We start from the raw sequence: 72089 nt of genomic DNA, 5'->3' as shown, positions 1-72089 counted from the left end.
AAGAACAAGAAGAACAAGAAGAACAAGAAGTAGAAGAAGGACAAGAAGAAGAAGAACAAGAAGAACAAGAAGTAGAAGAAGGACAAGAAGAAGAACAAGAAGAACAAGAAGAGAAGAATAAGAACAAGAAGAAGAAGAAGAAGAAGAACAAGAAGAGAAGAATAAGAACAAGAAGAAGAAGAAGAAGAAGAAGAAGAAGTAGAACAAGAAGAAGAAGAACAAGAAGAAGAAGAACAAGAAGAAGAAGAAGTAGAACAAGAAGAAGTAGAACAAGAAGAAGAAGAACAAGAAGAAGAAGAAGTAGAACAAGAAGAAGAAGAACAAGAAGAAGAAGAACAAGAAGAACAAGAAGAAGGAGAACAAGAAGAACAAGAAGAAGAAGAACAAGAAGAAGAAGAACAAGAAGAAGAAGAACAAGAAGAAGAAGAACAAGAAGAAAGCAAACAGTTGCCATATTAAAACAACAACAAAAAAACACTACTGATATGATAGGAGACGCGAACCGCTTTTCATATTCCCCTTTATCTGTGTAAGAAACCATGATGGTAGGTTTGTGAAATTTAAGCTTGCCCTTTGGGGGCTGTAGGATTAAATATACTCAGTAGATAGAAGAATTGCCTTAGGTCTTTTATGCTTGTAGTGATCGAATTCATTTTCATCAGAATCTTGTTTGATCAGTTGATTTGGGTGCATTGCTGCATTTGAAAATAACTTTACTGCTAGAGAGTGCCATACTAAAACCCTGTTCAACATGATTTCGTTCAGTATCGCGTTGTTATGACATTTCAAATTATCATGCGGGCATGCCTGCGTGTGAATGAATTTCGCTTCCCACGGCTGTGGTGAATATCAGACCGATCAAGCATCAGCCTACTTCCAACACATCAATGAAACCTAAAAGCATTCATCCTCAGAAAAGCTTAATAAAAAGCTTCGGGGACACAAGTTCAGATATTGCACCTCAACTGGGTTCAACACGAAAGGGGAAAAAAGTCCATTTATTACAACTACAGCATTTAAATACATTAAAGAAAAGTGTAAATTGTAAATATATATAATTTAAATTATATATAAGGCTGAATGATATAAATATATATCATTCAGCCTTCCTATTGTAGGTTAACAGAATAGAAAGTAATAACGTAAATTCTAAATTAAAATAAACAGCAAATTTAAATTGAAAAAAAAAATGTTATTAATTTATTTAAAAGAAATTTGCAATGTGAAAAAGTGAAATGAATCCATTCAGCATTCCCTACTGCTGAGAAAAAAGAAACAGTAAATATAATTTGTGGAATTAAATGAACAGCAAATTGAAATACAATTGTAGATCATAAAATGCAGACAAAATTGTATATTTGCATAAAATTATTCCATAACCAATATCCTTTATGTGAAAAATATCTGTTTTATGTAAAATAGTATGTTAAAAATGTAAAATAGTTTATTATTATTATTATTATTATTATTTCTGCATATCTAAATAAGATTATTCACTTAACATTCTGTAGTAAATATTTGTAATGAACAGAAAATGTGGTACTAATACTTCCATCCTATATTTGTAAATATTCTTTATACGTGAAGAGGATAATAAACTTTGTAAAAAAATTATTATTATTATTATTATTATTATTATTGTATAATGGTCGACGTAGTATGTGTGCGCACATGCGTGCGAAGCGCAAACCAAAATTCCGGCATTGGACGATGACAAAAAAAGGTAGTAAATTTAAAATTCTATATGCATTGATATTCAGTTTCATCCAATGTAGCACTGTTACCTCATTGATTACTGTAGCACGATGTGTGTCAATAAATAAATAAAATAAAATAAACATTTCTTTCTTTCAGAACAAGGTTTACGGATATTTAATCTACAGTTCATCAAGTAATAATACGTTATATATCCCCAACTTTTACTGAATGTGTCTGTTATTAACAAAATAATTCTTGAATATATTCATGAAATCACTAATGATCTAATTACAAGTTTAGGCGTTTGAATTATTCATTTAGTACTGGATTAATAGGTAACATGGAGCTCCATTTCACTGTCACCTACTAATCTCTCTCTTTCTCTCTCTCTCTCTCTCGTTATTTTCAAACACAAAATACAAAATATACTAAGTATAAATCCCAAGGTTAATAGCATACGATACCCCTACCAGTATAATAGATTAGCATTACTCTTTCTTCTGTAAAAATACGAGTACCTGTTTGATATTTTTAATTAAATTACTAAATATGTAAATATTATAAAATCCATGGAGAAATTACATATTTTATATAATTCCTATATGAAGACTAGTCTTCAGAAAAAATAATTAAAAAATAAAGCAACTTCAAAGAATTAGGTTTATAAAGAAAGAGCCTTCTTCATCCTTTGTACAGAAACGGCCTATAGATTACAAATCATCGATTTGTGGCGGTTGAATAGTCGTGAGAAAAAAAAATGATAGCCAAATCATAGCGACTGAGTAGAAGGAAAGTTGCTACTGATAATTCACTTTTCATACTTTTCATGCCGGCCTTGACTGAGTGGTTAGTGTATCCGCTCTCCAGCCAAAAGGCTCTGGGTTCGAATCCCGCCGTTGCCATGGATGTTTGTTTGTGAAAGTACTAGTGTTGGTGGTCGGCAATAGATGGCGTTGGTGTAAATGATGAAGATAGTTGCTGCTGGTGGAGTGGCGGAGACGTAGAGTTGTAAAGTAGGTACCCTCCCTCGATGAGTCTTTGGACTCCCTGGAGGTATTATATAATAATGATATATATTTTTTATTTTGTAAATTGAGTGTGTTCTCCTGGCCTGTTTACCTATTTTCGGATGAAAAATTTGAGTTTCGGGGTCAAGAATCACTGCCACTTCGTATGAGATCAGTTAATTCATTCTCAACTGAAATTCCTTAATAAAAGAAAGTTATTTTCATTACAGACGAGTTTTAAAGATATCCTTCTAATCAAAGGACTGCGTAAAACCGATTGAGCTAAGGAGGCTTTGGGAAAAATTGCAGAATGTGAAAATATGTTGCAGATGAACTATTACGACTCTTCTCAACACCCTTTCTTTCGTAATGAAAGAAAATTGGACTGATTTTCAAATAATGAAATAATAATAATTTTTGCTTCCACATTAATTTACGTAAAACTTATTTTTAATTAATATTAGGACATCAGCATATTTTTAAGAAACCTATTTTTTTTTAAATAAAAGGTTGTTTTTATCAATAGGCAAATCAGCAAAGTGTATGATGGCAGTACTGACGCATAAAATTTGTTAAGTGCCATCAGAACAGTTCTAACTAAAATGCACGACTGGAGGTAGTTTATAATTTATACGTAATACCTCTATTTTGCTTGTTTGTTTAATTTATTTATTTATTTCGTATGTTAGATTACGAGAAGCAATAAGAAGTTTTGTTATAGTATAATGTTGTTCAAGCGGAAGTATTACTGAAATAGTTTCCTGTAATATTACTAATTTTGATAATTTCTGTTTCCTGTTTGCACTTTTATGCTGTGTCTGAGCATTTTAAAAATTCCGTAGCAAATATTTTTGTATGCCAGTTTTTATCGATGGTATACTGTATTTTGCTTGGAAGGACAAAACAGTTGGTCTAACTTTGTAAGCTCAAGGAGTTCAGCCTAGGTCCTAGGATACTTTATAAATGAGCATTCACGTTTTGGTTCTAATTATTATGACTGATGTATTGTACTTTGAAGAGAATACTGCTTATTAAGTTCTTAAAAGAACTGGGCGATGGACTGAGTCCTTGACTCTTTATCCCGTCATCTGAATGAAGAAAATCTGTGAGGATTGGGTGTTATCGAGCTAAAAGCTCCAGTCATGACTGGGTAACGAGCAATAGCCGAGCCTCAGTTAAAACTTCATTGGCTACAGCATTGCCATTTGTTACCCTAGAAATCCTAAAAAGGACTTTTTTTTTCTTCGGATTTCTTTCAACTGTTATTAATTTCCATTATTAATATATATATATATATATATATATATATTATAAATTTCCATTATTAATATATATATATATATATATATATATATATATATATATATATATATATATATATATATATATATATATATATATATATATATATATATATATATATATATATTAAGTACCCTGGAGTATATAAATTGTGGTGTGATTGCAATATCCCATACTTTGGTCAAACTAACAAATCTATTGAACAACGCATAGAAGAGCATAAGAGAGACATCTCATACAAAAGATCTCATGCAACTGCTTTATCCAGTCATGTTCTTTTTTCAAATAATCCTAATGATGACCAACAAAGCCACTCTGTATGCTGGAATAGATCAGAAAATATTTTTCGCTGTGAAGATGAGTTTGAAAGAAAAATCGTAGAATCACGGGAAATCCTACTGAACCCGGTCCACTTAAATAATAATTTAAGTTATAACATCCCAGATAGCCATGCTGCAGTTATTCAATATTGGCGTTCACGTGAACTTGCACGCACAATTGCAACAAACAATGGCACGCCAGTTGGAACAACTTGAAAAATACAACGTTTTTATGTATCGATTATGTGAGGCAATTTGTACCTGTAATTTCCAGTTTGTTTATTTAAATAATTCAATGTTTATTAGTATTCCTTTCCTTTATAAATACCTGAAGAAGGCTGCTATATGCCGAAACTAGTAGTATTTATCATTAAAATCTTTATATGTTATCTCGGTCTTGGAGTCATTAAATCTATTTTTTGAAATATATATATATATATATATATATATAATATATATAAATGCTTATATATAGTCCTTATAAGGACTGGCTTAAAGGGGCGAAGCTAGAATGCTTTTCATCTTCCCCGTTATCTGTAGAGGACAGTGTAGGATAAGGTGTTATTGAGCAAATAAAGCTCTGATCATGGCAGGAGGGTAACAGCAATAGCCGAGCCTCAGTCAGAACTTCATTGGCTACAGCATTGCCATCCATTACCCTCCAAGGGTATTGGATTGAATGAGTCAATCACCGCATCTCACGGTCGATTGATTCAGCCTGCTTATATATATATATATATATATATGCTTATATATACATATATATATATATAAATCTGTGTGGTTTCTAATAACAACATTTCGTTTTTAAATTTTTCCTTCTATTAATCAGATTTTTAATTTGCTCTTTAATGTAATATAATTGTAGTTATAAAATACTAATCAAAAGTAATCTATAATAGTGATAATAACTAGCTTCTTTAAGGCAACATACATAAGACATTTAGCGCTGTTAGAAGAATATAATGATTTGGACTGCTTCATGTTATATTGCAGTGGTTCCTGATTTTTTAAAAAAATTTATTTATTTATTTATTTTTTAAAAGTTGGGCTGAAGTATGTTCAAATGATTCGCAGTTGGACTGCGTGGGAAGCTGTAGCTTGCTTTTTATAAGCGTCATGGATAGCGAAGAAATGAACTATACCAGCTCAATTCAGCTGGTATAGCGATGAAATGAACTATACCAGCTCAATTGAAGTACGTAACTACAGTAGAGATATAAAGCAGAAATAGGCCATCCGTAATATATCGATTGAGTTGATGTGCGTCTATAGGAGAGAAACATCATCGATTAGCCGAGGTGATGACTTCTGGACTACCCAAATCTGTAATATATAATATATATTACATATATTATTTATAATTGTATATTATTCATAATTATTCATAATTATATATATTATTCATAATTATATATTATATATATATATATATATATATATATATATATATATATTTTTTTTTTTTTTTTTTTTTTTTTATTTTAATAGTATTTAGCCTTACGGCTGTCTGGGGGTAGCTATATGATTCCATCATACTGGGGAAATGATTATGAGCAAGGTGGTTTCCCGTTGCCATCCTTGCCGTACTATGTCCTATGACTATAGCCTGTATGTTTAAGGGGTTGTTTGCCTGCTTGCGATGAAAAATCCCAGATAAACTGATGGAAAAAACCCTGCTGTCCACGCCGAAGACCGGCTAACTTGGCTATGGCTGAGGAAAATCCTTAAGTTCCTCACGTCATCGACGAGAATCGAACCTAGAATATATATATATATATACCCACACTATCTACCAATAATTATCCGGACACCCCAGTTATTTTAAGTTATGGAGCATTCCAGGTTTGTTAAAAACATAAAAACGGGTGTACAGATTGCATCAAGCAGTATTTCATCGAAGAATTTGAATACAGGTGGTATGGCAACAGGACGTGAACTCGCTTCGAGAGAGAGATGTCATCATAGGCTGTCATAGTAGTGGCATGTTCATACGTGCCATTCACGCTCAACTGGAGCATCCAAACTCAACAGTTGGCGATGTGATAAACAAATGGAGACGTTCTGGCATCACTAGTGGAGGAAAACATCCAGGGCTGCCGCCTAAAATGATTTACGAAGAGATGAGGGTGTTAAAACGGGTGGCACGCAAAAACCGGCTGCAATCGCCACAGACCATCCATGATGATTTCCAGAGCGCCAGTAACACCATGGTGAGCACTAATACTGTATGAAAAGAACTCTATTTACTGAGTTTTCATGGAAGAGCAGCGGCACACAAGCTGAATATCACAACAAACAACACGGTTCTATGGGCCTAGTGCAAAGAGCCTGTCAAGTGGACAATTCACCAGTGGAAGAGCAGCGGCTGATTATATAGAACTATGAATCAAGGCTCACCTGTTTCTAGTCTGATGGCAGGGTATGGAGACAGTCTGCTGAACATTTGTGTACCCATAGTAAAATTTGGTGGTGGAAGAGTAACAGTATGGGGTGCATTCAGTTGGTTTGGAGTGGTATCATTGTCATTGTCCATAGTTCCATGAAGTCAGCTCAATACCTTGATAGTCAATGGATAATCAAGTGCTTACACTTTGGAGATTTTATGGAACGGACCCGTCTTGCTATCAAGACGACAATCCCCCCCTGCCATAAATCTACATCTGTTATGGAATATGAGCGTTAAAAGACTGCTCTGGTCTTTGCAGAATCCTGACCTCAATCCCATCGAACACCTGTTCGATGGGATTGAGGTCAGTCCACAACAGCCCTTCCTCGATCTGTCGCTGAACTCAATGCTACTTGATGGAGGAATGGAGACATATTCCACCTGTTTTCTGCCGCACATTGGTGTAAAGCTTCCATCAAACTTCCTTCCGCTATTAGGGTTTGCTGCTGATATTAATTGTAAATGGCTAAAGAGTCCGGACAATTATTGCCAGATAGTGTATATTAATATACATATAATATAATACCCAATTATATATAAAATCTAAAATCTTAGAGTCAACAGAATTTGCACTAAATCCTATTCACCTTAATGTCCACCTCAGCCACAACGTTTCTGATTGTTACTCCTCTACTATTCAGCCAAGGTGGTCTCAAGACCACGTCCTCGTGCACGAGAAAAACAACGCAGCTAGTCCACGAATTCGTATTAATGCGAGAAATTCGTTAATTATATATATATATATAACTAAATATATAAAATTTTCTTAGTATCTTTATATATATATATATATACACACACACACACATTGATTTACTCGGTGTTTGAGTACATTTTATTTAGTGTATATATTTATTTAATATATATATATATGTGTAGAAAGTGTTTTTCCTTGGGTATAATAATGTTAAAAATACCAAACAGTTTTAAACCTGGTTTTACTCCATTTCCCAAGTAAGCAAACAGACAAACAAGTCAAGTTTGCTCCTGAAAGTGATGCAAGCCTAGCTGATCCTACAGGTAGTGCAAGACCAAGGCAACTCGTGGTAAAGGTGGCATAAGAACTGATCACTAATCTTAATATTTACCCTTAATGCCAAAACACATCTCCACGAAGGGGATGCATGATGTTTTGTATTAAAGGCAAGGGACCACTACCCAGACCGGTTTCGATATTTATTGAGGTCTCGTCAGTGGGAGCTAGGCTAGAAATATCAAGATTTAGTAATACAGAGCTTATAAGTGACATTACAGAGCTTATAAGCTTATATATATACATTAATAGGATATATATATATATATATATATATATATATATATATATATATATATATATATATATATATATATATATATATATATATATATATATATATATATATATATAGGAGATTAATAAATTAACATGTACATCAAATCAAACCGTGTAAAGTGAGCCCTCATAGATGCGGCCACTGGACTCGCAGTGACTGTTTCGAGCTAATTATTTCTCTAGTAACCAGTATGGCTGGTGACACATAAATACATAAACTAACTTACTTTATCACTAAAACCAGTAACTTATTATAAACTAATATCTTCACAAAATCTATCCGTAATGTATTTTACTCTACTCACATATATGAGAAAACGTTTTATTAACTATAACAAAATAAATAGCCAAACATAAGTGTAAGTACCAACATAAAAAATTATAGTAATACTTGAATTGTATTGTATAATAATGTACATTGTATTGTACAGCTTGATTTGTATTGTAAAATATTGTAAAACATTGAATTGTACAACTTGAATTGTATTGTGTAATATTTACATTGAATTGTCTAATATAAATATCTTGTATGTGAATCAATAAATGATCTCAATCCTCTTCACTCCAACTTGGAGCATAGGTCTTCCACCATCATTTTCCACAGGATTCGGTTTTTGCTACTGCTTTTATTTGGTTCCAGTGTTTATTAATATTTGTTATTTCTTTCAGTGTTGTTCTTTTCCATGTTTCTCTTGGCCTTTCTCGTCTTCTTTTACCCCGTGGGTTCCAATCTAGGGCCTACTTTACTATTATTTTATCTTCTTTCCTCAATACATGCCCCAGCCATCTTCATTTCCTTTCGGGTATCTGTTGCAACATGGGTTTATGGTTTGTTCTCTGCCATAGTTCTTCGTTTGATATTTGTTTTGGTCAATATATTACCAGTATCGATATTAAACACTTGCTGAAGACGTGGACATTGTTAACTATCTTTTTATTTAACATCCACGTTTAATATATATATATATATACAGGGTGTTCGGGATAAATTTGACATATTTATAATTAATTATATTTTTCCGTAAGTTACATGTATTAACACACACTTCTCTTCATTTAAAAGTTTGGGCCCTTCTTCATTCATATACAAGATGTCAGAAAGGATGGATAGCTGGAACCCACCTGAATCATGGAAGAGAATAACTTGTATCATGATGATTCGTGCCCGCCATCAAAATAAGGATATTACGACTGCTGCCCAATGCTCCCTGAATGAATACAGTAAAAACAATCAGGCATGAACTAGAGACTTGCAATGGTGACTACGAGGATGTAGCAAGAAGAAAGATCTCTAGCAGACGATCTGATTGCGTTCGTACAGCAGAATTCCTCGCAAATCTGCAGGAACAGGTGTTGAAGAACCCTGGCATTGGAATTCGGGCTTTGTTCGTGGAGTTGCTAACTGTAGTCAAGCCCTGGATAACAAGGGTAGCCAATGGTAGGCCGTATGTATGGCAGCAGGATTCGGCCCCTTGCCACACCTCTGGGAAAAGTCAAAAATGTTTGTCTGAAAATTTCTACGACTTCACCAGTCCAAATGTTTGGCCTCCAAACTCCCCAGACCTTAACCCCATGGATTATTTTGTATGGGGCGCAGTTGAAAAAGACACCAATCGCACTTCCAGTAATACAAAAGCCCAGTTAATGGATAAAATTAAAACAGTTTTTGCGGCCCTTCCCAGGGAGACTGTAGCATCAGCTTGTTCGAGGTTCCGAAGCAGAATTGAAGCTGTGATCGATGCTAATGGTGGTTATTTTGAGTAAATCTTGTTGATAGTATTGTAATTAACTCTGCCTGTAATGTTTTTTTGTCAATTCATTAAATTTAATAGATACAAAGAAGATTTTCTTTTTCCTTACGAAACTGTCAAATTTATCCCGAACACCCTGTATATATATATATATATATATATATATATATATATATATATATATATATATATATATATATATATATATATATATATATATATATATATATATATATATATATATATATATATATATATATATTAAGGAAAATGGCTTATATAACTGTTAAAATAGGAAATAACTGATTTTATATATTATTAATATATTATCTTCTTTATAAAATACTTCACTGGGTCATGAACTTCATCATGCACTATGTTGAGGATTTTGGCACTTTAATCTACTTTCAAAGAAAGAAAACACCGCACTAAAGAAGCGGTATATTAACTTGTTATTAAACTTCATATGTGTATCCACTTCCCAGAATGTTCTTAAAATTCTATTGCAACGTAAACACTTTCGAACGTTGCTTGCTTGCTTGTGTACACACAGGCCCGGCTTTAATTACAAAACTGCACCCATCTAATCGTACCTGGAGCTAATCAAAGCAAGTCCTAAGTGAGCGCGCCTAGCGGAATGCATACGCAATAAGCATTAGGTAATTATTCAATGTGTGCTGCTGAAGGAGTAATCCGATTAAATATTGCTACACAGACTCTGATGATCCCCGCAACTGCAGAGCGAACAGCGCACAGAATATTTCCCAGTAATGAATTCATAAGTTTCTGTTAATGGCTCAAACAGCAATTCAAAGGACTACTGTGTGAAATGCCGGGACTCCGCATCGTTTGGTAAACATTAGATGCGTTGATAATAAAGACATTGAAATGTTATTAGCAGGCCACTTCAATGCATTTCAGGGAAGCCTTACCAACGAATAATTAAAGTGAACTTGGTGCTCTAACTTGAGAGGAAATATGATAAGTTTGTATATTTTGTAGATCGCATACTAAAAATAACGAACTAAATAAAAAATAATAATAAAATAAATGAAAAGGAATGGTTACCGTCACAATTTTTTATGAAGGCTGTGGTTTCGGATCTCACTATAGCATAAATGTTTGTGAAATTCTTCAGCCTTAGATAAAATCATCATTCCATAGTGACAATGCTATCCTCTTTCTAATAGGGACATGCTAAGGTATTAAAAATAAAACCTGCCATATATCCACAGAAATTGTTTTGCAATTATTCCCCAACTGATATTCGTATATTTTTGCAAATCAATCGTACTAATGTGAGATTTTACCTGATTTTGAGGAAAGAGCCAGGTATTTAAATGTGGAGTACTACAGCGTTTGGTGGTACGATCCTAGAATAGACTGTGAAATAACAATTACAATAGATGCATGAATAGTGGTTGCATTGATCACTCCCACAAAGAGTTGACTGATGACAAAGGCATAGATGAAAATCATATTTACGAGAATATTGCCTTTCCTAGTGCAGCCTCGAGGGCTTAGCGACATTCGTCCTTCAATTTGCAATATATTATTCGAATCTCATCTCGCAAAACAACCAACCCTCGCAAAGAGTACATACGATTAATAAGTAATGCACTGCTTTAATCGCCTTAGTTTATTTTTTCCCTAATTGAAAGAAAATATAACATATATAAGCGGAGGATAGATAATTATTGAATACTCATTTATTTTTATTTGTAATTATAAATATGTACTATTTAAGCATAATTTTTCTCCAACATTCTAATGAAAATCTTTACTATTTCGAAAGCGTCTTCATACATCAGTATGTAACTACACGGCTGAAAATATATGCATTAATAAGAAATTTAGCAATGGAAATAAAACTGTGATGTCAGAGAATGAATTGTACGGTTCTAAATGAAGTTATTTGGTCATAAGAAACCATTGCGACTAACTTGTTACGATGGCAATCAAGGGAACGAGAAGAATTTTTAATTAAAAAACCTTTATTAGAAAAAATACTCAAGATATTAAAACATTAAATTTATTTACTTAAGTTCAGAACATAATCCACAGTTCCCTGAATATAAACCCTTCTGTCCTCTTAGGACACGGTGTAACTCTCTTCCTATCGAAAATTCCTCATAAAATATTTTTCTTACCCTACATAGGATTCGAACCCAGTTCATTTCAGCTGAAGGATTTCGTTTAAACCGAGTGGGCAACGATGATTGGAATCACAGTTTAAATACGGTGGGTTAATTTCATTTTTAAAATTAAAATAACAATAATTTTTACTTTCATTCTTAATACAATAATTCTCTCTAATTAGAGTTCATTAACACTGCTGGTTTTAATAATGCTCTTACGATGGCTAGAGTACAACCATTTGATGACTGTCTTGTCAAAGTTACATGGAAATCTGCTCTAAAATTGTGATATTTCATACTTCTTATAGGATGATGTGTTATTATTTTTACACTGTGATAGCAGTTTACTTTTCTGCATGTAGCAAAAAGAATGGTCAAATGTGTTAGTCCAAAGAATTAAAGATTTATAGAAGACAACAAGCAATTTCTTGGAGGCAGGTACTTTTCTAAGTTTCGCTTTAATGTAACATCATCTTCCTCTGCGTACTGTTCAATAAAAGTGCAACAGTTAGCTACATTACTGTTTCCCATTCCTCATCTGCTACTAAGATCGAACCAGGAATGAAGATTTTTTTATGTAACTCCCATCCATGAAAAATTGTAAATCTATAATAGATTTGTGGCGTAAGTGGGCTAAGGAATTTCCCTATTTTTATTGATTATTTATATATATTTGTTTGTATTTTTGTTTAAATATTTTACAGTATAGAAACTCTGCTTTAGAAAACGAACGTGGACGTTTTCAATCCACTTCGGGCCTCCTATAAGCGAGGAGGTGGCCTCAAAACAGGCGATGAAATTCATCTCTCACGTAAAGACAATCACCACATTCATGCCTCTTATGGATGTTTGGAACCCAAACCTATTAGATTCTCCACTTTGGTTGCTGAATAATTCACTAAGCTTTTCGGTGGAACCTTGAGCTTGTTATAATTCATGGGAACTGTGATAACTTGCAGAATCTAGCCTACAAGAATCCTTGTGGCCTCTTTAATAATGTCAGGAAAATCTTTCTGAGGAAGATGTTTGTTCTGCATAAGAAGTACTGTTTCATGCGCTACTTTTTAAAACTTTTTTCTTCTTACAACCAGCATTTGTAAAAGCTATCCACGACCTCATGGTGATTAAATAAATAAATAAACAAATAACATAATTTTCCTCCATAATCCAGTTTTAGAGCAATTTTAGTTATCTATTATGAGGCCGCTTCACACATTTGCCGATTAATAGTTCCCAAAATATGCATGCATAGTGTGTTTGGCAATAACATTGTATGCTGACATCATTCACTGTTATTGTGGTTAAAACTAGAACCCCCTTTGATTTAAGTAGAGTTTAAATCCAGTTTAAACTAAAACTGAAATTACTAGATATATTACCATAAAGGTCAGAAATGCAAAATTTCAAGAGCAACCGTAGTTCAGAAAGGATCGGTGATGTCCTTTGTTTGGAGAGACCTTGGTTCGAATACAGCCTAGGAAGCGAAGAACCTTTAGAGGAGTTTATCAACTGAAGGTGAGTTAGTTGCTCTCATACGGAAGTGGCTAGTTATTGTTTTCTGCAAACCACTTGGTTTTTAATTGTAAAGAACAGTCAAATCTATCAGGGAAAACACACCATTAACAGACATAATACACTAGCCTGATAGCTGGGTTGCTTAAATCGTATTTTAAATGACAAAAGTCAAATAGCATGCATGTGTGTGTGTGTGTGTGTGTGTGTGTGTGTGTGAGAGAGAACAAAAATGAAACGAATCTAATACATATTCGTTTTCAAGAGAAGCACCTAAAAACATTTCAGGCGTGCAGAGTAGGACTCCTGGAATGTCTTACACTTTACTCACCAACAGCCCTAATGCACTATAAGTTTTCAGTGTTTCGTAGCTGGAATAATCATTAAAATACATCTGTCGTTGGAAGTCTGGTAAGGTAATGTGTTCTGTTGTTACATACAAAAAAGTATAATAAACTCCAGTCTTTCAAGTTATGTTATCAATATTATTTATAAGCTAGTTGATGCTGACAATCTGGCCAAAATAAACTGGGGAGAAATGAAATAACATCAACAAAGATATTTCTTCTGTCAAATTATATTCTCAGCTTATAACGTGCACATAATGCATTAATGTTTTCAAGGCGTTCATCTAATGAGAAGCGTACATTTAACACGAATACAACTTACTCTAATTATTTCCACATATTGCCTTTCTAAAATAAAGTTTACATGATAGAGAACAGTCTATTAAAAGGGAAGGAGCACGTCAGAAACCTTCTTTTTGATCGCACCGTTTATGTAAAAGTCAGCCCAGCTTTCATCTGAGTTGTCGGATGAGCAACATGCTTTCTACAGAGAAACGTAATTCCCATAACAGGAAACGAAAAGGACTGCAATTTCAGAAAGGCTTAAAGAGAAAAACGTTCTTTACATTCTGCTGTTAATCCTTTCACTTAATACCTCAGCATTCTGCTGTGGTATTAAGTGAAACCATGCGTTTCACTTAATATCACAGCGGAGTTTTTTTTTTTTTTCATCTGCAACATGCAATATGTGGCCGAAGGTTAATAATGAGCTTTCCCCATTAAAAAGTTAAACCATCACTTGACTTGTAGTTTCCAGTTGACTCCTGTACATTATCTTTTCCTTTTCTCCGAATGTTTATTCAATGTCGAGTTTCTGAATAGAAAAAGAAGCCATTATTTGCTTTGTAATGATTTCTAGTGTGTTTCTACAAGTGACTAAGAGATTAATTAAATTTCGATTGTTTAATCCCCCATGTCTTCTTATTAAAATTCCAAAAACCTTCTGTTCCCTGCATTGATTTTGGATTTGTGTTTCGTGCTATCCTATTTAATCTTTTGCGCCCATGCGTATATTAAAACGATCGTTTAAATTTTGAGTTCCTTAAATAAAAGCAAGACGCTTCCATTGAAGATGGTTGGTAGATCTAATTATCACCGAAACAGCTATGGCGATGAGGACAATTTATTGTCTACAAATAACGTGTTCTTGTGAGCGATTTTGAGGTGAGAAAAACCCTACTTTCCCAGAAAAAAAATCGACATCATTTTATGATAACTAATTGACGTTCTAATAAAAAAATTACGAAAGCCCTTCAAGTTCTAGAAAGCATTTAAACCACGTCTTTCCATCTGTAAACTTCATCCCTAGTGATTGCTACAGCAGAAAATTGCGAGATGTATTATATAGTGATCTTCAGTTTGTGTTCAGTTTGGTGATTTCAATTGGAGATTTCTTCTATTAAATCCTATTATTTAATGGAATAGTTTAACATTATTATTAAGAAAATGAATCAGTCCACCCTTACGCACTTCACAAAATTCCTCTCAGTAGTTGGTTGCAACACATTTTACGAACGGCAATTGATTTTCTATCAGAAGTAATTGTGATTGCAATATGCTGCTCATATGAATAAACAGTTCATCAAATAATTCATCTGCTTCATATAAATGCAGTTATATTAAGCGGATGAATTTATATTTTCGTTCTATCTAAATAAATAAAATGAAACTTTAGAACATAACATCTAAAATCGCCATATTTTAAATAAAATTTCTAAACTACAACATGCATGCATAACGTTTATTTAAAGCTATTTTTATGTAAAACTAATTTGTAAAACTTTTCACTTTATGTACACCGGTTTTTATGTTATTAATAAACCTGTAATGTTCCATATCTTCAAATAACAGTGGTATCCAGACACTTAGTAGACAGTGTATTTACAGACAGAAAACCCTTATTGGAGAAGCAAGACGATAGGGTGAGTCGTCTAGTACGAGTAGCATTTGCAGTTGACTCCCTACGCCATCTCACTGATTGATGACCAGGGATTGCCCAATTTGTCTAAAATTTGCAGAAACGGTAGGTTTTCAACATGGTATTCTATCACAAAACCTCTTTCAAACTCCGTCAGTTCCCTTCTCGTAGCCATTTCACACGGACACAGTTTCACTGACTTGGGAGCATCATAATCCTCCAATTTATAACAGCTACAAAGACAACATGTGTTACATGCCTCGTCTGGCATGTAAAAGATGATCCTAGATATTTGATTCTGTAGTGAATACGTTTTCTTCATTTATATTTTTATTTTAATCACTATAGCATTGGTCCTTGGTTGCATGAACATTGCCTTCTCTAGTCTCTTACAATTTTATATTCTTATTTTCTGTAAGACACTAGAGAAGGCAATGTTCTTGCAACCAAGGACCATTGCTATAGTGATTAAGTGTTTTTTTTTGCTATTCTATTAAGTTTTATATTATCACTTGTATTGTGTGATATTTATATTGTTCCTTGTACTGTTTTTTTATTATTATTTGTATCATATTACTAATAATTACTACTACTACACTAGAAACTTGTATTGTTTTCATCATCATGTCTTTCCGAGCCTACTGACACATACGCCTGCATTGCTGGTTTTCCATCTTCCCCTGTCCCTCGCAGCTGCTCTTGCGTTTTCTCAACTCGCCCATCTTACCTCCTTCATTTCGAACTCCATCATTCTTCTCCAAGTTAATTTTGGACGACCTCTAGAGCGTCTTCCTTCTGGAGCCCAACTCAGTGCTACTTGGGAAATTCTGTTTATCCCCATGCGAAGAACATTTCCGGTCCATTTCCATCTTTTTAGGCGAATCTCTTCATCTATTGACTTGGAGAACGTTTTTTTTTTAAAGTTCCTCGTTAGTAATTGCATTTTCCCTGAAGATTTTTAAAATTCTTTTTCAACACTTGTTTTGGAAAATGTCCAAAACAAGTGTTTATAGACATTAATTTTCACTTTAAATGTAATATTTGATGCTTTCCATAATTGCTTAATGACCTGAAACAATTTTGTGCTTTAGCAATTCTTTGTAAAATATCTTCGTCAGTGCCGCCTTGTTTATTTATTACTGATCCAAGGTATGTAAAAGTATCAACATCTTCATCAAATTCATCAATTGTTTAATTTTTTTAACTTCATTTCTTTATTTGGGTTTTCATTTATTCGCATGACCTTGGCTTTCTTCTTATTTATATGTAGACATATAAACATATATGTTTATATGTTTCTTCTTGTAGACTCGCAGTTTCTGCACAGTGAGCAAAGTCATCAATTTTTAGCTGTAAGTCACTTAACTTGGAGGACAGGGGCACTATGTCATCAGCAAAATCAAGGTCTTCCAGTGTGGATGTAAAGTCCCAACGTATTCCTCTCTTTTGATGATTAATTGAGTTTGAGGTTTTCATAATCCAATCACTTAAAATTGTAAATAATAGACCAGATAGTACACAACCCTGCCTAACTCCAGTTTCAATGATAAAGAAGTCTGTAAGTTTTCCATCCACTTCCACGCAAGACTTGCTGCCATTATACATATTCTTAATAATGTTGAGAAATTTATAAGATATTCCGTATTCTTCTAATATTTTCCAAAGTTTCTCTCTATTTAACGGGTCGAATGCTTTGAAATCGATGAAGTTTAGGTAAAGCGGGACTTGAAATTCTATACATTTTTCGATTATATTTCTAAGAGTGAACTTGTATTGCTTTACAGTCGTATTTATATTATCGCTTGTATTATTTCTTTGCTCATAATAAAGCCCCATCTTTGATTCTCTTCCATAGAGTAATAGAAATTCTTTAAAACCGTCTCTAGGGTATAACTGCATTTTTGATCTCTCTCTTTCAGTTGATACACCAGATATCATTAAACAGGATGCAGAAGATGGACGATCGAAACGCTCTGCATTTTGAATCAGAGCGAGAGAGTTAGTCGAATTCACTATAGATTCCTTGCACGTTCGTCTTACTTTCGGCGTTTCTGTTACTACTGCTTCCAACTTACAAAAAAGTAAAACGTAAAAAAAAAAAAAAAACAGATTTTGTTATCAATACAAGCTCTTGTGTCCCATTTTCTAAGTCTATCAGATTTAACTCGTTTATCTTACAAGGTTATTTTCTGCGATTGCTGATATTATAAAATAAATAAATTCAAAATAAAAAAATAAAGACAACTGATTATTACAGAGGTGTCGCAGCAGTGGGATGCAGTATTTCAGATTTACCCCAAATTGCCTGTAAAGTCAGGTCTGAAGTAAGTGAAAACTTTGTCATTATGTAACTTCAGTTCGCTTGCGATAGCGTTGAGATAATTATACAGATAATAATCTGGTGTGCTTGTAACGTTCTGTAGATATTCGTTCATTTGTTTAACTCTGAATCTGACATTTAAAAGTTTGCCTCTATGAAAGATCTGTTTTCTCCTTGAAGTATGGATCGGATGCATTTTAGTGCAAGACACTATTCTGCATATCCTGAGAGTGAACCATACGATTTAGAGATTTGGTTTGTTTAGTTGCAGTTATGCTCTTATTAGTCGTTACTACTAGTTACTCTTACTAAAACTTCATATTTCACTTTGCATCACAGTTGTATTATATTTATATTACTCTTGCATTATTTCTTCAATCTTAATAAAGGTTCATGCATGATCATCTTCTATACAGTTACAAAAAGCCTTAATACTGCCTCTGAGATGCTTAGTACCCTTTGCGTCTGGTTTGATGTTTTGATCTTCGTCCGGTTTGATGTTTAGCGGTATTAAACTATATCACTGGAGAAAGAAGAAGGATCCAGGCCTCACCCTATTAGAGAGGAGAGGAAGGGGCTTTCTTCAGTGTGAAGAGAGATCAGAATTCACCTCATACAAGACTTTCATGACCTTAATAATAATAATTATTATTATTAACTATAATAATAATAATAATAATAATAATTTACGCACCGTTGTCTTTTCTTCTGCCTCTTCTCTTCCTCTATCTGCTTTTTTTTAAATTCCATCTTATGTCATAGCTAAACAGCATGCTATTTGGATTAGGCGTACCCTGCTCTCTTTCTCGCACATATAAATGTAATAAATTAACTCTTTCTGCACATCACTTGGAGAAATAAGGTGTTTTTATTGGTGCTCAATTCTGGATTATTAATTTTGAATAACTCAACAGAGAATGCTCAACAGCAATTAATTATATCACGCTTAGCTACGCCGTTCTACAAGGTTTCTTTCACATATACATGAACAAAAATATTGAAATGATTGAAGCGACATCTGCTAGACTCGTTTGGATATTTTAATAAAAGCGAATTTCGAAAAATAAACCACATCTTTATTAGTATTTAAATAATTTGCATGTAGTGAGACCAAGAACAAATTTCAAAAATTACATCTAGTGGAATTAATTCTATGAAATGTTCAAAAAATCTCAAGTATTGCTGAAGAATATTAATATGCAGGATTTCTTGCATTTTTCAGCATTATGCTGTCTATTAAATATTTGTCGGATCTACTGAGAAGACAAAAACACAAATTTGTAGAACATAATTACTCTGAAGCCACATAAAATTTTAAATTTATCAGTACTAGACTTAATTTGTATGGGTAATTTTCGGAAAAAAAAAAGAAGTAGGAATTAAGGCTGAAATCTCAAGGAACAGAAACCAGAAAGTCAGGTCAAATTCTCAAAGAATAGTGGAAAGAGGACCGACAATGTTAGCATAAAAGAATAGTGATTAAAAAAGCAAGGGAATTTAGAAAGCAGATCTTTATTTCTCCTGTTTCATATGCTTTGTTTATCTCTCATGAAATATTTCGACTAGAAGTTATTTGGAATAATCTAGATGCAACATATTCTAGGTAGAATATATCAACAATTTAAGGCTCAACCTTGTTTGAATTCGATGACCTATCTAAACAATCCTTCATTTTGTTTACATGCATAAGGATGTTGTCATCTTGACTACGAGTTTACCGCCTTGTATGAGCGTAAATACTATTTCAGGCTATACGAGTATAGAGTCAGATAATATAATTTTATTACAATATATTATAATGAATTTTTTTATTATTATTATTATATAATATAGTATAATCGCAGATATTTTGAGTTCAGATACAACTTTCTGCTTGAGAATGACTGTTATCGCCAGCGATTATAAACCTGCCTATTCCATAGCAGAAAATGTCCTATTTTGTTTGTTCAATCCCTAAGCACGTTTCTAATCGAAACGGAAATGAAGCCAACCTCGTCTCTTTCAGCACTTCTTACTTTTATATACAGTGTGACCCCTAAGATGTTATACACAGACTTTGTTGGTTAACAATTGCTATGTTTAGTTTCGTAGGTTTGATTTGATAATTTTATAATTGATTAAATGTCGCAATAAAAATCAGATATAAAAGCATTACAAGTTTTACTTTACAAGTATCTAAAATGTTCAAAATGCTTTCATTCTCATCAAGAGATTGCTGTCATCGGTTAGGAATTGATCTACAACAATTAATCTTGTAATTGTGCAGCATTTCTCCATTATTTCTAACTGTATAAGTCTCAGGTATCCCTATAAGTAACAGAGTCTAATAGTTTTAGATTAGTTGAACTCGCAGCGTATTCGCTACCACCTTTTCTTCCATTCTGTCTATTCGGAAAATTTTATTTTGAAAATTTCATAACGTCACGATGAAAATGGGGAGGTGTCTTATCTTGTTAGAGGTAAAATCCTCCAACTCCTCAACTATCTCAAGTATTTCTTTCACAACTTATCTCTGAAGCATGTTGAGGTACAAGGGATCAATAACTGTTTGATCAAAAAAAAAATGGCCCAGTCAAACCCTTGATTTGATTGAACCATTGGATAATCCACACACACACACACCCCACTATAATACCTGCTAAATTTATAAACAGAACAAGTTATTTAATCAAACCTACGAAACTGCTTCAAATAAAAGTTACTGAATAAAAGTAATTGGAATTTCACTCTATTTTTAAATCAAGTATCTTCAACAATAAATATCATGTTGTACATCCTCTACTTCGATGAGATATTGTGAACAGGCTAATATAAAGCAAAAAATAAATAGATTTTATCTAAAAAAGATTTAGTAATGTTCAAGAAGCTATAAAACTTGAAGTTAGATAGAAAATACGAGGTTCAATATTGCGACAAAAATGCTCAATGCTATCCGTATTAAGTATTTAATATCACATATACTGTGATATTAAACCACCGTATAAAGTTGGAAAATATTTTTTTTTAATTCATAAATAAAATTTGGAAAATTGAAAATTGGGGAAAAATTGGCCTTTATTAAAATATGCATACTCTTGTATGCACCTTGTTCGAAATGTCATCAAACTAATCTGCAGTTTCAGATGTTGCATGTATAGATTGATCATCTGCAAACAGTATTGGGTCTATAATAGTGCATTTGTTAATTGGGATATAATCATGTACTGTGAGCCTCCAATGCGTTACTATAGAATTCATATAGATTGTTAAGAGAATGGGTGATAGGCTACAGCCTTGCCTTACTCTCTGTTTATAGATTCTCAGCCAGAGAATCTTCTATTAACTTTACTGAAATCATGTTGTCTGTATATGTATCATGGATCTCTTTACTTAGGTGATGAGGAATATTTATTAATATTTCAAAACGTTTATTGCGGTTAACTCTGTTAAATGCCTTAGAATAATCAATAAAAGAAATATGGGTTTCCACATTGTATTCTTTATGTTTTTTCAATAAACTTTGTAATGTAAAGTATCCATCTGCACAAGAGAGACCTCTCCTTAATCCATTCTACTCTTCTCCTATCTTATCTTCATGCAATTGGGACAGTCTATTTTTCTTAGAATTTTACTTTAGATTTTATATTCAGAGTTTAGGAAACTAATTCCTCTATAATTTTCACAGTTATTAATATCACCCTTCTTGTGTATAGGAATACCTATTACCTTTTGCCAGTCTTCTGGTGGTGATTCACCATTTCATATTTTATTCATTAGTTTAAGAAAACGAATTTTGAAGTTTGAGCCTGCATGTTTGATTAATTCAGTATTTAGCCCATCTTTACCTGGTGGTTTATGGTTTTACAACTTTTTAAGAGTAGTTTCTAACTCGTCTATTGATATAGGATCCAAGAGTGTCTCATGTCATGTAAAGAATGTCTTGTTCTAAATGTAATCGTATTAAATCTTTTAAAACATTAAAAGATTTTAAACATTAACACATGAAAAATTAACAGTGGAGTTTACAGCTTCGAAAACAGGTAAAAAATTAATAAATTTTAATGCATTATTCAATCGAGAAAAAAAAAGATGTTCGATTTCTATATAAATTCCCACTTTAGTTATAATGTGGACATATACAAATACCTTACAATTTTTCCATGCGAAAAGAACAGAATAGTTGCTATTTTGGGCTACATTTTTTCCAACAAATAAAACGATACGCTATCACGAAGATTCAATTAAACTTTACGTTGAATCAGTGTATCACATATATCCGTGATGCTGCAGATAAGATCGCTTTAAATCCAATAAAGTTATGAAAAAATGAATTAAATGAAATAATGTTCTTTCATATTATAGAAGATTAGAACAAGATAAGATTTTGATGAGATTCTTATTATCTTATCAAAATTAAGTTATGGAGTTAAAGGGCTGAATTTTTATCGGCTTAGTACTTGAAACTTGAAAATGGAAAAGACAGAAGAAAATCATGTGATATGAAGGGATAAATTAATTATTTGTGCATTCTTCCACGCGTGATAAACGATGGGAAATCTTCAGTGCACGTGAGAACTTAATATTAATGAAATATGAATAGCTCAAAGGAAAGTCAATAAGGCACAGCCGAACTAAATTAGATATTAAACATCGATGTCACACCGGAAGTATTTTCGGACCCTCTTATTATGGTCTATTTCTTTCTGCAAGGTAAAAACGTGGAATTTCCACTGCATTTCCACAGTAAGCAAACGTACTCTGAACATTTCATGACGTTCCTCTTGACTTGACAAACCTAGAGATAAATCAGTTGGTTGTGAGTAGACATTATGTCTTATTCCTGGTGTTACTTCATCAACTATTTGAAATGTTATACGAATATCATTTTTCTATAGTTTTTACCTAACAGTAATTATTATTAAATTGAAGTGCGCTAATTTGAAAACCGTTTAGTTTTCTTTCTCATTAATATGATTAATGAATGAACAAATGTGATTTTAACTGAAAATGTTGCTGTAATGTTCCAAAATTAAAACATTTGCTTGCAATTTCATCCACTGTTTGAAATCAGAATTATTGATTTTAGGAATGTATTATTAGAAACAGCAATATTTCTTTAGCTGTTTATAAGCAATTATATGGAAGAAATATATAAAAAATCAAATAGATCAATAATGTATTCTTTAATTGAAGAAATAATATGCATTTTGGACAAGCGTTTCCACACCAAAAATTAATTTACATAAATGTTTATATATTATGTATATTTCAAGATGTTTATATATTGGTCGGCGGTGATTGATTCATTCAATCCAATACCTTTGGAGGGTAATGGATTGCAATGCTGTAGCCAATGAAGTTCTAACTGAGGCTCGGCTATTGCTGTTACTCTCCTGTCATGATCAGAGCTTTAATTGCTCAATAACACCTTATCCCTACACTGTCCTCTACAGATAACGGGGAAGATGAAAAGCATTCTTGCTTCGCCCCTTTAAGCCAGTCCTTATAAGGACTATAAGGATGTTTATATATTATGTATATTTCAAGAATGCTCCTACGGAGAAATGAGAATTGAAATAAAGTCCTTTTTAGGACTTCCAGGGTAACAAATGGCAATGCTGTAGCCAATGAAGTTTTGACTGAGGCTCGGCTATTGCCGTTACCCAGCCATGACTAGAGCTTTTTAGCTCAATAACACTCCATCCACACAGATTTACTTCATTCAGATGACGGGATAAAGAGTCAAGGACTCAGTCCATCGTCCAGTTCTTATAAGAACTATAAGAATCAGCTCCTACTGTACATCTCCGTGTGGTTGCCAGGATAAGAATAGCTCCACTACAAATCCATGCGTGTCGTAAGAGGCGATTAAATGGACGCAGCGTTTCGAGAGTTTTGCTCTCTCAGGTTTCTTCCGGAATTTCGCTCCCGGTGAGGGGAGCTTAGATTTCGGGAGGTTTGCCTGGGAGTGCATATTTTGAGTCTCTGGGCAGGGTGTCTTCCGGCACGGCCCACTGAGGGACTTTGTCGGTTGATGCTTTTCCCTGGAATATGAGCGGTTCTGCTAGGTGGTGGTGGTGGGGGGGGGCATCACCGAGTGGAGCCAACGCTGAGTTGGACAGTCTTTCGGCCACTATGGAGTGGTCGAGGGATCGTCCTAATTTTTAGAGTCGGCTCTACTTAAAAAAAGCACCAATGTAGCTAATGCATGTCGTACAAGCGACTAAAATTGGTACCCAGGGAGAGTAATGGATGGCATTTCTGTAGCCAATGAAATTCTAACTGAGGCTCGGCTATTGTTGTTACCCTCTTGCCATGATCAGAGCTTTATAGCTCAATAACACCCTAACCTTCACTGTCCTCTTCAGACAACGGGGAATATGAAAAGCATTCTTGCTTTTCATATTCCCCGTTTAAGCTAGTCTTTATAAGGACTCCTAATGTACAGGGTTAGATGGAGGTGTGAATCGACCGTGAGATGCGGTGATTAATACCCTTGAAGGGTAATGGATGGCAGTGCTGTAGCCAATGAAGTTCTAACTGAGGCTCGGCTGTTGATGTTACCCTCTTGCCATGATCAGAGCTTTAATAGCTCAATAACACCTTATCCCTACACTGTCCTCTACAGATAACGGGGAAGATAAAAAGCATTCTTGCTTCGCCCCTTTAAGGCTGTCCTTATAAGAACTCCTACTGTACATGTAATTCAACTTTTAATGAGTATATCATGCAATGTGTTTAAAATAGCATTTACAACAATTCGACTTGGAACTCCAGGTATAAGCGGACAAGTTATATATCAATTACTTGAAAAGATGTTGCGTATCAAAGTTATAATTCCCGCAATATTTATAATAGTTTAAAATTCGCATATTATTTAATGATTTAGTTTATGATTCAGAAACGGATAACAAAGGCAGTATCGTTGTAGAAAAAGTTCCACAACGATAGTGACTAAGACATCAAGATAAGGGAATGTAATTCGCAGAGTTATGAATTGAGAAAGGATGATATCACGATATTTCGCAAATAGTTGGAGGGGGAAAGGATACAGTGGAGAGGTAATTCTTGGACATTGTGTTAAGATGTGGAGCATAAGAAAGTGAGACATGATTTTTAGAATCAGGAGTGGTTGAGTGGAATCATTTGCCGAATGAGATGACGGTTGCACAAACATTTAATTAATTTAAGATGGGGTAGATAAATATCGTCTCTGTTAGACTGCGTCTTTCTATTGCCTCCCTTGCTAAATCTAGAATTGAAGACGTGTTTGTATATAAAAATAATTATAATTTTTTTTTACATTGCATACATTTGTTACAGTTATTATATACATTACATACATTTGTTACAATTATTATATACATTACACACATTTGTTTACATGTGATATTTACATTACGTACGTTGGTTTACATATAATACATACATTACATACATAGGTTTTCATGTGATACGTACATTACATGCACTTGATTACATATGATTCATCTTGGATGAGAACTAATTTTTTTGCTTCATCCTCGAAGCTTATATGTAAGCTTATCTCAGGATGACACCAGTTGATTATTATGTATTGTTTTTTTTTTTGCTGTGTTGGGAAGCTACGAAATCTTTGAGATTGCGAAATTCGCGCGCGGCACCCGCACGCACGCACGCACGCACGCACGCACGCACGCACGCACGCACGCACGCACGCACGCACGCACGCACACACACACACACACACACACACACACACACACACACACACACACACACACACACACACACACACACACACACACACACACACACGCACGCACGCACGCACGCACGCACACGCACACGCACACGCACGCACGCGCGCGCGCACACACACACACACACACACACACACACACACACACACACACACACACACACACACACACACACACACACACACACACACACACACACAATAACTCGGAATGTATTGATGCGTCGCTGAACTGGAAGCCTCAGCGAATATATTGTGTTTCATTAGGTTTGTATGGTATTTTGGGTGCGTGTTTCTTGTTCGTAGTATGTCCTTAGAGCTCTTTTCAGGCTATTGTAGTTTGTAAGGTTTCTGTATTCAAAAGGTAATTTGTTTATCATGTCTGTGGCTATTCCAGTTCATATCTGCATCGAAGTGAATTCCAAGGTATCGTATTGTTTCAACCTGAGTGATTGTAGTGGTTTTGCTGTTCTGTGTGTTTTTTGTGTTGGAAAGTGGATGTTGGATGGTTATATATTTGTTAACAACTGGTCGAGTCAGTGGATTTCTGAATATCATTAATTTTGTCTTTTCTGAGTTTAGGTGTATGGAGTTTTTTGTGAGGCAGTCTATGATCAGATTTATATCATGTTGCATATTTGTTTGGGCTATGCTAGCGTTATTATGGATGGATATTATTGCTGTATCGTCTGCTTATTGGAATATCTTACCTTTGAATGGTAACTGATTAATATCGTGCGTGTAAATGTTGAATAGAGTTGAGGACTGTACAGCTCCCTGTGGTACTCCACAGGTTACTGATAGCTCTCTGCTTCGGTTTGACCCGATACGTGTGATATGCTTTTTATTTTGAAGGTAGTTTGTAAACCACCTGTGAAGGGGCCCGTCTATTCCAACATGCCTCAGCTTTTCTAACAAGGCTTGATGTATAAGTGTATCGAATGCTTTAGTTAGATCTATGAAGACTACCATTTACGTCTGTAAAGTCTTCCAAGAGAGATGTTGTTCCCTTATTTTTCTGAAAACCATATTGCGTTTTGGGGATAATATGAAAGATCTCAGTGTATGCTGTGAGTTTCTTCAGTATGATCCACTCCATAATTTGATTGATAATTGGTAATGTTGCTATTGGTCTGTAATTGCTGATTAAATTTCTTTTTCCTTGTTTGTATATGGGAGTGATTATAGCGGTCTTTAGCATACTTCGTATCTGTCCTGTTTTAAGTATTTTATTTATTAGTTTTAGTAGGATAGGACTTAAACTAGTTGCATGTTGCTTTATATCTTTAGGTCTGATACCATCTATTCCTGGGCCTTTGTTTGGTTTGATTTGATGTATTGCTGAGAGAAGTTTTGCTTCTTTTATGGTTGGGAACCATGATGTCTGTTTTGATTACGGTCCAAGTGGAGGGTCTCGTTTTGTGATTGGGGGAATATTTCTGTGAAGTTCTTGGATGGAGTCTGCAAAGTATTGGTTAAAGTCATTTGCTAGTTGTTGGATAGGTTTTGCGCCTTTCATGAAGCTGTGTTTTATGGTTTCGGAGGCGGTGGTGTTGGGAACACAATATAGCATCTCATTAATCAGATGCCAGGTTTGTTTCATGTTGTTTTTTGCTGAGGTTAGTTTGTCTTTGTAGTAGCTTCTTTTTGCATTTCTGATTTGTGTTGTAAGCCGATTCCTTGTTATCTTATGTTCGGTTTTTAAAGTTGTGTTATTTGGATATCGCTTTAATTCTTTCCATAAAGCTTCCTTTCTGTGTATTTCTAGGATTAAGTTTTGTGTTATCCAAGGATTTTGTGTTGGTTTTGATCGAATTACTTTCTTTGTAGCTTTCTTATATATTTCCTCCAGTGTGAGTTTAATGTTGTTTTATAAGATATCTACTGAATCTGATGCCAGGTGTTGCCAGTCTGTTTTTCTTATTTCATGGTTGACTATTTCTTCGTCTATTATTGTTTTCTGTCGTTTTTCTTCTGTGGGACATTGCATGGGTATTGTCTTGGTGTGCAGGTTTAGAGCGGTGAAGTAATTTGCTACTTTGCACTTTATGACTGATGCAGTGTAACTATTTGGTGGTGTTCGGACGTTTATATGATCTAGACAGGAGGCAGTGATAGTATTTCCGAATATTTCTTCTCTAGTACATGATGTTATTGTTGGTATTAGATTATACATGGATAGTGTGTCTAGGTATTGTACAGTGTTGTTCTGGTTTTCATTTGCAATATTTATGTTTATGTCGCCAGTTATCATTAGGTGTTCGGTTGAGCATATTTCTTGGCTTTAAAGCCAGCAATTGAGTTCGTGTAAGAATTTTATCATGTTTAGGTTTGGTGGCCTGTAAATAGCATTTAGTATTATGGGATGCTGTGTATTCGTGGTATTAATGATTTCGAGGCAGAGCATTTCAGCATGCTCAAACTGATAGGCCGTTTCTTTTGCTATTAATTTTTGTTTGATAAATATTAATATTCCACCCCTTCTTTTTGTTTGGGGGCATGATCTATGTTGTGTTGAAGCCTGGAATTTGGAAAGCAGTCGCTTCGTCATTAGTTATGGATACTTCTGTAAGAATTAATATATCAGTAATATAAGTGTAATTCATCATATAAGCCTGTAATAATAACCAATGTTTTCGGATGCTTCTGATGTTAATATGAAAGATTGAGAGACCTCTCGCTTGTACTGTGTTTTGTTTCCATGCATCAAGAGATTCGAAAGTACAATTACTGATGTAGTCTGGTATAATTACATCTATCATTGTTCACATTCATTTTTGTTGTGTTGAGATTTTCTTATTGAACTAAGCTGGAGTCTTGTTTCACTCTGGCAACCTGTCTATATCTTCCGAGCTTTTTATTTGTATAGACTTTGAAGTTTGTGACTTTCTCAAGAATATTTTGCCGTCTTTGATCCATAAAAATTGATACTTTTTTCTTTTCTTACTTGGTACAAAAGATTCTAATAATAATAATAATAATAATAATAATATTATTATTATTATTATTATTATTATTATTATTATTATTATTATTATTATTATTATTAATGTAGCGTTTAGGAAAGAAAGCCTACTCAACTTCTGCCGTACGGATAAGAAGCAATCGTTTAAGACAAGATTGAGAACAAAAGAAGTGAACTGGTAGTGTTGTATGCATAATTTATTGCATGAATATTTTAATATTAAAGTAATTGATTTACATTTCTGAATGAAAAAGTAAATTTTGAATTCACATTGACTGTGATGCAAGTTAGAATTATATCAAGCTTCTTCATTTATAGAGTGTCTTTGGAAAAATGCATCTTCTAGAATTAGATACTTCATGCGAAATATTCAATATATTAGCATATTTTAATTCGTAATGATTTTCACACACATTTTGCTTATTAATATAACTTTTATGAAGTGCTTTTTATGAAAACCAAACGCTGCAAAAACAAAATTTCGTCTCTTAGAGTGTGAGTCAGCATAGATTGTAATATATGAGACCATAGCCAAAATATACAGTGGCCAGCAAAATGTATTCACATTGAAGTCAGATACATCATGTTTTGGCTAACAATGATTTAACATCCTCTTGTTGATGGATTATGGAGGCGTTTATTACGTCTCGGAAGATCGAGCAGAAATTAATCAACACCTCTGTTGGATTGATCACCTTTTAGATTTCAACTTGAATTAAGGTCTGTGCTGGCAGAGACCGATTAAATGAAATTTACGATGTTTGTAATGGCAGTTTGAGAGGTTTAGTAACTATAATGTTTCTTTTGCTACATTTTTTATATTTTTTGTCTGATTGGATATACGTCATTAGGATGGTATATATACTATAAACAACAATTTGGACATATATTTCGGTTTTTGTGATAAATAATTGTTCATTTCAAAACTCTCTGGTGAATCTATAAAACAAAAACTCACGACCACAATAATTGCCAGAGAAGGGCGTAAAATGTTCAATCTCAGCATTATGATTTCAACTTTTACCAGTAAAATGAGTGTGAATAATCAAATCCCTAATGATATAAAAGAGCGGCTATCATCTTTATATCGCTTCTGCATACACCCAAAACGTTGGAATTATCACCATAGTTTAGCATGCTAACTTACTGCTACATGAAAATACTCAAGAGCGATTGTTTAGCTGATTTTATGGACAATGAGTTCGAAATCTTCTTAATTTTCAATTATAAAATTAGCTGGAGATGTCATGATATTCGTGTATAACAATACCAACCCGTACGCTATTTCCTTGCTCCATATCTAGTGGCTCACGTGTTTTAACTAAACAAAATAATGTTTTCCAATCTTTTCTCCGAAATGACAAAACTCAATTCAATAGATGTAATTAAGACACTTTTATATGTATTTCTGTTAGATTTTTCCATTTAAAGTGATTTTATTATTATAAATATTCCTTTTATACTAATGCTTACCATCACCAGCAGTGAAGACATTCATCCCTGTTTCAATAATTTAGATCTTTGCCATTTCTTGAAGGTATTTTTTTTTAAATTTCTGAGATGCCGCTTAATTTAATTTGATGCAATATAGTAAAATGATAAATTATTACTAAAATGTATTTTTCTATTTAACAATATTTAGTTTAATCGAATAGCATATTTTTCATTTCTAATCTATTATTCTAAGTCAGAATGAAAATAAGTAGACAGCCGGTCTCAATCTCTCAGCATTGCCGATGTGGAGTATTTTTCCAGTAGCGCGCTAGATGAGCGGTGATATTCCTTATTTTGATAATGCTCATTTTTATGTATTTGTGTATGTTTTGAAGAGCGAGATAAAAAGCAAACAGTTTCATATAAAGAAAACAACAGCATTTTCTTTTATCAAATATCCACTGTTTATGAAATTCACTAAAAAATAACCATAAAGACAGGTCCTCTAGTCACTAATTAGAAACGACCTATGCACTTTCTTTGCTGACTACCATCATGGAAGTTACCACAAGACTACTCAGGTCTTTGAAATAACTTATATGAAGAGAAAATATTTTAATGAAGAAGAAAAGAATGAAAGTAGAACAAATAGTACAGAAAATTAGTTCCACTGAAGGGGAGAAATAAAGGTAAGAAGTCAGTGTCGATGAAACCAATGCAAGAGAAGAAAAATATAGGGTAATCGAATTAAAAAAATACGCAAGATATAAACAATACTTTTTCATTTGAAAATGTAAGTTTGCATTAATATTATTGCTACTGGCTTTAACTGATTTAATGCATTATTTACAGAAGATAAAAATACGATTAGTATTTTTATCTTCTGTAAATAATAAGTACATCTGCATAAACGAAATTTTCTTAACCTTTTCCCAATTGCATTCTTCTCTGAATATTTGAATGACTCTGTTCATGTATCATCCCTCATATCCTTAATTAAAAAAAAATATGCCTCTCACTATGCTATTTTCATTAGCAAAGAATTCGCTCCTATCCATTTATCAATTGAATTGATTTTGTAAACACGTTTTTTTCATTGTTCGTGTGCTAGTAATCGGCTCAATCAATACCAATTATTTTTGATGGATGAAGAAAGAATCTAAAACATATACAGGCAACTTGAATTCTCACTTCATTCCTCTTTGGCCTATACTCGTTCTTTAAAAATCTTTTTTTTTATTGCGCAAAAAAATAAAGATTGCATCTTTTGAGATTTTATTTATTTTTTTTATTTTTGAGAATTTTTACCATCAGGATCATCATCTACAGCATCGGGTCCCAACCGGTGATACGCGTATCCCCGGAAGTACGTGCTGGGTCGTTCAGGGATACACGAAAAATAATCAGTAATGGCGGAAAAACAAGTAAAGTAAACAAAATGCAAAACGTTAGTTATAGAACAATAAATGTTAAGTTTGAATCACCGCTAATGCAGACAGACACTTCAAAATTTCTTGCTATTTACTGAACTAGTGGAGAGAGCTTTTTTTCTTACACCTTCATAAAAAATAAGTACCGCAACAAGCTTAATGCAAATCCGGATTTAAGACTATATCTTGCATTTTTTGAGCCTGATTTTAAGAAACTGAGTGCAACAGAGGTTGTTTTCGTATTATTTAATAATTCCTTTCATTTTAATTTCATTTTAGGTTTAAGAACTAACTTTTACTTATCACTTTTTTCCGTCTTTAAATGTCTGTTCTATTTACGTCTTTATTAAAACTTAAATAACAACTTCCATATTCATTTGTTCATCTACATGTAGCCACTGTCCAATAATCAACAAGCTCAATTTAAAATATCATTCAGCGAAGAAAGAGCAAAAGTAGGTAGAAATTATTATTTACTTTGTCGATTAGTTGACGCTGAAAAATATATTTTTTCAGTGAAGGCAAATAATTGGCCTTAGCCCAATTCAGAGAAGAAAAAGCAATTAAATTATTCTGTAGGAGTGTCCATGACCAAGTTGACTTCCAACTGTTTCACTGCTAATCGTGAAAACTATTTGCAATTAATTCGCTACACCAATGAAGAAAGATTTATGAGGAGTGATCAAAATCAAATTTTCCTGCATTCTATCCTGTATTCCAGTGTTTCCATCTTTCCTTTTCTAAGGTATTTTCTCCCGATTTCATACAGAAATTTATGTTTGTACCATATACACTGAGAAACCTTTGCAACAATTCATCATGTGAACTTGGAAAATATAATACAGTTTTGTTTTTCAGTCATCAGATTGTCCTTCCTTTCTATGTCGAGTTGAATTTTGAAAAGTACACAAGCGCTATTGTAAAAAAGGACAAAATATGTCCTTTCTTTACAACAGTCGTGTCGCTTTTAGCCAGTATATCCTTCACGTAAAAAGGAAAGGGAGAATGATCCTTTTCATATATAAAAATACAAGCATTAGACAATTAACCTGTGCATTAAGATCGGCATTTCGTTGTCTTTTATGATTTGCTTTTGTTTTCAGAAGTTCATTGATCCACGCCATATATGCATCCGTTTTGCTTCGACAGAGGGCAGCACACATGATCATGTTAAATATTAAATTGTTCCGCTAAGCAGTTATCCAGTTACAGCCTTTCGAAATGTGAACTTTAATTATAATTACGCTGTATATATATAGAGAGAGAGAGCCTCCTTAGCTCAGTCAGTATAGACGAAGCTTTCTGGTCAGAAAGTCCTGGGCTCGATTCCCGTCAGTGATGTGAAGAACCTTTATCTGGTCTCTTTCGACGAAAGGTGAGTTAGCCGTCTCCTACGGAAGTACGGTTTTTTTCTCCAGGAAACTAGGATTTTTCGTACCCCCAGAACAGGCAAACCGGCACCGTGAACACACACACGAATTACAGTCATGATTACGTCCCCCAGCCATATGCCGGTACTGAGTCCGGATAAAATTGTGGAGGTTGGGGAAAGCAATGGTAAACTACCCTGTAAAATTCTCACCAGAAGTACTTTGTAGGCAGTGCCTACAAAGTCACCTACGGTCAGAAACGACTGAAAGGTAAAATCAGATCAGATCTGTATATATAACTGGCCAGTGACAGGGCAGGTAGTGTCGGTTTAAAAAAGGTATACACAAAATATCTTCAACATCGTCATTTCTTCAAATTCAATATCTTCATAAACGTGAATTTAAAAAAACGAAATACGCAGTTATCTAACAGGAAACCACAAGGAATAACTGAATGCTCTTCTCTGCTGCAGGTAATTGGGTAGAAGTAAGCTACCTGTGTTGCAGAGAGTCCGCATCCCTTTAATTCCCGCTCAAATGGCAGTCAGTACGAATGCGTCAGCGAGAGTGCTGCTTAGTCTCACCTTCAGCCGTTAAAATGCACTCGGATTCTTCGTCGCAGGCTCCGTGTAGAGCATCACATTATTCTCTCTTTTCTTATTATAACCAAACAAATCTTGTTTCGGCGGCAACGTTCACTTTATCTGATTTATAGTCACACTGAGAATGTCTCGATATTTGTGACTATTAATTTCAAATAAATAATTGATATAAATAAAAAAAATAAGTTTGTTTCAAATAAATAACAGCTCAAAAATTATTTATAATCAGAATTTTCCGACTTTACATCGCCCACTTAGCACACCCAAAATATACGCCCCTCTTAATACATCCTGGTCTAAAGGGAAGGGAAAAATGGAGAAAATATATTTATTTTCTAGGAGTGTTTGAAGTGTGGTTGATGATTTTCAGGATTTGATTTGAGCCGTCATGAGGTCTTAGCTGATTTAAAAAGGCACATATTTGCTAGAATACGAATTAACCTTTGTCCCATTCACGCTACCCGCATTTTGCATATTATAATAAAAATAAATAAATATAGTATTAGAAGTCGTTGAACTATCTGAATGAAATGGTTACTGCTGCTTATTGTTCGGGTGTTTCGATCGATGTCTCATCAGATTCTAATACAAGATTCTGTAGATGATTACCGAAAATTCGAAGCCATTCACAATGAGGCGGGAATATGCAGCTACACAATCTGCTTCAACTTCACCTCCATATGTGTGAGTGCAATCATTCTTACAAAAAGAGCCAGATGTATCCACTTCCTCACACAGGCCATTCATGTGTGGATCACTTTTGCTTCAAATGACTATCATTTGGTCTCCTTCTTTCGATAAAAGAGAAAAGGTTTTTCACGTATTTTCGCATCTTCAAATGGATGGGAAATTTCTCCACCTGCCCGATTAGGGAAACCACGCGCCTTTCCTTTTCCATTACCTTATCGCAACTCCTTATTAATATATCACCTTCCGATCTTTTATACACCGGATGATTATAAAATAACGTCAAGTGTTCAGAGCCCTCTAGCGAGTAACGTATTGGACGAAACACACCAATATTCGGTAGACGTACACTCTGTAAAATGGGGATTCGATTTAACGGGAAAAATAGTACCGAAAGTCGCCAACAGGGGAAATTTTGGCGCTTTTTACCGAGTAAAATGCATTAATTTGCATCATCGCGTTTCTTGTGATCGATCATGCAATAAAAGGAAAGCCTGTAAGATTTCTTATAATTTGTAGACGCACTGCTTTTCGATGCCTCTTACCTTACATGAGCGTGTTTTGTTATCAGTGGAACAATAATGCCGGTGCTTGTCTTCGTGATTTTCGGCGTATGAAAAATTTACGAAAGGACCGATTAGCGTAACAAACTTACGAAAACTGATTCGGCGATTTGAAACTACTGGAACTCTAGCAGTGCAGGTAGGCAGGGGACGCAAACCAATCAATCGCCAACAAGTTGAACAATTTGCAACTGCTATTGTGGAACAGGAGATGACGAATGTACATGGTACCAGCAGTGCACGAGCAATATCCCGGAAAACGGATACCGCATACACAATGGTGTGGAAAATCCTACATCAGATGTTGAAGTTTTACCCCTATAAAATCAGTTATGTTCAAGAATTGCGGCCTGGTAATGCGACCACACGAATCAACTTATCTTTGAGATTCTTAGCGCGCATGGAAGTGAATGATTCATGGACCTGGCAGATTTTATGGAGTGACAAAGCGCACTTTTATTTGAACGGCGATATTAACACACGCAACTGTCGTATTTGGGCTGCAACTAATCTGCACGTGTGTCTGTAGATGCCTATCCACTCGCCCAAAGTCACAATGTGGTTCGGATTTAAGGCATCTTTTATCATCGGTCCATACTTTTACGCCATGGACCAGTAACTTGTTCCGTCAATGCTAACAGGTATGCCAATATGCTACAAAACTTTGTGGTTCCACAACTGCAGCAAAGAGGATGACTCGATTCGACCATCTTCATGCACGATGGTGCACCACCCCAAATCGGACTTCAGGTACAGCGTGTTTTGCGACAACATTTCTCTGACAGAAGAATCATTAGTCGTGCATTTCCCACGCCATGGCCACCGAGATCGCCTGATCTCAATCCTTGTGACTTTTGGCTGTGGGGATTTCTTAAAAGCATTGTGTATCAAGGACATGTACCCGATATTCCAACTTTGAAAGATCTAATAATGTTACACGTGAGACAAATCAATTCCGATATGTTGGAAGCCACTATGGGAAATGTCGTGCACCGCATGCAGTTCCTGGAACATCCGAATGGTGGTCATATTGAACCTCCTTTGTAATTAACAATAAACATCATGAAATTGATATGTGCTGTCTCTCATTTGCCACTTAGTCATTCATTAGTCACACCTACTAAGATTAATTTGGCAGCGCCAAAATTTCCCCTGTTGGCGACTTTTGGTACTATTTTTTTTTGGTTAAATCGAATCCCCTTGTTCCACTGTGTACGTCTACCGAATATTGGCCAGTTTCGTTCAATACATTACTCGCTAGAGGACTCTGAACACTTGACGTTATTTTATCATCACCCGGTATATTCTTTTATATATCTATACCATTATATGTTTTAATATTCCTTTCCCCGAGAATAAACTGATACGCACACTAATCGACAACTTATTTATTATGTAAATACCACCTACGTACGGTTGCAAAGTTATCACACTAATGGTTAGATAGTTGGAAAGAAACTCTACTCCAGAGACCAAACACGGAATTTTGTAAGCTACTTCAGTCCAACAATAACAACAGCGTTGGACTCGCACCAAGTAGTGAAATTCATATTTCTCTTAAATATATTCACAAAATATTCATGTCATCAGCCCATTACCTAATTGGTTGGACCGAAGAAGTACATTCAGGATGGCGTTAGAGTATCTCAGCTGTTTCTGAGGTACTGGTGTTATAAAAGCTCAGCTTTTTTTTGGAAAAATGATATATGTGAACAGTGTTCAAAATGTGACAGAAGCAGAATAGCAAAGAAAATTTTCAAAAATAAATGGAAACTTCAGGACATAGTTTATTGTAATATGAAGTGCTACCATCTTAGACCTATTACTGTATTTAAATATCATCATGATTTTCAAACGTGGCTCGTGTTACGTACAGCAAAATAAATTACTACAAATCATTAAAAATGGTCAAAATTCTGTAGTGGGTTGGATTGTGTTGTGTTCAGAGAACTACTATTTACTTAGTAATTAATTTCTTACTAATTTTAAGTACTTTCTGATTTAATTAAAAACAAACTGCATTTTATCAAGAAATTCCATTTTAAATGTGCTAAATGTCGCTCTCTCTCTCTCTCTCTCTCTTTCTCTCTGTTTGTAACGCAACACAGAAGATATGCTTTAGAATAACATAAGATGGAACTTCCCTTCCAAGATTTCATAATTCAATATTCGTGATGTGTAATTAGTCATCATAGAGTAGCTACAGAAATCGGGCACTCGTTTTCTTGACTTTATTCTCAGATGTCGTAAGTGAAATGCTCATTTCTAGCAAACACAGAATGATATATGAATGTCAGAATTGTTTTAGACAATCTCTAAATTCTGACATCAAGCATGGATGCATTCCATTTTAGGTTTACTCTTGAGATTACTTCTATTACTGAGAAAGGACATGTAGCGCGCGAGGCAAGCACGCCTAACAGCCCCCCCCCCTCTCACACACACACACAAATACTTACTTGCCATAGTCGGCCTTTTGACTAGAAATTAAATAATAATAAAAAAAAACGAAGCAAAAATTAAAAACGCCACCGCTTATATTGTTATATAATTTGCTATAACAGCTTATAAAAAATCTTAGAATCCTCATTTATTGTTTTTCATTATATATTCTATGCGTTTTTCAATTAGGAAGTGATGATTCTCTAATTTCGTTTGAATAAAATACGATCAGTTGCTGCAATGCATATTATTGTCATAATTATTTGCTCATGATGTAAACTTGGGCATAGAGCATAATTGTTTAGATAATTGAAATTCTTTACAGGATGATATTAACAGACTGGATAAGTAGACAAATAAATGGGTTTAATATTTAATGTGAACAAATGCAAGTATATACAATTAAGAAAAAAAAATAAAGGGATATTTATTGAATAGACAGGCTAACAGAGAATTTAGATTCAGTAATTATATTGGTAAGACATTTAGAAGTGCTTATTAGGTTAATTTAACAAAAGCTTTGCTTGAAGGAGAAAAGAAATTAAAGTTTATGAGAGGGTGTGCAGTCACCGTATACACGTATAAGGTGACTGCACGTGAACTAGCTTATCAATTTCAGTTTATTCTCATTGATAAATTCATCAGATTACAATTAACCGATTCCCAATCACACAACACAATCCATCCACATTTTGTCAACATTATCTGAATACCCACCATTTTCTTGATATCCAGTAAAATTCTTGGTGAGAAAATAGGATCCTTAATCCAATATTAAACAAGTAGTTCTCCTTTGACCTTTCTAGAAAAGTATGCGGTGCACAATTGCCTGGAAAGGTCAAAGCAACTCACCCTTTTCAAGTGGAATTCGTAACAAGAGATTTGTTGGTGCAATTAGTGGACGCCATGCGATTCTCTCTCTCCGTCTCTCTAGCATTTTATTTTCATGAAGTTTTACATTTGCTAAATGGTTTCCTGGACTGAAAGGGGTTACACGAAGTAGAGGAATTCGGAAATATGAAATGCGTCGAACGGATTGTTTGCTATTCGATATATTGTCTAGTTTAAGCAGCTTTTCAGATAATTTCGGGAGGATAGATGTTTAATGATTATTAACGAAATAGATGGCGTAGTATAGGTGTATCTGTCAATGTAGCTACCTTGTTTTAAATGAGAGAAAAAAAGTTTCTGTAGACCTGTGGGTGAATCTAGCAACCAGAAGTTTGCGATAGAAAACCAATGGTAAGATAACCCAACCGATGGTTAACTGGAAAGATTGAATGAAATTATCTTGCCAAGAAAAGGAGAATCATCGCACGTTTGTGTCGTTTCATTTACATTAATTTCAGTTGTTTATATAATTTTTGGATAGCGAAATAATATAATTATTTCGCTATCCAAAATCAACATCATCGCTAATTCAGAAATTAACAGAAATTGCTAATTCATTGTTTTAATTTTTCAGTTCGAAGATTCAATAAAAAGAAAAAGAGAGCTTGTATGATATATATCGGTATATATATATATATATATATATATATGATCATTAACTCGGTTAACATACATATTTTTATAAAGAATTGAATGACTAGAACCGAGATTTAAGTAAAAAGGTTTTAAAAACACGACTAGTTTCGGCCTAACAGCCTTAATCAGGTGAGATTATAAAAGAAAGAAAAAAGAAAAAACACTAAAACACTGAAGCTTAAATAAACTATGAACAACATAGACAGTCTTTATACATAATTAGCATGAAAATGTTGTAGTTGTATTTGAAGCTGTTCTTTCGTTTGTTGTATTGTTGGGAAAGTGCGTGCTAGTAGCATCTCGTGAACGCCAGTATATGATTACAGCTGAATAACAATCTGGGAGGTTGTAGCTCAAGTTTAGATGAAGAGGACTGAAGACGATTTCTCTAGATTCCACGATTTTTCTCTCTAGTTCATCATTGCAACGGAATAAAACCTTCTGGTAAACTCAAAATATCGATATATAGAAATCTCACACATACCAACAGATATCTGCATAGTCAGTGCCATCACTTCCCTCCTCATAAGCTTGGAATAATTTCCACCTTGGGAATAATTTCCACCCCCGTTCTCTTCTGGATGACCCAAATGAACTTCTTACAGAAATAAACCATCTGAAAACTTCTTTCGAAGTTAATGGATATTCCAAGAGAATCATTGAAAAATTCCTTCTTAATCCTCCAATACATCACTCAGAAGAAACAAATAGATTCAAAGGCAATATATGTATTCCTTACATAAGTACAGTTTTACACAAATTAGAAAACGTTCTAAGAAAATACAATATCAGAACCTTGTTCACTCCACTTCCAAAGATCCGTTTCTTAATAAGCCACCCAAAGCTTTGTCATCATCAACTCAAATACCCTGGTGTATATAAAATATTGTGTGATTGTGCTATTCCTTATTTTGGGTAGACAGACAAATCTGTCGAATTGCGCATGGAAGAACACACGAGGGACATTACTTACAAGAGACAGCGAGACAGTGCTTCATCTAGTCATATCCTTTTCTCGGCAAATTCTAATGATGAAAACCAAAGTCACAAAGTCTGCTGGGAAAAATCTACTAACATCATCCGTTGCAATGATGAACTAGAGAGAAAAATCGTGGAATCTAGAGAAATCATCTTCAATCCTGTTCATCTAAATAATAACTTGAGCTACAACCTCCCAGATTGTAATACAGCTGTAATTATGTAGTGGCGTTCACGAGATGCTACTAGCACGCACTTTTCGAACAATAAGCTGTTCTTTCAACTAACGAAAGAACAGGCTTTAAATACAACCGCAACGATTTAGTGTCGATTATGTATAGAGACTCTCTATGATGTTCATATTTATTTAAGCTTCAGTGTTTTAGTGTTTTTCTCTTTTCTTTCTTTTCTAATCTCACCTGATGAAGGCTGTTAAGTCGAAACTAGTCGTGTTTTTATATTAAAACCTTTTTACTTAAATCTCGGTTCTAGTCATTCAATTCTTTATAAAATATATATATGTATATATATTTTATAAAGTATGTACGTCACACACATATATATATATATATATATGTGACGTACATACTTTATAAAATATATATGCATATATATATTTTATAAAGAATTGAATGACTAGAACCGAGATTTAAGTAAAAAGGTTTTAATACAGCTGTAATTATAACTCGAGTACGAATTGACTGATATTAATGATTTCTTCACCCGTAAATTGAAGATGTTTCAAAGATGGTTTATGTGCATTTTAATCGATGTACACTTCCAGATTATTGAGCAGTGATTAATTTTTACCCCCACCCTCCCTGCAGTTTAACAATATCTGATCACACCCATATTTAGATATTGTTAAATTCTGTTCTTGGAGTTCTTTCGTTATTATCTGTGGCCAGATATTGGTCATTTTTTGGTTGTGGTTAAATTCTATCGTTTGATATTGTGATTTAATTTTTATTAATTAAGTTTGTTTTCAGATTCTTTAACCTACTGAAAATGACGACAGTGGAATTCTGGAAAGGTTCTTTTGGTATTGTCACGGTAGATACAGCCTCCTACTGACGGCTATATCTACCGTGAGAAGAAGAATATTCACTGCTCAATTCAAGAAAGATAGTTTAGAGAAACTGATCAGTGAATGTCGAATCGTAATCCTAGAGGCTACCAATCAGCAACAATGCGCTGATCATAGTCCAGAATGCATATAACAGAGTCCAACAAAATTGAACTCTTTAAAAAGTGTGGTGTGCATCTGCTTAAACTAAACAATTTCTGCAAGTGGAAGTTTGGATTCAAGTGGTTTAGTTAGAAGAAAATAGCGACGATGGGATTTCTGTCAACAGATGATGTCAAAAATTATCAATTCCAGTCAGTTTACACGTTTTCTCATATGTCGGCTAATAATATCCTTCAGTAACTTAGCATAAATTGACGGAATGAAGCTTTTTTGTTTTACATTTTAATAATAGAATTTAATATTTTAATAAATTAGCAGGAATTTTAATTTTTAATTAATTAATTTAATTTAATTTATTTAATTTATTTAATCAATTTAATTTTTTTAGTCAAGTTAATTTATTTAATAAATTTAATTAACAGGAGTTAAAATTTAATTTTAATAAATTCAAATTAAATTAATTTTATTTTATTAAATTAATGAAATTTAATAAAATTAATAAAGTTTAAATTCGTGCAAGGACTACAATTATTCTGCATATCGCATTTTTATGTCTGATCTTTTAATGCTTAGTTCTTCGTTTTATCTGATAATGATTTCATTCTCTAATAACAATGGATTACAGTAGCAAATATTTTAACACATAATCAATTATTCGTTTCAACATGTCCACGTGCACGCCCCTTCGAATAAAGTTTTCTTCGTGTTTTTAGATCAAGCACTGAAATGTACACAAATCAATTTCAGTCTTCTAATTATCAGTTTTATTTAAAGAATAGTGTTTTCTTATTATTATTATTATTATGGATACTAAGTGATTGTCTAATTTACCTGCTTTTAGTATAATTCATTTGGACACTTCCAATTAACAGTTCTTTATAACTTCAGGATAAATATTGTTCCGGTTGTTAATTCTACTTGTAACGACCTCTCCAAATTCATGAAATTCATTTTATAATAAATGACAGCAAACTAGTTTTGGTAAAAAGAAAACTTAAAAATCCCACAGGGAAAAGCTATGTAAGAAAACAAGTGATAAAATATTCTGATTACAGTCCGTTATTACTAATTGGAACGAAGGTAAAGTTCGCAATAATCAGACAATTACTTTTAATTAGAAAATTGCTAAAAACTAAGATTAAATGTTGCTAAGAAAGTAGTTTTAATTACTGTCTGGATAGGTATCATGACACTCTTCTGAATGTGTAATTATGTTAATGGAAATAATTTCTTACCGCATTTTATCAACAGAAATTTAACTTGTAATGTTACTAGTTATTTCGGAAAACAAATAGCTCCATTAAAACCTTGCAAAGAAGCCATAAACTCGTCATGAATACGTCCCATGATGGATATTATTTTAGGAAAAATAATATTCACCATCAGAAGTAATGTGAATTCACATTTAAATATTTGGTTAGCAAAGAAAACTTAAGATTGGTCATTAGAAAAAATGAAATTCTTGCTCACGTAGATATGTACGTAGGTGTACAGATTTACGTTTCACAAGAATGCTTTCCATTTCAGGACTCCCACAATGTTGTAGTCGCAGATTGTGAGACGAAATTCACATCGCACCTGAAGATGATCACACACACACACACACACAAGCACTTCTGTGGAGGGATTCGAACCCGTAGTCTGTTGGTTAGAAAGCGAATCTGCTCTCCGCTTAGCCAACTAAGCAGGCAAACTGATGTTGGGAATGAAAGTTTTCTTACGAATTTCGATCAATACAACAGCGTTGCCGCTTCAAAATATCAACCAACCTCTTACTTTCTGAATGATGCATTCGCTTTCTTACATGTAAACATCCTAACGATAATATACAAATACATTTATATTTTATTTTTTTATTTATTTGTATGGGGTTGCCTCCTCTTTCTCCCCCATCCCTTTGGATGGGGACGGGTTGACGGGCAAGGATTAAGTATAAAGTTATGACTGTAAGTTGGTGTGTGTTCACGGGTGAGAACCCTTTACCTCCGTATGAGACAGGCTAACTTACCTTTAGTCGAAAGAGACCTGATAAAAGTTCCTCAAGTCATAGATTGTTTTATATTTGATAAAATACTGGTTATCTTTCTGGTGCAGTGAATAGATGCTGATTTGTTTTGGAAAATAGATTAAAGATTACTAAAGTACAACAAATATTAAAATTAGAGCCTGCAATGTGATAAATTTGTTATTTTTAACACTTTTGAGTACTCAACTTTAATTTGTCATACAAAAATAATCAATTTGGTGTGTGTGTGTGTGTGTGTGTGTGTGTGTGTGTGTGTGTGTGTGTGTGTGTGTGTGTGTGTGTGTGTGTGTGTGTGTGTGTGTGTGTGTGTGTGTGTGTGTGTGTGTGTGTGTGTGTGTGTTATTTTCATCAAACCATAGACTATAATCAAAGAAAATATAACAAAACGGTACGTCCATTAATCTCTCTGCTTTTCACGTGATAGGAGAATTTCAGAATAAATGTATCATGGATGTATTCCTAATATGAAGTACTTCTTTTTCCTAACAGGAAGTAATACAAACAATTCACTTAAGTTCTGATTCAGTCCTTCGCCTTATTCAAACGTAATCTGTATATGTTTAAAGGAGAAAAAATCACTTTTGCAAGCAGAGACCATTTCGCCTTAAAACATTTCCCCAAACAAATTCTTCGCTTGCAACTCTGCGAAGAGAAAGCGAACAAACTGTTTTTACGTTTTAGATAAACAGACGGGATTTTATTTTCAGCGAAGCGTTGGTCCTGGGAAAGAGAAAAACAATATTCTGTGTACATAACAGAATAATAATATTCTTCGGATGTGCTTCCAGATGGCAGAAATAATGAGCAGTGTTATCAGATTTCTCCTCCACTCTCTTGAAATTGTTATATAAAAATAAGACGTTGTTGTTTCTTCCTGCGTAATTTCTGTTCATGGTTTTGAAAAGAAACAACAAGTAGAAAGAATTAACTTTCTGGATCAGTGAATATTACCGAATAAAGAGAGTGACTGATGCTCATCTTTGAGAAGAATGGGAAATAATATTTGCATTGTATGTGAGAAAGTGAGAGAGAGAGAGAGAGAGAGAGAGAGAGAGAGAGAGAGAGAGAGGGAGAGAGAGAGGGTAGAGAATGGTATATTTATTAATTAAAATAATACTGGTTATTTAATAAAGAAAACTGAAGTATTTTCTTCCTAACGATTTTTTTAAGTTTATCATTTAGTCTGAATGATCACAGTTATGATCTCGTTATTCCTGAGAGTTCTTTAAATAACACAATTAAATTTCTAATAAATTTCATAATCAATCAAATGTCAGATGTGGAGAAACAATATTATTCCCGCTCGAATTTTAATGAAAAAAAAACAGTTAATCTTCACTGCCTCCTTCTTCATTCCATCCACTTCTGTCCTCTGGAACAGTATCCCCACTCTGCCTTTCCCAAAGATTACAACACTCAGCTGTTCAAGCAAAATGTGAACAGATTCCTAATTTCTTCACTTCCTCTTTCCCACACACACACGGCACTAATGTGCTATAGGTCTTGTAGCCTTTCGTATGTGGATTAGTTATAAAAAATCTCAATATTTCGCTATTTATAGAGTCGACACATCGTAGTTTGTTACAGTCGATTAGGATAGGCCTGCCAAGAATGAGGAAGCAACTCTATCAGATCACATCTAAGACAGAAGACAGTTGAGGAAGCATTTCTGTTATCACCAAAGTTCATCAACTCTATCTATGTGGAATGCATATTTTAAAATGTATTATTAATTTTTTTTCACTTGTTTGTTTGGCGTTGTTTATTAACGGTAATGAGCGATAAACGTCTTCAGATAATGAAGCATAATTAGCGGAAAGACTTGCGAATGAACGAAAATATGAATTACGTTTAAGCAGTTTGATAGCTGTTTGAAAAACGCATACAGAAAAGAATTAAGACCTTTATCATCAGAACATGTTAGCACATGAGTAACATTGCGATAATATCCGACTAAAACGTCAAAGTCAACAGAATGAGAAGTGAACACTTTTCGGTAGTGTTATTTGAATATTTCATTCTGCAACTCAAGTATAAGAAATATGCGTTAACCATTTTCTATGATTGTAACAGCAAAAAATGTAACTTAATAACTGGAACGCAATTGATTCGAGCTTGAGCTTTGAGTTTTGAAGTAACAGTTAAAATCATAACTGGTACGATAAAATCAATAACTATGCATTTTAGATCGTTCCATAATTTCATCTTTTTTCGTTGCACATCGCGAGTGGGTGCCATGTGAGATAATAGCTAAACAAATAAAACTAGAAACTGCTATGTGGAAATTGATACAAGTTTCAATGCGTGACATAAGTTTCTACAAAAGTTTCTATGGGAAATGTGCAGAGCTAGGTAATTCATTCGAGGATATCTTTCGATACTCAGTTGCGAAAATGTATTAGTTATTCATTATCTTGGACTTTTTTCATTTGATGAAGAAACTGATCATTGATTACCTTCACCTTTACTCTAGAAGGCACCGAGAGCATCGACTCTTGTTTCATCTAGAGTGCAACAAGAGTCGATACTGTGATTACAAACATTTATCTTTTTTGTTTCTTTTTTCGTTTTTTGGAATGGGATAAATATGGGCTCGCTTCCATACTGAAGGGTAAATGTAGTGCCTGAGTATAGTAGGGTGTAGAGATGATTACGGACAAGGAAACACGTTTAGGAATAAAGTCACGTCTTGACAAGGCACCATCACTACCAGAAGTCGTTTTGGTATCTAGATCGTATCGATTGTCATTTTAGGCTTTTCTGTTGTTCAAGACCAAAGGGGATTCTTCTGATATCTGAAAGCCAATTACGGAATTCCATACGCTGTTCCTGATATAGCTGGTGGTAATTTTCCTGGTCTTTGGTGTAGGAGATGGAGCAAAGAATGATATCAGGATGACAGCATTGTCTTTGTATGTTCTTGTGATATTGTTATCTGGATTGAAGGAAATTTGGGAGAATGTATCAACAGAAATTGAGCTCAAAGGCGTTTACAAGATACCAGAAGGAAGACTGCCACTTGTAAGAAAGCAGAGTTTAGTGCATTTAACTCTTTTGAAGTTAGACTCGGATTTCTTAATTTTTCTCAACCCACATTGAAACCCGCAGCGATTGTTTTGCAGTTGTTTTAGTCTTCACTGTTTAATGAGAAGGAATGTTCTGGGACTGTCTCTGCGGCCTTTGCGTTGTACATTGTTAAGAGGATTGTCGACTGGAGTGAGAAATGAGGTTCGTTTCTTGTAGTGTACAGGATACCATTTGTGCCATTTGTACGCGGAGGTGAGGTATTAATCAGAGGTTGCTATTTTTTTAGGCTGGCTCTGGCTACCATCAATTGCCAAATAAAAAACATTCCTGACATCGAGTGGACTCCTGTGCAGCATTTACATGGCGAATAGTCGCTTTGGTTGATCTTCGCGTGACTTCCCAGGGGAATACCTATTTAATGTCTGCATAAGGCGTCATATCACCTTGACATCTTTGGGTTATGTGGCGTTTTGGTTTGAGATGCATTGCAAGGACTGATCCGCCACCCTTGATATCAATACTACTGTTAGTCAGGAAAGGCTTATTCCTCAGGTTAACCCTGCTTATGTTGCAGCTGTCCTCCATATTTGCGGGGGAATGATCCATTATCCGCCGCCAGTGGACCCGTTCGGTTGCGGTTAGCTGCGCAACTCGGAATGAAGTCTCTTATTGCAATATAGGGAGTTTCGATAACTCGATCAGAACAAATATCCTGAACTACAGATTAAAAAAAAAACAATAGCCCCAGACGTTTCCTAGATATCTCACTTGGTATTGTTATAAGATCACAACACAGGGAAAGAATATTCCAATTGAGATGAAACTTGTATGAGATTATGGTCTGAGTTACCATAGGAGAAGCTAAATAGGTAATTCACACAAAGGAAAACTGCTTAAGAAAATATCTATTTGTATCTAGTAAATATGTAGTAAATATCTATATTTACTAAACTATTGTGTTGGTACAAAGTGCCATTGTTAATTTACTTAATAAAATTTTTTAAAATTTAATTGAATTTAGTTTTGACAACAGTAATTAAGATTTTTAAACTTATACATTTATTTGTGTAACCGGTATGTGGAAGGGTAATTGCATATCATTTCAAGAATATCTAGTGTCAGCAACGGCGATAAAAATTGACTAATGACATCGCTTCTAGTTCTCTTGAGATTACAGTGTTCTTCTCAGAAAAGAGCGGGGTTGTGAACTCTCACTAATCACACACGTCAGTTTGATAGAGCCGTTTGTCTTCCAATGTAATCCTTGAGACTTTGATGTAAGCTTTAGGAACAACAACAATCTTCCACTGTAAAAATATTATGAATCCGTTGTTCTTCTGTAGTAGATAATGCACCTGATATCAGAACCGTCGACTGACTCGTGTAAAGTAAACCATAATTACAAATTAGAAGAAACAAATTAAACAAATTTGTCTGCCTTACCGATCGATTCAGTTACATCTTCTCTACTTTCTTTTAAAGCTGAATTTCACATGCGATATATGGAGACAACACACAGAGATCACTAATGACCTTACATTAATAAATAAAATAATCCTTATGGCGCTTTTATAGTATTGTATTTATTAAATGTTAAATAAAATGCTATGAACTCTCGTACTCAAATCGAATAATACTAAACATCCACTGCATTTCATTTGTTCTATTGGAACAGTCCAATAAATTGCGATATATATTTATAGACATCTGTCTTATTAAATTATACATCTTAAAATATGAGGTTATATATTTTAGACTATATTCTATATAGAAATATGGACAACCTGGGTTCGAATCCTGTTTAATACGGGATTCGAAACTTTTCAACTGAAGATGAGTCAGCCGTTTTCATATGGAGTTGGCAGAGGCAAACCGGCTCCGTGAACATACATATCTACAGGCATAAAATACTTACCTCTAAAATAAGAGGCTATAGGAATGCTGCTACACCCTTCTAGCTTAAAACCCCACAATTTACCGGTGTTTTTTAACCATTGAAATGCTTTAAAATCCCCCAAAATTCTACTTGTAAATATGCAATTAATTTTTATGTAAGAATTAAACATGTTGCTAGCAATAATTCACAGGAGGTTTAGCAGTATAATTCACAACACTAAAGAAACAAAATAAATAATTATTATGATTACAGCTATCTTGCCTGCTTCAGTTTAGGAGTACCCCTGTTTAAATGTCATTGGCTATTTACTCATGGATTCTTAGGGCATTATGAGTGTGGATGTATTAAAAAGTATATGTAGCCTAAGGAATAGAAAATTGCACATACCTTTTTCTGGGTGTTGTGGCTTTTCCTCAGTCTGCGATGTCGAAAACTGCAGAGTGTGTGTGTGGGGGGGTGCATTTGATAGGCTATCACATAATAAATTGGCGTACAAGTTACGGCAAATCGGATACGATAATCAGTTGGTTGATTGAATAAGAAACTGGCTTTTTAATAGATATCAAACGGTGGTATGTAAAGCAGCCATGTCTCTGATGACGATAATAACATGTGTAGTCCCACAGGATTCTGTTCTAGGACCATTGCTGCTTAATTTGTTTGTTAATGATACTGCTAGCGGTTTGGAATCGAATATTCAGCTGTCTTCAGATAATACTAAGCTGGAAAAAGTTATTAAAATTATTAGCAATGCACAGATGTACTGGTGCTTCAGGGCGATTTGAATGAAGTGTCTAAGTGGGTACACAAGTGGGGACTGTCATTTACATCCGTAAATGTAAGGTTTTGCACTGTGGATCTCGAATAAATAAAGCTGGAGGTGTTGTATTACAAGAGGTAGAGGAAGGGCTATTAGCGTGAAGATCAAGGAATATATTTCAAAAGTGATACAAAAAGCACAAGAAATGCCAGTATAATAAGAACCCTAACAAGTGGAAATAAGAATGTGATCATTCTGCTGTATAAAGCTTCATTTAGACCACATCTGGTCTAGTAATACGCACCGATTTGGTTACTTGCTTTACTAAGTGAGAAGCAAGCCCTGGAAAACGTTCACAGGTGGATAACGAAAGTAATATCCGGATTGTGTAACTAACATTAACTGGATTCAAGTCATCCGATATCATTAGCACCCTGTCCCATCCTCAATTAGTCACCGAGGAAAGAGAGCGTAATTGCAACAAAGCGTGCTCATTTCAAAACAGAATACACCAAATAAACAATTATCAATCCCTTTAATTCCGAATATGTTGATTAAATAAAACATTACATCAAATGAATCAAAACAGACATTTATATTTTATTTAATTTATTTCTTTAAGGAGACTGCAATAAATTTCCTACACTGAATAGTTATGCTTTGTGTTTTTTATTTATTTATTTTTTTTTTTGTATGATATTTTTTTTGCAATATCGAGAGAGTTGCTTCATAATGCGAAAATATAGCTGAGCGGTAAATAAAGCAGAGCTCTTAAATTGCACACACATCTTACATGACATATTGGAAAACGCTATTCAGACGTGGAGTACATAAATTATACGCGCGAAAGGATAAAAAAAAGTCGATCGATATATTCTTATTTTTCTGGAGATTCTTCTGTTTCCAAAGAAATTCCTTATAAATAGCATATCACTCAAAGAAAGTGCAGAAATTATCCTGTTAACCAAAAAAAGTACTAATGATTATGTGAAATATGTTTATTGATTAAATATGTTAAAACATCAAAGTACAAAACGTATTAATAATATATGAAATAAAAACCCCTCAACACAGTTCCATCGCAAAATTTAATTGCACAAAGTGATATCAGTGATTTTGAATTCGTAATATTAAATGCCAAACCTAATCAGTATTTTATAAGTGCATTTTCGGAAGTAAGAGTATCGAACTTCTATTGAGCGCTTCATGTTACAAATATCTTAAGATACAACACTTTCGCTTTAGAAATATCAGCAATTTCAATACAATTCTAAATCGTACTCTGTCTTATATGATCACTCCTAGTTACAGACATCGTAACCAAAGGGGGGGGGGATTATATTAGATTTTGAATGTTAGAAAGCATTCAAAATTAGAAAACATTCTATACAAGCGAACATCAGTTTTAATGATCTAAGTTATCCTTCCATCATTTAGGAATGATTTAAACTTCGTATTACAATGTTGTATGGCATCTTTTAGATCCAAATCTCGACATCGCTGCTAAGACAAAACTATTTAATAGTGACATTCTTCAAACACTCACATATGGATCAGAAACATGGAACACGACAAGAAAAGAAGAAGAAGAAGAGACTCTCGGAATGTCTCAGCATGCAATAGAACACAAGGTTTGCATCAGCAAAATGGAACATGTTAGAAACACGGAACTAAGAAAAAGATCAGGCATAAAAGATCTCATAACTGCAGTTTATGAAAGCAAGATCAGATGGGCAGGTCAGATAGTCTGACTCAGGGATTACAGATGGACATATTGAATACTCAACTGGCAACCAAGAATAAAGAGAAAACCAGGAAGACCACCTAAAAGACGGGAAGATCCACTAGTGAAATCTATGGGTATAACATGGAAGAGAGAGGCTCAAGATCGAGATCTTTGGAGGTATCTTTGTGACCTGCACTCATTGGAGAAATCCTGAGTGAAACTCAGGTCCATCAAGATAATCAAGGTAATTAGAATGTTAATAAGGTGAAAAGCTTTTCGTACCTCATTAATGATTTTTCCCTGGTTGCTAAAGGAATACAAAAGTTTTGCTTTTTGATATTATGAGAACGAGCTCCGAAACATTTCAAGAGAATAAAAAAAGACTTCGTGCATGATTTTTTTTTTTTTTTGGAAAGGAATATGTGTCGGTAGCAGCCCTGACGCACTCTGTTCAAAGCTGCCCACCTGTTTCTCTTGAATTTCACGTTTATTTTTCTCTTTTTAGCGTTTTTACTTACTTACTTTACTTAATCCTCCTTCTACTATCTTTTTTACCATCTTCATTGCCGATCACGCGTTATCGCGTTGACGTCGCTAACTAAATAAAAAAAATAATAAAAATTTGGCTACCACACGAAATTCCAATTTTCAGCTTAGTAATGAACGATACGCGTGATGCGAGCTCTCACCAAACGGCCGATCACGCGTTATCGCGTGAACGTCGCTAACTAAATAAAAAAAATGAAAATAAAAATTTGGCCACCACACGAAATTCCAATTTTCAGCTTGGCAATGAAAGTGTTAACGGTGGCGAGGTTATTCTTAGACATTGCAACCTCAGCCGTCTCGAGGATAAGGTGGTTGGCCCTATGCCTCCCGGTGTGTCCTATGTCTGTAGATGCGTGTGTACACGGGTCCAGTTTGCCTGTTCTGGGGGACGAAAAACTCGAGCTTCCGAGTGAAAAAAAGCCCTCCCTTTGACCGGCTAACTCACCTTTCGTCGAAAGAAACCAGATAAAGGTTCCTCACGTTATTGACGGGAATCGAACCCAAGTCTTTCCGACCAATGGGTTTCGTCTATAAACTGAGCTACGGAGGCTCTTCAGCATTTTTAATGTAGCCTGAATACCGAAAAAAAATTCCGAAACATCCCTGTTTGAAACAAATAATGTAGGAACATAACTGAGTGTTAATTTAAAATAAATCGCATGGATGCGAATTAATATATCCAAGAAAGCGACGGATAAGGCGACAGATAAAAATTAAACAAGAAGAATTAAAAATACCTATATTGAGAAATATTTAGATCTCATTAATGAAAAAAAATCTGTATCAGTTGGTCATATTTACATTATTGACATCTAGTTTTCCTAAACACAAAGTAGATTCTTAGTGATCCAATTAAGGTTAGCAAGGACTAACAATAATGCAAACACGTTTCGAGAAGGGTTTCAGGAAGATTTTTCAAAAATTTAAAGCGATGTTTTGGAAAAAAACATTCCAAAAATGAGAATCGTAGTAGCTCATATTTTGCTTCAGAGTTAGTTCTTCTACGAGAAATTTATATAGCAGAATACAGTTCCTTATTTCCTTCTTACACTCCAGTGAACCGCATGAACGTTGTATATTTAATTACTCCACTTTGCTCTTAGAGCATCTACCCTAATATAGAACGAGTCATTTAACACTTCGTTGCTTTGCCGCTACTCCGAGAAGTGCGCCATATCACCTGAAAGTGAAACAGTACCGATGGAGAGCTACTTAAACTGCAATTATGTGTGGTTTCAGTCTTTACAAAAGAAACGCTCTCAAATGCAAACTAACAGAAATCGCAGAGCTTCTCTGGGTTTTTTAAATCTAATTACATTACTTACAAGTATAGTGGGGCACTTGGCTGGTTATAATGGTTCACACAAACAGATTCGCAATTGTCAAACATTCTTTTCCTTCATCAACGAGAACTTATTAAGTTTAGTTAAACTTATTGTTATTGTATTATTTGTGCTAACTAGCGAACATTGATAAAATATGAACGAGATCTTCATAAATCCCCCTTCGAAGTTATACAGTGGCTGGAAGTGATTGTTGGGATGATTAACTTCACTTCTTGCTATAGCATAAATCCTATAAGTGATATTTTAATGATATTCGCAAGAATAACATATGACAATTATTTATGACACACAACATCTGCCAATGCTGCATGAGAATTCAGCATATTCCATTCTGGACATTTATTTTTTCTTTCAGTTGTTTGTATTAATGTTTAAATAGGAGAGGGAGTGAGAAAAGAAACAAGACCAAAAACCAGGACGGAAATGTTTGTACAGCTGGGAAAGTCGATAAGAACATTCGGCTGAATTTCTTCTCACATTAACAGAAGAAACCTCATACTTTCATTCTGAAGAAAATCAAAGCTTGCGTCAATGAATCATTTTATCAATGAAAACTGACTCACTTTTGTGGTGAGAAGAAACTATATTGTCAACATGAATATCTACTGTTTCTGAAAGCAGAATCAAAAAATTATTCTGATAACCGAAAACAATAACGAACTGTTGTGCAATGGATAGTTAAGTGTTCTTGGCGTTCGTTCCTTCAAACACATGAAATCATGAAATCCTTGAACTAATCTATTGCATAAAGAGTACTGGATTTGCTCACAGCGTCAGAAGGGATCTTCGTCAAGAATATGCCTGTTTTACCACCAATTGGTGACAGCGATCATGCTGTACTTTCCTGTGAAGTATTTAAATGGCTCCGATTAAAACAGGTTACATGCTTAACTACAAAGCTGTAAATTATGATTAACTTAGAAGAATACTATCTTTGGTTCCATGGTATCAGTTTCTGTATGGCTAAAATGTCAGCAATGCTTAGTAAATCTTTGAAAAAGTGCTTGAATAAGGAGGTATCTCAATATATCCCTAGTGTTACTAGTGTTCGAAGAATAAATAGGTTGGGAGTGAAATTTATGTGTACCCTTATTAAGCAAGAGATCCGCAAGAAGAAGATGATGTGGAAAGAATATATGAGAATAAGAGTTAAAGAGTTATAAAATATATAAAGATAAGGCCAGAAAAGTAACGAGTATTGTGAGAAAAGCTAAAACGGAGTATGAAAGGAAATTGGCCATGCAAGCTAAAGGCAATCGGAAAGAATTTTATCGTTATGCCGCAAGCAAACGAAAGAATGAATGTGGAAGAATAATTTTATTGAATGCAACACAACTGTCGGAAACTAAGGAGAATTTTCAGTTAATGTGTGCTCACTTTGCTAAGATATATAAACTAGGTGTATGTAGCATGGTGCACAGTTCTACTGCTACGTTGGATGAAGAGTTAGAGGTTCATGAAAATGAAGGCGAAGAGCTATTGCATTACCTGGATAACAATTTGTCAACAGAGACAGATGGAATATCAGCTCGTTTGCTAAAGGAATGGTCAGCTGAATTGGCTAGGCCTTTCACACATTTGTATAACTTGAGTCTCAGCTCAGAATGATACAACAGGAATGGAAGGAAGGAGAGGGAGATTGGTGAGATGAGAGAAGATGGAAATCGTTTTAACCAGTGGGGTACCTCAGGGTTCATTATTGTTCAATCTATACATTAACGACATCAAGAGGGTTTATCATCAGATGTGCAATTGTTTGTCGATGATGCTAAGATAGACAGCGCAATCAGGGATGCTACTGATATTTAAATTTAAAATGATTACAAAATGATTTCTATAGAGTGGAAATCTGGGAGAATGAAAATGACTATCAGCTTAATGTTAGGAAGCATAAAGTTATGCACTTTGGCGTTTTTAGAGTTCGCATATTATATTAGAGGGGTTATACTACAAGAAAGTGAAGAGGCAAGGGATTTTGTTGTATTGGTGGATAAGAATCTATCCACCAATAATAAAGTTAAGTAAAGGACTAGAATGTCAAGGGAAAAATTTTTTCCCCTTTGTAGTAGGGAGTGTTTTCAAGACAATAAGGATAGAGAGGTTCCCTGTAGAATATCTTGAGGGGGGAACCGAAATAATCAACAAAGTGTTTTCGAAATGGGGAGTCGTACGCGACCTAAAAATCGTTAACGATACAGACTTCCCCGACTGGAAGACTGGCGAGATAACTTTCCGTACGGAAATGAAGCCCGAAGTCCCCAATTTTGTCTTTCTAGGCTCTACCAGGGTAGTAATTAACTACCGTGGAGATAAGAAACAGTGTTATAAGTGCGGTTCTCTGGAGCATCTAGGTAAAGACTGCCCCAAGAACAAATGCAGGAACTGCATGGCGGCAGGGCATAACCTAGATGAGTGCCAGTCACCTTGACTGAAATGTGAGGAACGAACACACAAGATAAACGCTTGTGCCAACAGGGCGCATGCCAAAAGACTAGGGGGGGACACTGTCATACCTGACAAATCTAGGGAAATAGGAGAACTAGAACAGGAGAAATCAGAATCGGCAAATGAAGAGGAGTTCCCTGTACTAAACGCCGGAACTGTCACGACAACGACATAAAACCCAGTCGCCGCCATAGAAACCTCAGCAGAAGGAAAGGAAAAGAATGACCACAACATAAGAGAAGATTCTAATGCAGAAAACATCAAAGAAGACACAGAAGATGAAGGAATGGAGATCTCTACATTCGCCGCTACAGAAATTTCGGCACAGAAAAACAAGAAGCATAATAACCGGGAATCTAAAAAAAAGGAAGAAGACGCAGAGGAAATGGAGGCTACTAATGCCACAGAAAAGCGTCCCATAAGCCCAGAGGAAGAAGATAAAAAGAAACCAAAAACAGATAACATAATCCCATCGGACGAACCTGATGAAAAATCCGACCCTCATAAAGACAGGTATATAAATGGAGGTATAATATTAAGAAGATATAAGGGACCCTTAGAAGCTGCAGAAAACCTGTTCATAATGCACCACACAGAAACACAGCCAGCGTTCACCCTTCGGCACGATAAAATAAGTTTCGACTGGTTAGACGTCTACATTGACGACATCAACACAGCCACGCCAGACGAATTAAAGGGTCATCTGAAGAAACTAAACGAGGAAAGAAAAACTCAGCTATGTCACACCTTGAACGGATTGAACAACGATGGTATCCTGGAGGACAATGCATGGATCCTCAAGAAATGTACTAGAAGGTTTTGGGGCAATAACTAACAAGACTACAAGGATTTGCCTTTTCGTTCTAATCGTTTTATATCTAGTTCACGCAGGAGGGGGTCGGTCTGATAAAACCCGAGCTCCGAAGGCTTACATCGAGGCGGTGCGGCCCCTGGTGGGCTGCATCACTCGGGACAGGTTCTGTTTTCATCTGTCAAACATCGTAAAAGATGTTTGACAGATGAAAGCTGTAAGAACAGACGGCAGGAGATGATGTCGGCAGATCTGTTTGGCCACAACCTCTAATAGGTTATCTAGTTAAACAAATCGACTGAGGCCTCTTTATTAACTACCATTATCTCTCTCTCTACCTTTATTTCTTTCTCTCTCACTACCTGCTGACCCTCAGCACATCTTTATACTCCATAGGCCGATGATGAAAGACATGAACTCCCATTCTACTCACTGATGAAACCTCAATAAAGGTTGAAACCGGCCTGAGTAGCGACCTTCTCTTATAATGTAGAACAGCAATACAGCTCCTAGGAGCTGGGTTTCACATTATGGGAAAATACCAAGAATAGTGGTCGGAGCTTTCTCCCCCCCTTACTATGAATTATCCCGTGTTGCACTACTCGATGGACTATGAGTAGACCTGGTGTTGCACTCTCCAGGTATTTGCTTACGCTTGGACTCGCCGAACTTTATATAGTTTCTATATCCGGCATGAAACTCTTTGAGTTTCTTATTCGCCGATTTGAAGCCTTTGGCTGTTCATATATTTAGTAATTTATTAGGACACCTTCTTGACAATTCTTTTTGTAGGGTATGTAAGCTCTGTTCGCTACAAACTTGGTATTATCTAGGTCTAGCTACTCACTGATGAGACCCCAATTAGTGTTGAAACCGGTGCGGGTTAGGCGTGGGTTCTGAGAGGCTCTGCTTGGAGATAGGTTTTTGCCTGTCTCTGAGTAGAGCCACCGCTGAGATTATGGCTCTGCTTGGTGGTGGGGTGAGCCTGCCACTGGGTAGAGCCAATGCTGAGAAGTTCTTCTCGGTGACGGGGAGAGCCTGTCATTGAGTGGAACAACGCTGAGTTAGGCGATCTTTCGGGATCGTCTTATTTTTAGAGCCCGCTTCACCAATGCATACGGTTGAAAACGGTGGGGGGGGGGCTCTGAGAGGCTCTGCTTGGGGATAGGTTTTTGCCTGTCTCTGAGTAGAACCACCGCTGAGATTATGGCTCTGCTTGGTGGTGGTGTGAGCCTGCCACTGGGTAGAGCCAATGCTGAGAAGTTCTTCTCGGTGACGGGGTGAGCGTGTCATTGAGTGTAACAACGCTGAGTTAGGCGATCTTTTGGGATTGTATTATTTTTAGAGACCACTTCACCTATACATAAGGTTGAAACCAGTCTGGGTAGTGACCTCTCATAATCTAGAACAGTAATACAGCTCTTAGGAGCTTCACATGATTGGAAAATACCAAGAACAGTGATCCGAGCTTGTTCCACCCTACTATGAGTTGCCCCGTGTTGCACTATCCAATTATTTGCTTACGCTTGGACTCGCCGAACTTTATATAGTTTCTATATTCGGCATGAAACTCTTTGAGTTTCTTATTCGGCTGTGAAACAATATGGGATGTAATATCCCTTAATTTAAATAATGTTACGTCGCCGAAATGAAGTCTTTGGCTCTTCATATATTTAGTTACAAAGATTACATCCGATTATGGCATTTAGATTCTGAAGGCAGATTGTGAGTATGTGGATTGCAGACTCTGCTTTAATAGGAGATAGAGGGATGATATGATATGATACAGGTCTATAAACTTTTGAATGTGTGTTATAGCTTTTCAGCTGATGAAGTTTTTCGTTATGTTGAAGGCGGGAGAGAACACGGTGGCATCCATGGAAGTTAATGTTGCTCACAGTCAACAAAGGGGTATGATCTTGGTTTTTCTCAAAGAGAGCAGTGAGTGAGTGGAATAATTTGCCCTTACGGGGTAGTGAGTGCATCTAGTGTAAATGAATTTAATGGAAGGTATGATAGCTGGTTTGGGTGATTTATATCTTCCCTCGATGAGTCCTTGACTCCCTGGAGGTCTCAGATAATAATAGTAGTAATAATAATAATAATAATAATAATAATAATAATAATAATAATAATAATAATAATAATAAAGAATTTAAATGCAGTTATTTTAACTAACCTTATCCAAAGAATAGAGAATATATTCACTTTAATGTGTCATACTCTAAGATTGAAGAAAAAGTCTCACAACTTCCAAAATACGAGTACAGCGAACATAGCGAACTATTTGAAGTATTTACAGAACCATCGTCAATTGGCATAAGTCAATGTCTTTCATATTATTAGAAGTCGATGAAAATAAGCGAATACAATCCACTTCCAACTCCCTATTTCCTACGAAGATAGCGCCTTACCACAAGACGCAAGCGTTCAGCCACCGTGCGCATCACTTGTTGGACTTATTCCTGAATTATGACATCAAAGTGCTAATTAGATCTATCGGTCTCAAGGTTGTTTACTGCGTTCAAAAATCATTCATAGCACAAAGATCTTGAAGTGTAGGAGGTCATCATCTCAACAATCATTCTTCTTGATTCCTATGAAATTCGTGAAAAATTACGAATGAAAAATTGAAATTCCCGGGAAGACATTGCGAATCACTGATCAAGAAATTATATGCCATATTTTTCGATAGATAACGCTATCGAAACGTTATTTCAGCAATGTAAATAAATTCGAAAACTCCAACCTTATTTCAAAGCCGAATATACATGGAAATTGAAAGTTTCGAAAAATTTAAAAACTTTAAAATGTCTACATACATTCGACTTTGAAATAAGATTGGGCCTTTAAAATCGTCATTTTCTAATATATCATTATCATTTTTTAAGATAATTTCATAAGATGAAGTTTTTTTAAAAAAGTCGAAGTCTTTGTGATAACTTAAATTAAAGAATTAAAATTTCAGATAACCTGAATAATTCACGTTCTTATTTTTAGAGGTAGGCTATATTACTTTACATACTATTTCAAAAAAGAATTGCGATAAATATCTGCATCATGAATCAGTTTGCTTAATGAAGCAAAAAAAATGTTGCAATATATATATTCACACACACACACACACACACACAATGGCAAACATGACATGTCATATTCTTTTAAGAATCTTTGGCATCGCATCAAACCAGATTACGGACATGAATAATTCAGACACACTTAAAGAAAAATAACCGCTCTTCGGGTTGTTTACATACCAATTCCTGTCGACAGTTTCGTTCACAGCAACTTTCTCCCAACCCAAAGATTGAAAATGATAGATAGCGCATTTCCTGTGTGGGTTTATTGGCCGATAATGATATCATTCTGTCATATTTAACATAAAATACTTTCTCAGTAGACCATTTCCCTCATTATGATCAGTAAGGGAGACGAATCTGAGTGTTCTTTCACCTGCATGGGTCGGTGTGTTTCTGCATCGATTTTTCTTTCTTTAGTTAGGCAGCATGTAAGATTACAGCTCTTTTCCTGACAGTTATTCACAACGCGTTTTGAATTATGATAAATTGTGTTTCAAGTATGTCACCGGGATACATAATTCTCCCAGCCTGGGTGATTCTCCTTCACTCAGCAATTTTCCAGACTTAGAAGATGAATTGTTCTTTATAGTGTGTATGACGATAATGCCTAACACGAGCCAAAGGCACTCCGGTGTCTGCCGTTTGCAATAAATCATTAGTAGCGGCATTTTTCGGAATGATGTATCGTTCTAGAAATAAGATGCGTAGTCGTGAGTGAAGTATGTGGGAAATCATTTAAGCTGAGATTTCGCTGTTAACCGATAGATAGCTGGTTATGGATTTGAACTGAAAGAAGTATGGAATCAACTACCGATTATTATAATTTATGTACATAATACAGAGGTTAGACTTACGTTAACAATATTTCACAGAAAGCATTACTTTTACAAATTAACACGCTCAAATGAACATAAAGCAATTTAATTGCTTTTGACATAGGAATTTAATTATCGTTTTTTTATAAAAACATCAATCTTTCTCAGGACAATTTTTTTCGCCAAAGTATTCACATTGCATGCATAGTTTAAAACAATCCACACCTATGTAGGCAAGAAATTCATTCTCTTCTTTATTATTAGATGCTGGAGAGGAGAACTAATGCTTCTTAGGGGGATGACCTTTAAGACAGCTTCTTAAAGGTCATCCCCCTAACAGAGATGGATCCACGATAAAGTTTATTGCATCATCCGAAATCTAAAAAAAAAAAAATATATTCTAATTCATTATCTTGTACGAAGAAAATCTTAATATATATAATTTAAATCTTGAATATCTATTATCAATAAGGCAACAATGATGTTGATCAATCCTTTTTTTATGTTTCAGTGCAATCCTTACTGAGAACAGGCTAACAAAATTATTCATTCTCATACAAAGGTCGCAGATATTATTTTTTTTTAGAAAATCAGGTTTTTCATCCGGAAAATAGGTAAATATTTCAGAAGAACAAACGTGATTTATAAAACACACACAGGGTTCTTATTCTTGTTGCTTTGTCCATAATTTCAAACTAACCATTAACAAATGGCAACATAATTGGTCTGTATAAAGGTCTTTGTCTATGCAACTGCTGAAATGGTGGAGTAAGCATGCTACTATAATCTAATGACAACGCTTTTAGGTCAAATATTACGTTCTACACATGGGAAGAAATGAAATCCTTTTTAAAATTCTAAAACCTTTAAATAATTACCAATTAAAATTATAAAAAAAGATATATATCTAAATTTTAATTCAAGCATATTATTTAGTTGAATAACTTTATCACACTTTTGTCTCACTGCCTTGAAAAAGGTCGGACCAGTAGTTTTGTTTAGTTGAGGGCAGGGTATTCAAAAAGTAAATCTAACATTGAAATAAAGGCAAAGTTATGCTGTCAATACGTTTTAACAGTATCGCTTTCAAAATTTAGCAAATTAATTGTGAATAGTATTATTTTAGTAAACATATTATCTGATTCCAATGAGGAGAGAAAAAAGCAAATGGTATTATTTTATGATGATATTTTATTATTTAAATATTTTTAGTGGGTCATAAAGCAAGATAAAATAAAAATAATGAAAAAAAAGGATGATATGCATTTCAAAAGTATTAAGGAAATATTTCTTGGTTAATAGTATGCACTATAGTAAAGATGGCACGAATCCAATACTTCATATATTAATTTTATTATTTCTTTTTTCTGTTGCAATGCACATATTCCGATATCAGCTTCGAATTTTACTATCGCGTCAGGAATTTTAGATACAAGTTTATTTAACTATCCATAAATTCCTTGATTCATCCGTGTGGAAAAAAGAACTTCATATGTTCATAGGACGGTTTAGAACATTGTGCATATATTTTTAAATGTGACCATTTCAATGAAGACTTAAGAGATACAAAAAAAAGGCTGCAGAGAAAGCTAGTCGTTTAAATACCAACTGTACTGAAAGAGAAAACAAACACTGTAATTGCAACCAAAATAATGAAAGGAAAACAATATGTTCGTGTATGAAAACATCTCATCCACCATTGAATGCATTACTGATTATAATATTACGTTTATTATATTATCATAATCCATATCAACAGGATCCTGTTCTTCAGTTTCACCAACTACTCGAGCCAAAAAAAAATTATGACAATAATTCATCAAAACTGTTTAGGTGGGAGGTAAAATTTTATCCATATCCTACTAACTGGTGGTGATGTGAACGAAAATGTATGATGTTTGGTCTAGAGAGCAAGGTTTCTGGATTATCTTAGTTGTCCATCCACGGTGCTAATACTAATGTATTATAGGGTAACAGTATTTCTTGGGTGGGATGAAAAAGTAAAACCTTTCACAACAATTCATTTAATCTCAATGGAAATAATTGATTATTAAATTATAGTTATCAAAGCAGTACGATAAACATCAAAGTTGTATGAACAAATGAAGTTGGTATCTAACTTAAGGAACCCAAATTTGTTTATTTAGAAACTAAAGCTGAAGGTTGACTTTAAATCAATTCGAAAAATGATTCTTCAATCTTAGTGATACAAGATGCATTCAAAGATACTTAAGAAAATATGGTACGCTTAGTTTGGTGCCATCATATACAAGTCCAATCTGTAGTAATTATGTGGTGATTGAAGAATCTTACATAACGTATAACGCAGCCAACATAATAGCTTGAGAAATTGGAAAAATCTGCTTCTAGAAAAATGACATAAACCTTTAGCCACTAATCGATTAATAAAGAGCCTCCGTAGTTCAGTCGGTTTCAACGATGCTCTTTAGTTGGAGAGACCTAGGTTCAACTCTCGTCTGGGAAGCGAAGAACAATTTTTTCAAATGTAGACGAGTTATCCGATCTTGTACGAAGGGTCAAGTGGTCTGCATGCAAGAAATTCCAGGTTTTCATCTCTCAAAGTGACCAGGAAAACGCAGGCAATTTACTCAGGAATTATATATAAACCAAGTATAAAATTTATTGGTATTTTTAACATATATAGCAATGGAAATTTTTAATCATTAAAATATCAGATCCATTTTCTGCATAAAATATTAAGTATTTTGAAGTATTCTTATATTCTTGCTTTTCTTGAAAAAGTAGAATAATAAAGTACACACAAATGATAAAGTGCGGGATAAAAGACACATGTTTAAAGAATATATGACTGTTTCAGTTTTAGTGTTAGTAAGTGCTGTGTTAACTATATGGATAACGTTACATTAGCTTTTCATTTTTGATAATCTGACCTTTCCTTAAAAAAGAAGGTTTAATAGTTTTCCCAAGGCTGTGAGTCAGTGGTATGTGATATTCCTAAAGCGTAACTGAACTTTGCCCTATATGTTAAGGCATCTCTTATGAGTGGAAAACACTCTTGCATTTTCCTATAGTCCTTATCACTATATAATGCAAATATATATATATATATATATATATATATATATATATATATATATATATATATATATATATATATATATATATATATATATATATATATATATATATATATATATATATATATATATTATCATCATTATTATACACTATTATAGCAATAGACACGAGCGTACATCTCCCTCCTGTTATCTTATGGTGAAGACCATACTGGCTCCGAAGGAGATTTTAACATAAGGTAGCATAGCACTGGCCTATCAATTTTTGACATTGATAAAAGACTGCATCAGTCAAGTTTAGCAGGCATTGTTGTTATCTGAAAGATGACTTAGTTGACATCAACGATGCCATTTGGCTGGAAGGACATAGTTTCTAATCCCCGTCTAGAAGTTTCTAAGGGTTTTTCAAATGAAAGCGAGTTAGATTTTTTATTATCATTATACTTATTACAGGAAACCTGTAGTTTACTATTAAACATTTGTACTTTGGATGGCCTAAGAATTGTTTTCGCATTTTTGTTAATCTTATAGATACGATCCTGTCCATATACAGTGTCTGAAAGAACGAACTCCAACGCACTGACAGTTTTATGGAACAAACATGTCTATTTTACAACATGACCCATGCAGCTATTATTAAGAAATAGCCTAAGGAAGATGATTATGCGCAAAATCTTGACTAGCCTGGCCTGCGCGGTCTAGATAAAAACACACCTTTTGGGTGAAATCGAATGTTCGATGATACTAACCAGTGCTTCGTACAATGCCACTTAAACTAGTGAAGTATTGGTCTGATCCCTAGTCGACTGACGTCACACATACTACCCGAAGGGCGAAATTGTCACTTGGATCAATAAAGGGTCTACACGCTATCGAGGCGTATGTATTGTAGGTTATTTTGAAATATAGTACTTTCTCAAGTACTATATTTCATTAACTAACATATTATCTATTATGATTATTATAATGATAATCCAAATTGTCAGAAAATTTGAGACAATAATACTTGTCTCTGTCGACTTTGATTACGACTCTTTGTCGTGATGCGCACACACACACACACACACACACACACACACACACACACACACACACACACACACACACACACACACACACACACACACACACACACACACACACACACACACACACACACACACACACACACACAAAAGCCATCCTTCATCCTTATACAGCTAATAATCTTCACACTACACGTTACATACTAGGATTAATTGCATCAACACAAACGTCTACTCAGGTGTTGCTATTATGTTTCTTACTAATCAATGGTTTTCTGATGAAGTATTTAAATATAGCAGCTTTCTTTTCTTTTCTTTTTTTTTTTTGTTCATACATGAAGAAATCAGCCTTACTCTTCTTTCAGTATATTTTTTTCTTAATAAGATCCCAAATATAAAAGAGAATTTGTTGTTGTTATTATTATTATTATTATTATTATTATTATTATTATTATTATTATTATTATTATTATTATTATTATTATTATTATATTTTTATAAGTTACTATCTAGTAGTATACAGTTAAAAACTTTATAACTATGATTTTTTTCTCCGCGGTATGCAATATATTATGAATTCAGTGTAACCATATCAACCACAGAATTTTACATATTTTACAAGAAATCGCTGAAGTTTGGCTTACCATTTGTAAGTGAATTAAAAATGCAGAAACACACTTTTCAAGCAGTCGATATCAACACACGCACAGATCATTTGGTTTGTCATACATAAGAAGAAATTAGAGACAGACCTCCAGCTAACGAATTCAACTTAATACGGCGCCATCAGTACTAGGAAGCAAATCAATTTTATAATTATTGATTTCGTGCCTTATCAAATTACCAACTGAATCTTAAAACAGCATGTCTTTTGCCTTTCACGGAGTATAAACACACTGAGTTCTCATAGCAACACAAATGTTTTACTCTGCAAAGAAGTAAAACAAACTACAGCAATTTTGAAACTAGCAGCCATTCATTTATATGGCGGCGAGACTGCCATCTAGTGGACAGTAGCTAGTCTGTACGTATTAGCGTAGTTCTACTGAGTTTCCCATCGTTCGTGAAAATCAGCTTTGTGTCTTTATATTGTGAAATCAGCTAAAATAAGTTACAGTGAATTTCTTATGAACTTTATAAATGTGTAGGAATATGTAGCTTTTATTATTTGAAATTACTCGCAACAATTATGATTCCGGAAAAAAAATTGCCAGGTCGGACGTCTTTATGATTCGTTGTACATGTGCCGCTTACTTCATGGGTGTGTGTGTGGGGGGGGGGGGGTACATAGAAATAGGCAGGGGAGAAGACGGAGGGAAGGGTGCATAGAAATTGGAAAATGACGGGAGTCGATGAGTCATGCTGTTTTAAGATTCAGTTGGTAATTTGATAAGGCACGAAATCAATCCATTATTACATCAGAAAATGAAATAAATTCTGAAAACTATATATTATATTATTTACCGTAAGTGATAAACAGAGGATCACAAATTCAACGCTTTTAACAATTCCTGCATAATTTTTCTTTTCTACCGCTTAGTGATGGAGAAGAGTGGGGGGCGGGATTATCCGATCAATAGAAATAGAAAATAGAGAAAATAAGCATGTTGTGAAAAATTTATTTCACAACATGCTTATTTGCTTTTCCAGAGATAAAGAAAGATGGAAAAAGGGATAAAAGATATGCTCTTCACTGAATATGAAGTAGTTTCGAAGTTTTCCTTCAAGTTCAAATTCACCGATCAATGATCCCTACTCAACGATCACAGTTTCAAAAGGTCGACAATTAATAATTGTTGTCTCTTCTGTATGGACTAAATTCCAGTAGTCTTCTTGGCTGTGTGCGTAGTTACAGATGCTAGAGGCAGTATTCAGAGCATAGATGATCATCGCATTGTTAGCAGGACAGGTTAGATGTTCCAAGGTACCTGAAACTTCGCAGAATAGACACAAATCCGTTTCTCTGAGCTGAAATTTGTAAAGCTTAGAAGGAGTTGGCAGGATTTTATGCGATAGTCTCCATTGTATGTGGGAATCTAGTTTGGCACACTTCGATTTACATGGAAGATCCCACTGAAAACTGGGTGGTATGTGCAGCATTGTAGATGAGAGGGTTAAGGATGAATATACGAAGAGTGAAGTTGGAGGCACTGACATGAGGAAGTGGTATATTTTCTTGTAGTTGAAGGGAGGAATTGGAAGTGAGGCTTCAGATGATAGAAGATGAAAGATCGGCAACGCGCAGTTTCTAGAAGGAATACGGATTCCCTGAGGTGTAGCGATATCTGAATAGGTTTTTATAATAGCAGCTTGCATCTCTTGATATTGCTTTTCAGTTTTTGGATTTTTGAGTGATAGGCATACGAATGTTTTCCACTTTAGGGTCTGGGTCAGGATGTCCCCCTATAATTCTTATGCTGCCCAGTTTCATGTACGGAAAAACAAGGGTTGGCCAGTTTCGAGGCTTGTTATGTTTCTGTTCGAAAATACAGGTTCTGTAAGGACAGTTGACTCTGTTGATCCTGTCCGTGTGTGATGAAGTTCTGTGTTTTTCCACCGCTTTAGAGCATCTCTGTAAAAATGAGGTAGAATTGGAGGTGATGATGATGATGAGGGAGAACTGGCTGTTCGGTGGATTGTGGAAAGTGTAATTCCTCTGGTGGATGATTTCATGATGTAATCGAAGGTGGTTACAAATATGATTGGACTGAAGTGTCTTTAGGAGAAAGATTATCCTGGAAGATCTAATCTTGCTTTCAAGGGAAATCAGGCCTTGATCTCCCTTACTGAGCAGCTTTCGGAGTTTAGAGTATGTTGTTCAGTTAGTATTGTTCCAGAAGTAACGTTTGATTTATTGTCATTTGAATGTGATGGAGAAAGTCTTCAGGGGATGTGAGTACTTTGAAGGTATGTCATAACACACTCGCAGCCATCTGGTTAACTATTAGTACTTTTCCTCTAAGTGAAGACATTAAACGAATGCTGTTCCGTTTTCCTAACACCTGTTTAAATCGGTTGTGCAGCTGTGTCCAGTTCATGTTGTTATATATTTTGATGTTGCCAAGGTGTACGCCTAATTATGTTTGTCCTTCATTTGAACAGGTACATTCGATCGGAGAATCAGTTCTAGCCTTCCATCTGCCTGAGCACGAGCCAATTGTTTTTGCAGAGTTTAATTTGGCCTCTGAGCTTGTGATATAGTCTGTGTGCTTCCTCGGTTACTGTCAATTCTTCTTTATTTCGGATTATTATTGTGACGTCATCGACATATGTTGGTAAGGTTATTTTTAGATGTGATTTTATTATGCTGATTCGTTTGAAGATGATGGTGTCGTGTACTCTTTTTAAAAAGGGTTCTGAGGCCAGTGCGTATAATTTTCCAGAAAGAGAACATCCTTGCTTGATCCCTCGAGAGTATGGCAAAGTGCGAGTGAGCCTGTTGTTGATTTTTAAACAGAAGAGTGCATCTCTGTATAGCAATTGCACTGTTCCAATAATGAGAGGACCATAGCCGAATGCCTTTACGACCTCATAAAAGTACTTGTGCTCTACTCTGTTGAAAGCCTTCTCCTGATCAAGGCTGACCAGAGTCAGGTTTTCATTTTGACTGTTTGCAATGTGATGAGATCTCTTATTAAATGGAGGTTATTATGCATTGATCTTCCTGGAATAGAATAGGTTTGATGTTGCCCAATAACGTCACACAATGTTGGCTTTATTCGGTTTTCTATTACTTTGGAAATGATTTTGCAATCGGTGTTGATCAGTGAGATAGGACGCCAGTTTCGGATGTCCGTGTGGACATCCGAAACTGGTACCGTCTGGTACCGACACCACTGATACCAAAGAAGGGCATCAGTGGTGCTACTGAGGTCGTGACGGATTGTTGGAGCCCATTGATGTAGGCTTCTTGCAGTGGTTTAAAAAGTTGTCCAACTTGATTCCAGAAGACTTGGAAAAACTCTGTTGTGAGACCATCAAGGCCAGGAGATTTGTTCTTTGGCAAAGATGTGCATGTAGTTTTCAGTTCATCTAGAGTGATTGGGTTTTCTACTTGATTCCGATCTGTTGCAGAGATTCTTTTTGTTTCTTTCAGTATTTAGTGAATGGCGTGAAGGGATGTTTCTCTAGAGCTGTATGGATTCTTGTAGTGTTGTGGGATTTCAGAAGTGATTTTACTTGGATCTTCTGTGATGCTGCCATCTTGAAATCTAATTAGCGGAGATATAGTTTGCTGCCTTGCATTTTTTTCCCAAAGAGAAGAAATATTTTGTAGTGGCATCTGAAAGATTTTTTGTATATGCCTAGAACTAAGTAGGGCACCTTTTGCTGATAATTCTGAGTGTCTTTGCATGGCTTGCAGTGATGAATTATATTTAGAGCTTTCTTCTGGGTTGAAGTTGTTGGAATCTAATTTTCCTCTGTTGATGTTTCTGGTGACTGTAGATCTGCTAAAGGATTTTATTTGTGATTTAAAACTGGGAGCCACCATGTTTTCATTGTTCTGTATTTCCTTTCATGTGACTTGGTTAGTTATTAAAACCTAAGTGTTTGTTATGTATTCTGATTCTTTCAGAAAGATATTGTGGAAGATCCAATAGACACATCCTGATTTGGATGCTTCCCACGATAATGAAAGTTGCAGATTGATGAAGCAATGATCTGAAATGTAAGAAGGAATGTGTGAGATGTTTCTAACTACAGGAACAGTGTATTCAGAAATGTAGTATCTGTCCAGTCGTGCTTGGTAGAGTGGCCTATTAGTTGCTGTGATTACTGACCTCTATATGCAGGGCTTCTTATCTGAATGTTGATGCCGAAAGACATCTATGAGTTCATTACAGTTTACCAGTGTTTGAAATTTTTTCATTAATGAACTACGATATTCAATACATTGAAGTCTATCTTTTTCTTGGTTGAGAGTGCAATTAAAGTTTCCAGCTATTATAATATGTTATTGGTCAATACTAGAAAGATGGTTTTGAATGAAATCCAAGATTTGTGATGCTGTAGTATGTAGATAGTGAACATATGCAGGGTATTATGATTGGGTGCTTTTATGTGAAATATAATACAATCATAATACCCTGCATGTGTTATGTACAATGCATATCCTGGTATATCAGCAGTCACTTTCAGTTTATAGGTCGATTGATGACGTACACCTCAGCTAACTCCTGCTCCATGATGTTGTTGGGTTGCAGGGTGATGTAGATCATAGGCCCATTTTCTAGATAAATTGAATGAGGAGTTGATATTTGTTTCTTGCAGAAATATTAGGCTATATGATGTTTTTGTACCTGGTCAAAGACTGTTCTGTTGCGTAAAGCAGTGTCACATTCTTTTGCGTTGAGAGAAAAAAGGCTCAACGAGATTATGTTTATGAAAGTTTAATTGTTGGTTGAATGTAATATTGGTCTTGGTATTGTGTTTGTAGCCCATTAATCAGGTAGTAGATTCGCTTACTCCTGTCAACCTCTGCTCTGCTCTTTTTATATTTCAATTTTGAGTGCAGATCCTGAAATTGAGATATCCTGAAATCCAGGATTCTTGTGGTGTTTTTAAGAGCTATAGTTAATTTGTGAGGGGAGCCTTGCACTTTCTACATGAATGATGACAGTTACTTCATGGTTAGAGGCCCTCAGTGTGAGGAAGTTCCCCCCCTCAGCTTTTTCCTATTCAACGTCGTCATGTGGAAGTAAAGTTTCCTCATCGTCTGGGAACTCTATTTCTCCTTGGCTGCAGGTGATGGAAGGCCATTTTGAGTGGTTTCTTCTATCGGATGAGATTTTGAATTAGTGAGAGGCTGGATTAGTGATTCTGTTGTTATGTCTGGGGATTACTTTTAATTTCTTCATCTTGGCCATCTTTGTTAGGAGGATCCGTGTTTTCATGCTGCTTGTTGTGTACTGTGAAACTTCATTATCAGAGTGTTGGATCTTATTACACGGCAGGCGTTCAAGAGCGACGTGAACCTTGTCTTTTCCAGTTCGAGATTTTCTTGGTTCTGAAATTAGTGACGGGGAGAGAATGTTTGGTTTACTTTTTTCGAAGCTTTGATTTTCTTCATGTACGATGTTGTTCTGTTCAACTAGTTTGCTCTTCTGGGCACATTCTTTCCTAATATGACCCACTTCATGACAGAAGAAGCATTGTAAAGAGAACGATAAGTAGAAAGTGTAGGATATTCCATTTATGACCGTGTTGCTTAATTTTGGCAGGTTATGTAGTGCATCGTCGTTTGGAAAGTTCATTAATACCTGTCTTCAAAAGCTTTCAACATGGGAGAATTCGGGCTTTTTCATGGCTGCTGACAATGTGCATATTTTTCCTGTGACAGGACCATATCAATAACATGGATCTGATGAGCAGATTGGGAATTTCAGGGGTAACGTTTGATACCATTACTTTTGTCGGGCCCAGAGCTATTGGGACTGCATCGACGTGACGATCGCCTATATCGACGCTTTTTTGCAGTACCGTTTGTGCCCATGAGATATGGCTGAAATACATCTACACAGTACCAGCTACACGGGAAGCGTCAGTATTAATTTTAGCGGGTACAATCTTGGCGATCGCTGTCAGATACTCTTCTGGTGCTATGTTTTCTTTCGGGCGAAAATAACAATTCCATTTTCTCTGGAAATGACTTGTCTATAGCTCCAGTGAACTTTGCTCTTCCTTCCGGTTTCGAAGTCGTAGGGGGTCCTTGCTTTGCTGAGTCAGTGGTAGTACAGAAATGTGCGGTTGCCATGGCAGGTGCTATCTATCTATATATATATATCACCTTCACTGGTGATATATATATATATATATATATATATATAGGTGAGGAATCCAGCTAGTGCAGGTGGCAAAGAAGGAATTATGACGTCGAAGTGGAAGTTATATAGGAACTCATACAACAGCAAAAGGAAACTGTCATAAATCACTTATCAAATCACTTACGAGTACACGACTAGTATGAGTGTATAGCTCTTAGATAGGAGAATACATCTATGTAAAAAAAACTAAGTCCTTTGCAGACAAACATGTAAAAGGTGAAAAACGGCAGGAGCGATAAGAACGCACGTGCAACACCTTGACTACCTAGTGGACAGATAGATAAATAGAAAAATGGAGAGAGAGAGAGAGAGAGAGAGAGAGAGAGAGAGTTCTATATAAATAAACCTAATTAATGCAACTGAACTAAGTTTCCGGAAGAAAAACTAAACTTATTCTGCCTTTGGTAATTTACCTTCAACGAAAATGTACACTACTGACTCATTTGCAGATGATCAATACATATATCTCTACCGATATACCTTGGTCTTTTCTCACCAGATATTACCGCACCTTAAAAAATCCAAATTCTTACTGAAAACTCCCACCAACTTATATTTCAGATTAGTCATCTGAATCCTCTCTACTATTCTGTCCACAGACTTCAAGAAAATATATTACTTCCTTGTGTCAGTAGAAGCTTTTCACACGCATCAGCATCTGCATATCTACATACACAGGCCACATTATTTACAGTTGGATCTCCCCCTGATGGTGCATAAATAGAGTGATTGTGGCACATCATATGCTCGCCAACCATTCTCCACAAATTTCGACAAGATCCCAGGTTCCTTCAAAGAGACATATCTCACCGGCGGTGCAAACAAAGCAATAATCTCATATGTCATTCAGATTACCTCTATCCTCTGTGACCACACCACATACAGCCATGAAAGTAACTAGTGTCTATTCCAGTCTGACCAGAAAACATATAGGATGTATTACTTCTTCATTGCTTCCATGGCTGTCATTTACTCGGAGTACTGCTTGGAAAAAGATTAAGCTTCAATAATCACATTACATTAGAAACACATGTGCAAAGGTATCTAAAGCGATCGCCCAAACTCAACCTTCCTGATTAACAAAAAGAGCCAATTAAACACAAGAATCAAACTGCTTCTCTATCAGACCGTGATTCGTCCTATAATTACATATACTTCTCCAGCTTGGAGCCTACTGCCAATGTTAATATTCTTAAATTGCAACGAGTGCAAACCAAATGTTTACGAATGATTCTAAATGCTCCATAGTTCGCCAGAAACGTTCAAATTCATCGTGACACAAATATCTACCCTCTCTCTCTCTCTCTCTCTCTCTCTCTCTCTAGACAATAACTTTTAATATGCGCGCATATAATTTTAGTTTTAAAATTTATAGGAAAAGTTATCGTCAGCGTAGCGAATATTTATCCCATAAGAAAAACAGAAAACATTAGACACTATGGATATTTATACGACAGCAAAATTATAAGAAATTTAAAAATCTTAAAACACAGATATTCAATCCGATGTTGATTTTCCATCGATTTCTTTTACTCTCCTATGAATCGTTTCCAGCGCGAACGCTGAGACATTCGCACAAGGGCGGTATCATTAACCTTTAGAAGACAGCATCAACAACACTTGGAAAGAAGATTTTTCTTCAGTAGATTCGCTTAATGGGTTTTGTTTGTTGTTTTACGAACGAAAATAGAACGTTTTATGTAATTACCATTGCTGAA

General features: G+C 34.9%; 1 long non-coding RNA gene across 1 annotated transcript; it reads right to left on the bottom strand.

Annotated features, from left to right (window-relative positions):
* Window positions 1-59448: 59448 nt before the first annotated feature.
* LOC150107736 (uncharacterized) lies at window positions 59449-64451 on the bottom strand. The gene is made up of 2 exons (XR_016548218.1): window positions 64192-64451; window positions 59449-59842 (listed from the first exon to the last, which is right to left on the bottom strand). It is a non-coding gene; the product is annotated as an uncharacterized LOC150107736 (long non-coding RNA).
* Between the last annotated feature and the right edge of the window lie 7638 nt (window positions 64452-72089).

Source organism: Typopeltis vanoorti, chromosome 4, assembly GCF_054136105.1.
Source record: "Typopeltis vanoorti isolate ZY-2024b chromosome 4, IOZ_Tvanoo_1.0, whole genome shotgun sequence".
NCBI lineage: Eukaryota > Metazoa > Arthropoda > Arachnida > Uropygi > Thelyphonidae > Typopeltis > Typopeltis vanoorti.
This window is presented reverse-complemented; position numbering and strand designations above follow the sequence as displayed.